At 33.4% G+C, this 71,281-nt stretch overlaps 6 protein-coding genes and 1 pseudogene across 15 annotated transcripts in view; 3 read left to right on the top strand and 4 right to left on the bottom strand.

Annotated features, from left to right (window-relative positions):
- Nucleotides 1–14,077: 14,077 nt before the first annotated feature.
- LOC132051807 (folate-biopterin transporter 1, chloroplastic-like) lies at nt 14,078–23,986 on the bottom strand. The gene is made up of 9 exons (XM_059443028.1): nt 23,778–23,986; nt 22,113–22,342; nt 21,154–21,218; nt 20,905–21,067; nt 16,571–16,719; nt 16,230–16,475; nt 15,974–16,142; nt 15,786–15,878; nt 14,078–14,820 (listed from the first exon to the last, which is right to left on the bottom strand). The coding sequence occupies exons 1-9, from the start codon at nt 23,854–23,856 to the stop codon at nt 14,527–14,529; spliced, it is 1,488 nt and encodes a 495-aa protein (XP_059299011.1). The 5' UTR covers nt 23,857–23,986; the 3' UTR covers nt 14,078–14,526.
- A 6,858-nt stretch (nt 23,987–30,844) lies between these two features.
- On the top strand, nt 30,845–31,660 carry LOC132054452 (uncharacterized; annotated as a pseudogene).
- Nucleotides 31,661–34,459: 2,799 nt separating this feature from the next.
- On the top strand, nt 34,460–40,251 carry LOC132051805 (protein CDC73 homolog). 7 transcript variants are annotated; one of them, XR_009413887.1, is made up of 5 exons: nt 34,460–35,500; nt 35,787–35,869; nt 36,012–36,119; nt 38,773–39,792; nt 39,863–40,251. XR_009413887.1 is itself a non-coding variant. In XM_059443025.1 (4 exons), the coding sequence occupies exons 1-3, from the start codon at nt 34,522–34,524 to the stop codon at nt 36,099–36,101; spliced, it is 1,152 nt and encodes a 383-aa protein (XP_059299008.1). In that variant the 5' UTR covers nt 34,460–34,521; the 3' UTR covers nt 36,102–36,119; nt 39,873–40,251. The 7 variants fall into 7 exon arrangements, 2 of the variants coding, with proteins under 2 accessions (XP_059299008.1, XP_059299006.1); XR_009413885.1 differs by having other exon boundaries at nt 36,012–36,166; nt 39,873–40,251; XR_009413884.1 differs by having other exon boundaries at nt 36,012–36,166.
- On the bottom strand, nt 39,385–40,179 carry LOC132051806 (non-specific lipid transfer protein GPI-anchored 5-like). The gene is made up of 2 exons (XM_059443026.1): nt 39,855–40,179; nt 39,385–39,688 (listed from the first exon to the last, which is right to left on the bottom strand). The coding sequence occupies exons 1-2, from the start codon at nt 40,177–40,179 to the stop codon at nt 39,570–39,572; spliced, it is 444 nt and encodes a 147-aa protein (XP_059299009.1). The 3' UTR covers nt 39,385–39,569.
- Nucleotides 40,252–49,972: 9,721 nt separating the features above from the next.
- LOC132054451 (non-specific lipid transfer protein GPI-anchored 5-like) lies at nt 49,973–51,996 on the bottom strand. Its single transcript, XM_059446457.1, has 3 exons — nt 51,607–51,996; nt 50,638–50,736; nt 49,973–50,244 (listed from the first exon to the last, which is right to left on the bottom strand). The coding sequence occupies exons 1-3, from the start codon at nt 51,935–51,937 to the stop codon at nt 50,219–50,221; spliced, it is 456 nt and encodes a 151-aa protein (XP_059302440.1). The 5' UTR covers nt 51,938–51,996; the 3' UTR covers nt 49,973–50,218.
- A 10,361-nt stretch (nt 51,997–62,357) lies between these two features.
- LOC132051804 (non-specific lipid transfer protein GPI-anchored 21-like) lies at nt 62,358–63,769 on the top strand. Of its 3 annotated transcripts, none has more exons than XM_059443021.1 (5): nt 62,358–62,818; nt 62,931–62,957; nt 63,092–63,169; nt 63,271–63,530; nt 63,632–63,769. In XM_059443021.1, the coding sequence occupies exons 1-4, from the start codon at nt 62,467–62,469 to the stop codon at nt 63,483–63,485; spliced, it is 672 nt and encodes a 223-aa protein (XP_059299004.1). In that variant the 5' UTR covers nt 62,358–62,466; the 3' UTR covers nt 63,486–63,530; nt 63,632–63,769. The 3 variants fall into 3 exon arrangements, with proteins under 3 accessions (XP_059299004.1, XP_059299003.1, XP_059299005.1); XM_059443020.1 differs by having other exon boundaries at nt 63,600–63,769; XM_059443022.1 differs by lacking the exon at nt 63,632–63,769 and adding an exon at nt 63,566–63,583.
- LOC132051803 (probable RNA helicase SDE3) overlaps nt 63,766–71,281 on the bottom strand; it is a 16,963-nt gene continuing 9,447 nt past the window's right edge. The window contains exons 2-5 of one of the 2 annotated variants that reach the window (XM_059443019.1): nt 67,553–68,382; nt 67,316–67,477; nt 64,826–66,277; nt 63,766–64,514 (exon numbers count right to left, since the gene is read on the bottom strand). In XM_059443019.1, coding sequence (XP_059299002.1) covers nt 63,999–64,514; nt 64,826–66,277; nt 67,316–67,477; nt 67,553–68,347 — 2,925 coding nt within the window. In that variant the 5' untranslated portion in view covers nt 68,348–68,382 and the 3' untranslated portion in view covers nt 63,766–63,998. The remainder of the gene's footprint in view (nt 64,515–64,825; nt 66,278–67,315; nt 67,478–67,552; nt 68,383–71,281) is intronic. The other variant, XM_059443018.1, reaches the window with a different exon arrangement.

The raw sequence follows: 71,281 nt of genomic DNA, 5'->3' as shown, positions 1-71,281 counted from the left end.
CAAAATCAGATAGTTGAAATGGAGAAGTGTCATCAAAGTGTTATGCAATAGATCAAAGGATATTTGTAAATGAAGGTAAAATATCATATCAAAGTGAATATTGAGAGCCGATGTCAAATGAATCTACAAGATGACTGTCACATATATGAAATGTCAGGATGTACAGTCATATAAGATTAGAGACAAGATTAGAAATGATGATCACACTCCTGAGAAGGTTCAAGTAGCACATATCGAGGATAAAATGAGAGAAGATTGTTCCTACATTGACCACCAGATGTACCAATTCGTAGATGTGAACCATGGTGAGCGAAGGTGTTAAAAAGGGATGAACTCGACAAAAAATTACTTGAAAGAAAGTTATATCAAATGTCCTAAAAATTTCTAGGGATTTATGTAGACTTAAGCAAAAAATAAAACACAATAGAAGAAAAATATTATATAGAAAATATATGTTACTAGTTGATAATATATTCTATTCACGTTAGCACTTTTACTTTACGTCCTATACTTTTGGAAAAATTGTTTAGCCTTCCACATATACAACATCACATTAATTTTAATAAAATATAAGGAAATCCTAGTACTTTTATGCTGTTGTTGTCATTATTATTATTATATTATGTTATAAAATAAAACTAAACTTCAAATTAAAGGGCAAAAGGTACAGAGACAGGGAGGGAACAGTGGTGCTATTACTGTTGATTCTACTAATCTTTTTTTTGTTACATTTACATATCAACATCGACGCAATTTATAATGCCTCAATACTTGAGGTGGAGAGTTTCCCACAGTAAGTGGGCCATGGCATCCACCAAGTTTACTTTGTGACGAAGTAAACTTGTTGCCCAAGTCCAAATAAATAAAATGGACAAACATTCATATTTTATTATTATTATTATTATATACTTGCTTGATTATGAATTTAAATAGAATAGCATAATTAGTGAAAATTTATATAGCTAACCTTAATTTACAAGGAGTTGTTGAGCTTCTATGACTTGATCTTTAATTAATTTAGCTATATATCCTGATTTTGATCAGTAGTCATTTCTGCACATTTAATCACGGGATAACAACATGACATAACAAATATATAGTGGGTATTGACATTTAGTAGTTATAGTTTAACTTAATTACTTCTCATAGCAAATATTTGTGTATTAGTGACATTTACTAACTATATATATATATATATTCAAATGGATAATTTAGCAAATATATCAGAAGACTGTAATCACGACTTCGAAAGAAATAAAGATTTAGATTGGTATCAGAGAGAGAAGATTTTTGGAACCTTAGACTTAAAGGGGGGGAGTAAATTTTTCAATAAGTTCTTTCAATAAGAAAAGTTCAAAGGACAATGCAGAAAATTAAAGTTGTTTTTAAATAATTTTTTAACAATCCTACTCGGTACTTCCTCACTCCTATATTTCTTCTTATCATGTAGTTATAATTAATTTTCTGTCTATCTCCCAAATTGTTAATTTTTTTAACAGTAAAATGAACAGTAAAACGTGAACAGTAAAAAGTGAACAGTGATATGAACAGTGTTTTTTTTTTTTTTTTTTAACTTAATCTGGACTTCTGTCCAGTCATGAATCTTGTTATACTTTTCATCTCTTCCTCTTAACCTTTGTTCTTAATAACAGTCTTCTTTAACCACACCCCGGTAACCACGCCAACATCGTCCTTTATCATTTGGACATTAAAACGGCCCGCTTTGAAACCTAGGAATTTACGGAGTTAATCCATCGAGGTTATTAAGAAGTTAAGAGAATAACCATATACTAAGAATAACAAATTCATGATGAAAAAAATAATTACTTAAACATAATAATCACAAAATAATTTACATAATAGGGAGATTAGTACAGAAAACATAGTAAATAGACTTACATGGTTTGCAGAAAGAGAGAGGTTTCCCTTTCGGGGAACCCCAAAAAACTACTTCACACTAGGGGATAGTTATTAAAAACTTAATACTATTTTACAATAGGACTTTATATTTCACGGGTTTTTTTGGGGGGCAAGGGATTGGATCATTTGATGAAAGAGAAAGGGAATATGAAAGTTTTTTTTTAGAGAGAGGTGGTTGGTGCTCTTGTTGGTGATGTCTTTGCTTCTCCACAAATGCTGCTATTTATAGGTGTCTTGGCGGACTTCAACTCCGGATTTCAAAATGTTGAAGAATCTTTTGAGTTCGTAGGGTGCTCTTTAGGCCCCATCGTCACGTGAACTTTTTCAAAAGAAAACTTTATCTACTTGTCCACTGTTGATTTGTCCATTTATCTTGTGGCTGCTTTATTAAAGTTACTTTTAATAAAGCTCTCTTTTTCTGCAGATGTCTTCTAGCCGTTGCTTTTGTTCAATGAATCTTTCAGTCTTTTATCTTATCATGACTATTTCCTTCACTACCTTTGTCTGATTATTTTGCTTTTCACACATACACACACACACACACACATATATATATATTATTATTTTTTGTGTCTAAATTATGTAGTGCAATTGAATCAAAACTCATTCCCGAATCATAGTCGTTTGGGTCTTGTGAATCTTGAAATGCACTATTCTGAAAATTCACCATATCTCTTTCTTCTGAACTATGGACTGGTGACATCCTTGGACTTGGAGATAATTCTGGACTAGGGTTCTTGATTATATGCTTGTCTTGTTACGCTTTTGTTTGGAAAAATCTTTCCAAAGTCTCTTTAACTACACTTTCTATGTTGTCATTTTTTTTCTTTTTTGCAAGTATGCTTTTCTTGGTAGAAGTAGCTCCTTGCGTCAGTGTCTTTGGTAGTCTTCTTCTTGTCTGGAGAGATGAACATCCCTCATCTTCACTTTTTGGCAAAGTGACAGCCAAACGGATTTGATGAATCTTTACCGGCTACCGTTTGAACCGGACTAGCTGTATCTTTATCCGATACAGTGGATCTATTTGCATTCATTGGGGAATGCACACCCGTCTCATCCATTTTTGTCTGAGATGGAGAACTCTGGGATTGTACTATATATATATATATACACACACAAAAAATAGAATACCCATCACACTATTCACTTTCAACCCAACCCTCCCATCTCTCTCCCCCCTCTTCTCCCCACTGCTCCGCCGCCGGCCACCACCGACCGCCGGAGCTCCGGCGAAATGTCGTGCCCCTTCACCACTGTCACTGCCTCTCTCTCTCTCTCTCTCTCTAACGTCTAGTTCGTCTTCCTCTCCATTTTTCTCCGGCAAGTGACGGCGGTGTTGTTGTTGTTATTGTTGGTGACGGCAGTGGTTTGGTGACGGATGTGGTGTGTTGTTGTTTTGGTGACGACGGTTAGGTGTGTTGTTGTGTGGTGTGGCGGTGTTGTGTTGTTGGTGACCGGAGGCGTTGTTGCTGTTGGTGACAGGCGGTGTGGTGTGGCCGAGCCTAGAAACTCGTCGAATTTTTCAGATCTGATCGAAATTTTTTAGATCTGAAGGTGACGGTGATGATGACGGAGAAAAGAAGGTGAAGGAGAAGGTGTACACAAATCTGTTCGAAATTTTTGATCGGAAGTTTTTTTCCAGATCTGTGTATACATATTGTTCGGAAGTTCTTTTTTCAAATCTGTGTATACATACACTGTATACAATATTTTTTTGCGTTTTTCGAAGAAATCTTTTTGTATACAAATGAATAGAGTGAATTTACGCCTGTATACAAATGAATACAATCAATTTTATTTTTGTCTTCAATATTTGAGTGTATTCGTTATTTTTTTGGTGTACATATGTTGTATACAGTGTTTTTCGCCCGTTTTTGTTAATTTTTGGTATAGCTATGTTGTATACGCCTGTATTTGTTGTATACGTACCCAAAAATATGGTGTTTGTTAATTTTTGGTGTATATATGTTTTTATGTATTCATTTTTACTCGCTGTATTTATGAATACGGCAAGCCAATTTATGAATACAGAGAGTCATTTTCATGAATACAATGAAAAAACAGGAAAAAAAAAATTGTTGTATTCATGAATACAGCGAAATAAAAAACGAATACAGTGAAAAAAACGTATACAACCGTTTGGCAGCTGGATAGTTGCTACTAAATGTGAATATTGAAACATTTGCTATGTGGCTTGAGTTAAGCCCAGAACTTTATCATTTATGTAGTTTCCCCTTTAATCACGCTAGCGTTAGATCAACATCACAACCGCTCTCAACCAATTTTTCTTGCCTCGTGTTATTCCAGAGATCAATAATCGTGCATGGTGTATACATGCATTATGCATTTAATATTTTAATCTCCCTAGTGACAAGTACAGTAGGAGAAACAATATAAATGCATGGTGACGCCAAATCAACATTATCTGCAAAGCTTTTCTTTTCTTTCACTCTTTATATTTTAGTGCATTACTAATATCTTCCTGTGAAATACTACCTTTCGCATACAACAATGTACATATCATCAAAAGTATCATAAGACAATGGTATATTACGACGTAATCAAGGCCTACTTCTCACTCTTAATGATATCGATATTCTTATTAAATTATACTCATCAATTTGGGTTTGAACAGGCGTACCTTTGTTCATAAAGAGATTGTACAATCTCCTTTTAGGTAGAGATAGTTTAATTGTCAGCGATTTTCTAGAATACAAATCTTTCATCTTCGTTTATGTCTGTAATGCAGAAGTTTCTAACATAATCTCACTAAGAACTTACTCGCACCTAAAGTTTACATTAAGTTACATTGTAAGTATATTCTTTTTTCAATTTTGAGCAATGAGTTCAAATGCCTTGAAGATGTAAAATAATGGTAAATTATGTGTCTTGGCAATTCTGAGACAATTATTGTTTTTCACTGGTTTGATTGTGCATGAAAAATTAGGAAGAAGTTTCTAGCTTGAAGAGAGATGTCGATAATGATTTAGATGTTTAACTGATTTTGCTATTAGGGGAGATCCCTTCTTTCCCTGTCCTTATTTAAATCCAAACTGCTCTACGATTTGTTTCAACAATCATAATATACATCGAATGTGTACATTTTTTTAATATTGTCAATGCAATTTAATGGATTAGCAGATTATTACTATATTTTTTAAATTGACATGTCAAGTTTGATACGGTAACTGTCTGTAATTGCAACTCAACTTAACTTCATACAGTTAAAATTATTTGAGTTGTTATGTACTCTCTCCGTCCATATTAGTTGTCCTGTTTTGCTTTTCGAGAGTCAAGTTGACTAATCTTTAAACCTAAATTGAATTAGATCAATCCAATATTTTAATATTACTAGTTTCTCGGCAAGTGCTTTGCATGTGTATCCTGCGTTATTTTGTATGAGCTTTTGAATAATTCCATAAGATTTTTAACATGTTTTTGAACAAAAAGTAACCTCCAAAAAACTTGCGTTTTAATTAAGTACCCTTTTTCTTTTCCTTTCTATCTTTGTTTGATTTATTCTTTCGAATTTCTTAATAGTCGGACACACTAAAATCACTATTATACTTTTGTCACCATAAATTTTATTTAGTCAAATCAAATGTCTATATTAAAATTGAGAGTAGTAGAGGATGTAGCATATATTCAACCGGGTTAACTGATCCCCATTTCTTCAACAAATTGTAGATATGTTACTAAAATGTAAAATAAATTGATAATTTGAACCAATAATTTCAAAACTGTAATGGGTTCATGGTACGAACTGGAAAATTCAATCTGAATGTAAATCCCGAATCCACCTCTTCGTAATAGTGCATCCATCCTCTTGAAATTCTGGATCTAGCCCTTCTGCCAACCTTTCAAAATTCATTGAGTAAAGTTCTCAAATGTTCACTCTGCTTAGCGAAATTATGTAATAAATCTTATTTTGTATCAATAAAATCACTCTCTTATACATTATCTTCTACAAAACAACTCCCACCGGATAAGTCACCTTTTTCACTGAAAAATCTGATTTATTTGAGATGTTTTCTTACAGTTTCATCAAGAAGTGCAAAGATTTAATTTTAATTTGTAATACTAATCTTTTTGCGTTCTAATTAAATCAAGAGGAGTTTCAGAGAGATAGTTTCTTAATAAGGTTTTCTCCATGCGTGTATCAAAGAAAACTTCATGCCAGAGAGAATAACTACCGTAAATAGGACATATCATGTTCTCCAACTTCACCTCTTTAGTCATCCTAGTATGGGTTAATTGTACCTGTCGGCTCTCGTTGCAAGCTTTCTCGCTTCAAAGGCCGGCACTAATTAAAATGAAGGCCTAACACTTCAACTATTCAAATAATATATTATGGTAGACTATGAATGTTGTTTTAATTTAGGTGTTGTTGGTGAATTACTTGCCATTAACTTGGATCTCATGTGAATTTAAGTGCAAAGTCACTTGTTTTTAAATCTTCTAATATATAGAATGTTAGATAAATTATTATGATATGCTAATTTGTTTAAGTTAAAAAACCTCTAATTATTATAAAGTAACCTGGTATTGGGTCATACTGAGTGGGTCCTAGCTTGGTATTGGGTTAGAAATTTTTTTACGTCATGGGGCCGAACGTCCAAGTCAGATTTCCAATGAGAGTTTTTTTTTTTTTTTAGAGACAAGTTAAGTGATATAATTGATATAAAAATGAGTTAAGACAAGTAATTTTACTGCACAATTTTACCAAGCTGAGTTACCATTTGAGAAATCTACTCAAAAATTTTGCATCTTCTTTTCTGATTTTTATAAGTGTTTCCAAGTCATATTTTTCCCGATGACTTCTTTGCCTTCGTTTATGCATAGATGTCATAAAATAATCTATAAAGCCTAATAAAAATTATAAAAATCAAACATGAAACCCTATGAAATTTTAGTAAATTGTCCTAACACCTTGTAGATTCTTTTTTGGTAAATTGTCTGAAAAATGCAAATGAGATTAGGTATTGGATTATATCCACTAATTCGCTTTCGCTCGCCGTTTCTTGTTTATGATTTAGAAAGTGAAAGACAAAATTAATGAAAAGTCATTTCTGGTATACTTAAAAACTACACATAACTACTCGCAACACTACAACACACTTATCGAAAACATTAAATTAATGTACATAAATCATGAGTGATGGAAATTGGGGAAAGGGAGTGCACCTTGTTCCTTGGCAATGCAGTGAATAAGCAGCGTGTGAAAGGGCAACATAACCACAATTCGTCAATTCTGTCATTTAGAATGTAGCGTGAACACCTGATGTGGGCTAGTTCCACTTAAAAATCCGAATGGTTGTGATTGTTTGGTTGGGACTGTTCCGTAGGATCAGTTTTTTGAAAAGAAAAAAAAAAGGATAGTTAGTTAAGTTATTCAGAAGGATATTTACATAATTTAACTTTCAAGTTACGGAGTTCATGCTTTTAATATAATATAGGTATAGATAATTTAGCTATTAAAAAACTATACGAAAAGTACTATAAATTACAATTCTTCTCATATTAATATGGTGAAAAAACATATCTCAAAATATTGATCAAAAAATATATATAATTTGACTTTTAAAAAAGAAATAGAGAAATAATATGGGACGGAGGGAGTATATAATATTAAAATCGTTATTCACGAGGAAGAAGCAAACAGATCAATACGGATGGACAAGGATTACGACATATCTGTTCTCTTATCCTTTTGAGCTGGTCCAAGGATGTTGGATTGAGTAGACTGGTTCCTGAAATAATTAAGAGTCGGCTGAGTTTATATGATGAATATCCGACAAATCAACAGGGAGCTTTATTCTGGCATAAAAGCACCCTTTGTCCGTTTAAGTAGTGTGATTGAATAACCTAAGACTTTGTGTCTTAATAGCCATTCTTCCAGGCTCCACGTGAACCTAAAAATTTGAAGCCAATTGTCCCGAGTTTGTTGTCTTTGTGTAATGTGTTTATAGGTCATGCGTGCAATCAGAAATCAGATGAAGTATACATATACGAAATGGCCAAGCATGTGGGGTTGTCCATGTTGAGAGAACTCATTATGCTCCTCCCTATTTAACTAGTCATAGAGTTTTAAAATGGGCTAAATATATATACAACCCTTTAAACTTATTCGAATTTTTTATTTAGACACTTAAACTTAATCGATTCTTATTGGACACCTGAATTCAAGACAAATTATATCTATTAGACAAAAAAATGTGTTGATGTGGCATAATGTGTACTCCCAATCCTTTCTCAGCGTGTTGGATGCCTTCAAAATGACTTCTTTTTTTTTTCTTTTTTTTTTTCGTTTCGCTTTTTTTCGTTCCTTTCCAATGTTTACTCTTCACAAGAATGAAGACACGTGTTCTCTCCACTTCTTGGTTTCAAGCCTTAAAAATTGGCACACCTGTTCATTTATATTAGAAAAATACGACAAATGTGTTCTAGTCACTGCTTGATGATGATGATGGGTAAAAATTAATTGGCGAGAAGGAGAGGGGACGGAATTTTTTTTAATTGAATGGCTTTAAAAAATTGAACGGCGGCACCATAATTTCTAGCTTAGCTGCATCTGATGACTTTAATGTAGAATGAAGTTAGTGGTGTTCACTTTGATTCGATTCCTTTGCAATCGACAAACGAATTCAATGTTTTCAGTTGCTAACAAAGGCAATGTTGTAAACGAAGATCATTTACAACATTTTACACGCTTTGTGTTTTGAGTTTTTATGTGATTATACGTGATTTTAGCTGAATTTTTGTAAACTTGTATCCGTAGATTTTTGCTAACAGAGGTAATTTATTGCTAACAGATGAAAAGGAAAAATGGCTTTAGGAGAGAAGAAGAAAGGGTCTTCCAATTTTTCTTTTCTTTTTTTTTTCTTTTTTTGGTGATTTGTTTTTTCTTTATTGGTCTTATTTGCCATGCAGGCAGCGAGTGATATACAGTTGCTTCAGTTTGTTTGGAGATGAAAAATATGTGTCTGGTAGATACACTTTGTCTTGAGTTCAAGTGTTCAAAATGAAAAATTTGGACAAATTTAAGGGATTGCGTATGTATTCAACCTTAAAAATGCTACATATTGAAAGTACCTTTAAAATTTGTAATTTTAAATACAACATGATTTTTTATAATAAAGCTTAAAGGTAAATTTTTTTTTTTTAAAAAGTAAATATAAAAAGATCCATGCCATTCTTTTTCCAAAAAAATGCCGATGAAAAAGTACTATATAAATTGAGACGGATGGAGCTCGATAATTTTTTTTTTTTTAATAACTTTGTATCCACATAATACAGTTGTACGTAGTCATCGATCGCTTAGTACAACATGTGAATTCTTGTCTAGAAGTCGACCAACATTAACACGCCATTGTGACAGATGAAGTATCCTCCATCAAGGTTCTTGAGGGGTCAATAGCTACCTCTAGCACCTGAAACTAGCTAGCATGAGCATTTTGTGTCCCTTATCTATGCAGGTGGGACTATCCTGTCCTTTCATTTGCTATGACCCTATTTTTTTTATTACTTAGATTTAAAAAAATAATATTTTCCTATATTTAAGATTATTTATTACTCTTAATGACATGCTTATAATTACAGAAATCTCATGACAAATTTAAGATTATAAATTTTTATAAAAGTCTATTTCTTTTTCTTCTTTAATTCCGTCAGACTATGTCTTCTTTAATTCCGTCAAACTATGTCAAATAGGTTAGTAGGTAGAACTGAAGGAGTTGTAGTCTTAATAGTAGGTAGAACCGAAGGAGTAGTGGTCTTACTTCACCATCAAGAAAGGAAAGAACTTCCATCTCCAAGTTTAACTCGGGCGTAGTCCTTCTTTTTTTAGGGGGGGGTGTGAAGCAGTGTCAAACTAAAATACTCAAAAAGCATTAGCTCTTCCTGAAAAGGAGGTGATATAGCCGCACAATTTCCATTAGGAATGGCAATAATATTACAATATCTATTCCCCTTATAATTCGGCATCCCCTACATAACTTAAGTTTTTTTTCTTTTAAGGTAACAATTTAAGGCATGGTCGGCTTCAATGGTGTGACGGGTGGTGTATAAGGCCCGGGAGTGTTCTGTTGCTCTTAACTATGAATTATTTGTACTCTATAATCTGTAGTTGGTTAGGGTTTTGGTTGTCAATAGTAATTATATAATTACGTATCACGACATGGTTCAGACTAGGGGTGTCAAAAAAATATGAAAAACCGACCGAACCGATTTATAGTGTTTTTCGAATAAAATCGTGAATTTTTATTTAAGCTTATAACCGTCCCGAACAATTAGGGTGGTCTTTTTAATTTATACAAAAATCGAAAAATTCTCGAACCAAACCGAATAGCCTTACATGTATGAAATATATTTTATGTATTACAGATATGTTAAATTGAATATATAAAATATATTTTATAAGTTCTGTTTCAAAAATAAAAAAGAATTTTGGCCACTAAATTTTGGGCCTTTAGTTGATTGGATTTAGTTTCAAAAGAATACGTCATATACATAGTTATACGGTCATAGATTTAGATGATTTAAGTAGGCATTTTTTGTTATAGTTAGCACTAACAGAATTTTACCTCCATCTTGGACTCCTCTACTATGTTGCTTGATGTATATGTATCAAATTCCAGCTATGGTTTTTGTGGCCTATAAGCTAATGTTTGTTTTGGCTCAATTCAACATTGTTGTCTTTGGCAAGATATTCTTCTCCCTGGTCAATCAGTGAGGATTCACGTCGTTATTATCTTGCTACTTGATATAACACATTTCAGTTTAATTACTTTGTGTAGTTTTTTTAATAGCTTTTACATTAAGTATTCATATGAAACAATTAAATAGAAGCTTTATTTGATAGTGTACTACAAATAGGTTTGTGGAGGTTTATGTCGTTACATTTTAATGGTGGTGTATTCTTAGGTGACACTTTAAAACTATTAATAACTCTCAATTAACCCAGTAACATTTTTCGTAAAATCAAGAAAAACCAACACTGAGATGATAGGACGGTCTCGAAAAGTCTAATTTTAGTTATACAAAATAAAATAACCGAAAAATTGGGATGGTATAATTTTTTAAAAATAACCGATCAAACCGTCCCATTGACACCCCTAGTTCAGACTTCAGACACCGAACTAAAATTTTCCTTGGTAAGTTCTAGAGACAAACCACTATTATAAATGAATTATTCAGCGTTTGAATTTAACCGAAAGTGCAATAAGCACATGTTGGGCCAAAAGAACAAATTATTTTGTTTCTCGTGCGTTGGTTTGTATTCTTGTCCAAACAATTTATTTTAAATTGTTTTACAAACAGTATAGAACAATTAAATACTCTCAATTATATCCCAGTAACAGTTTTCCCAAAATCAAATTTAAACAACCAACACTGATTTCCGAATGTATTAGTAAGTAGAAATATTGAATATCCTAATCTTCAGCATAATTTGACATTACGATTGTGTTGTATGGCATTGTTTTTTTTCCCTTGGGAGAACATAATGGGGGTTTATTATACTTATATACGTAAATCATTCATCTACCACATATAGTATAGGTTTTAGCTCTAAATTCAGTGTTACAAGCTTCCATCATTTCTTATTTATTAGTATTCCTCAGTGTCTATATGAATAAGGGAGTTTTTGTCGGAACTTCAATCAATGGTTTGTCCTTTTGTATAATGTTCTTCACATGGCTTCACTACTTGCTTTGTCTTTTCACACTTCCCTCCTTTCCATGGATTCTTCACATAATTCTCAATAGGCCTAACTTTGCCCCACCTCTTCTAGTGAAGTCCTAGTTGACTAAATTAATCAATACTCCATCTTGAGATGTCACAAATTATTAAGTGACTCTCAATCATTTCTTAACATAAATCTTTCATTGATATAAAATTAGCTGTTAAACTACAAATTGAACCTCACTTTTATACGTTTGTTAGAAATGAAACGCTGGTAATGTGCGGATTCGACAAAAACCATCTATCAGATATAGTAATTTAACATAGTCCATAATAATAACTAAAGCATAAATCGTTCTGATAACATTATTGGCAAACCAAACATCATTTGCTTATCATGCTGCATTATTCCCTCGTCCATTATAATAATTCTTTTTCACATCAGCTAATAATAATAGTAATCATTGCACTTATCAATAATGGCTAGTCAAAAGCTACATGAATGGCTAAAGAAAAATTAAGTATGTGTATTTTGTATAAGTAGTCTTTGATTATCAGACCAGCGAGTTCTAAATATTGTCCAATGATCAGAATCTTGAAAGTGTTAGGTAATACATTATTGATTATTACTGTTATACTCTTAATGGATTACTTCTAATTAAGGGGCTTTTATTATCTATATTTTCTCTCTCCACTCAAGAATTTTTTAGTATATACTCCCTCCATCTCATAATAAGTGTCACCTCAACCAAAAACACGCATATTAAGAAACCAATAATGCAATGTGAAGTTTATCAAATTACTCCTATATAATAAAAACAAATTATACTTTTACCTCTTGATTAGAGCATGCATAAGAAGTAAACCTCTTGACATTGGAAATTCAACAATACTAAGTTACTATGTGGCTTTTCCAATCATCATTTAAATGTTATTTTATTGTCTATGGGTAGAATTGAAAAAAACTAGCCAATTTATGTCTAGGTTTCCTAAGGTGACACTTATTATGGGCAAAAAAATTTAGCTAAGGTGACACTTATTATGGGACGGAGGGAGTATCGAAGTTGGTTCAATGATTGGAGTGTACGTCTAAAACAAATAAATTGTCCAAAAACAAATACTACTGCTGTAATTTCTGAAAATATTTTAACGGAGAAATTAGCGGAAATAAGAAATTGTCGACATTTTTTCCACGGCATTGAAGTTGTCGAAATGATTTTAAAAAAGAGTCAGTTGGTATGTTTCAACAACTTATTCGACTGCTTTTGGGATAAGTTAGTGAGTGTTGGAAATTTTAAGTACGTCCAACAAACTTTACCAACGGTGCTTCGACGATCATGGTGATGGTCAGGATTTTGGTCACAAATTCTGACAATTACCATAATTTGCGTGGAAATTTCAACAACACATGTTTACTTCAAAATTGATCAAATTATTCTAAATCAACAAATTTCAACAACACATGTTTACTTCAAAATTGATCAAATTATTCTAAATCAACTCCAAATGACTTTAGATTTGATATTCACCTTCTAATGTCAGTCCTAACAATTTTTAATTGTTAGATTCAACTCAAACGTTCAACAATCAATTTTGTCTTCTTCGATAAACAAACTCAGTGAAACCCAATAATGACGTTCTTCAAGTTTCTTCAAACAACACCAATTCAAAATAACCATAAATAAGGAATGTATTTTCAATTTTCTATTACACATATGAAGAAGGATGAGAAGGGGGAGAAGGAGAAATTCCCTGCGAATATATAGATTTGCACAATTTGTCATTAACGGGATCAAAATTAAACACCAGCCTTTCAAAAGGGTCACCAAATTTTCTTTTGGCCACTACGACAAGCATTTGAAAAGAAAAAATAAGAAGTAAGACCCTTAAAGAGCATCCTTGAGTTTGTACTACATAAATTTTAGTAGATACTTAGTTGCACTTGATTCCAAAGTATCGAGAGCCAGGCTACGTGAAAGTTTATTTGCATAGCTAGTTACCATTCGTAAGTAAGAAGTTCCAAGGTCCTCACTAACTGCCAATGGCAGCCATGGTCCAAGATATGCAGCAAACATTTACTCAGAAAATAACCAACACGGATTCATGGATATGACATCTATAAAATTATATGTTCTCCATCCTGTAAAATAAATGTTACAATATTGGAAGCCCCTCATGAATTCGCTCCTACTAGTTGCTTAATAGCTACAGTAAAATATTACTAATCCCTACAGTTTTTCTCTAGTGATGACTTGAAATCGTAAACATGATTTCAATCTCATGAGATGAAATCATGTTTGAACATGCAATTTGAATTTCTTAAGTTACATTTTTTTTGTAAACATAAAAACCCCACAAGTTATGAAAACCATCAAAATTTTCTCAATTCTTATATAATCTTACCAAATGAGTAAATCATAGTTCATAGTAAAATTAATATGCTACTAGAAGGCCTTTCTAAAAAATACAACATCAATTGATCAAACTTTAGTTCAATAAAAAGAAAAATTTAACATGAATAGTAATGCAACTACTCTTTAATATAATCCTCCCACATGATACGAACAATATATCTACCAACTTATGGGTCTTTTTTTACAAAATATAAACGTATGGGTCAAATTTTACATTTATATTTTTTGAAATCATGATTTCAAATCCCGAATCATGCTTTTTTGAATGATTTGGGATTTCATCTCATGAGATGAAATCGCATGTCCAAACGTTGATTTCATCTCATGAGATGAAATCGCATGTCCAAACGTCTACTTAGTCATTCCATATTAGCATTTCTGGTTACATGAGTGAATTCTTTCCTACTGTTATCTCGAAAAGCTGCAGTTAAAGTAAGTTAAAACGATCAACATATCCATGGCCACATGAGTAATTTTACGGCATCATGGTAAATGCAGAGAAGGCAGGAATTCAATACGGCGTCATCTCAATATCAGTATTCTCCTCTGAATCAGGTTCATCTTGAGGAAGAAGGCCAAGTAGTGGTAAAGGCAACAAGGAGCTGAGATTGCAGACAATTACTAGGAGAGCCAAGTTGTCAAATCTGTTCTTGGTGACACCAAACATGTGAGTTAGACCTGCACCAATTAGGCCCCCAAGGGTAGTTCCCCCATTGGCTATGGACATAAGTGTTGCAAAGAAAGTTGCCTCCATTCCCAGTGGACATATTCTTGCGGCTAATACAAGAACAGGCATGAAAAAAGCCTGAAAAAAGTAGAAATTAGATAATCCCCAAGTAGTTGCCCGAATACCATTATTCTACTCTCAAAAGAATCAAAACCTACTGATCAGTTAGGTATGTGACTTGCATTTCTAATTAAAGGGGGGAAAAAAGGGTAGATTTCTTAGGACACTCATGTGATCTTAAGGATCTTTGCCTTAGTATAGTTTTAGGTAACATTTCAAGCAACAACAAGAGTGTATAACTGTGCATAGGTTTAACCTTTCACAGTTAACTTACAGTCTACATAACCTGTGTAGACTCTTAACTAAGTAAGACCCCTAATTATTTTAGTCAACAATTTTAATGTAGTCTAGATTCTTACTTAATGTAAGGGTCCAAATAAAATACAATAAAGTAATGAAAAGACAATAGCTAAAAGAGGTTTACTTAAAATGGCTAAAACAGAAAAAAGAAAGGCTAGACAGTGAATTGATTGTGTCACAACACCACCTTGACAAAAGTAATGGCTTCTTCCCCCGTCTTTATGTGCAACACTATTGTTCATAAATTTATTAGTTTTTTTGCTCACCTATATAGTTATTAACTTGAATCTATTGTTGACTAGAATTCTCACAATCTATAGACGTGAAAAATTCCAAAAACTGATTTACAGTCTCCAACTTTGGTCTTTCAGATAAATAGACGAAAGATCCAGTCATAATGTTAATTTTTATCAGCCAAACACACCTGTTTAGCTAATTGTAATGAGTTTCTTTTCAGTTCCATGTTGACAATTAAATCCTACCAATTGCTATGTGTTCATGCACTTCTTTTTTTTCCAGTCATCAACTGCAGAAATTTTGGATTACACAGTGAGTCCAAGATTTAGAATGTTCTTTCTGTGTGAATTAAGGGAAATCACAGAACCAGGATTGTTAATCCACCTGCGAAGCAGTCCAAAGCTAGGCCAGTAGAAGACAGAACTAACAATAAGACAGAAAATTACCTGACCAAGAACAGATAGGATCAAGGAATCCCCAATTGAAAACCACTCATCACTAATGCCAAACTGCCGGTTCAATCCAGTTACCAGCAGAACCTATCAACACGCCGTGTACGCACAAGTCAATCTAAACCACCACAAAGGGCCAAAAGAAAGGCACAACACAACAGAATATATTTTGGGACAGATACCTGGGTCATCCCAAGAGCTGAACCAATAATAGTCGTCACAAGGAATATTTTCCTTAAAGGAACTTTCTTTAAGAAACCGTTATAAAGCGCGACACCAATAAGTGATGCAATTGAAGTAACAAGCTTAACGCGGCCCAAGAATTCTGGAGTGAAACCTAGCTTATTGGTTCTACAATCAACAAACTTCAGTTAAAAACTTGCATCTTGCATTTAATAATAATCTGAACAAGAGACTTGAACTTGGAATTGAACATACATGAAGAAAAACATAGCAGAACCTGACTGTGGTGTCGCCTGGAAAAGGAAAATAAATAGCGTGGGAAGAAAAACACTAGGCTGCTTAATAGCTCCCCATAACTGGAAAATGCTACTTTTTGAACTCTCAAAGAAGCCATTGCCTAAAGAGACACCCCTTGCTGGGCCATATACAGGCTCCTCTTTCACAAGTAGAGCTACTGCAGATGTTATCAATGGAAGTAATGCTGTTACACCAAAAACGGACCTGGAGGAACCAAAAGATAATTAACCAACCGACCATTAACATTGCTCAGACCAACACAGGCTACAATATCTCAACAGACTGAAAAAATATCATACCTCACACCATAAACATCCACAAGGGAGCCACTAAAGTAAGAACTGACAATTCCACCACATGCTGAAGAACCCCAGCAAAGTGACTGAAGAGATCCTGACATGCTTTGGGACTCACCACGCGCCCGCTCAACAACCATGGAATCTACAACCTATATCATACGTCAATTGTATATCCTGGCTAAATAGGAGAACTAGCTGGAGATCAGCTAGAGGAACAAAGATAAACTTCATTCCATTTGAGCAGCAAATAGAGTTGGTAATATGAGTAACAACTAAAATTCAAGCTCAAGAATCACGTCACCACCCCCCCCCCCCCCCCCACCCCACCCCAACCACACACCAAAAGCTTCTTCCTCCACTACTGATATTGACTGACCTGTTGATAGGATAGGAGCGAAAGTTGAGAGTATATCCGGAGAAAGAAAAAAAACTTTTCAGGATGAGACTACGAACCCTAATGGAGCCAATGAGAAAGCAGTTGCAGGCCAGTGTAGGCTTGCTCCACATAGGTTACATCTGGGCCTGTTGGGTTTTAACAAAGAAACGTAGGAAATAACAGAGAAAAAATACTGAGAGAAAAATATATTGCAATGCAGTCAAAGGGAATTTTATTATTTAGCTATGTTTAGCTCTTCATTTATAGGGAAAAAACAATAAAAAGATAATCATAAACTAGCCCAAAATATCTCTGCAGAGTATATCTTTAACTAACCAACCTAGCGTATAATATCTCTGCAGAATATATTTTTAACTAACTAATTACTAACAGTAAAACAAAGTTACTGCAGTCCAAAAGCAAATATTCTAACAATCCTCCTTGGTTTTGGAACTGCAAACTCTAGACTTGGCTGGAATTGACTTCGTGAACAAATCTGCCAATTCATCTTTGGTCTTGCAATTTCCACCATGCGCCCATCTTCTGTTGGATTAAATGAGAAGTTTTTACCCCTCATTTTAACTCGTAAAATCTCCTGCTTAGTGGCATCAAAGATTCGACAGTACTTGTCATCGAATAACAATTTAAATCCTTTTTTCACTAGTTGACCAACACTTAACAGATTTTGATCAATATTAGGCACGTAAAGAACATCTAAATTTATTTTTGTATCTGAGCCTGTTTTGATTGCAATATTCCCTTTTCCTTTTGCAAGAATATAGTCACCATTCCTGATTCTAACTTGTTTTCCATTGACATAAACTCTGTAAAAAATATTTCTATCATATGTCATATGGTTTGTACAACCATTGTCAATCATCCAAAAATCAGATTTCTTGGTTGAAAAATATGTTGCCACAAACAAGTGGTCTTCGTCTTCTTCTTCTTCATTGGCGACTTGTGCATCTGCTTCATATTTTGACGATTTGTTTTTGCAAATCACTGCTTCATGACCAAATTGGTTGCAGATCCTGCACTATGCATTTGTCCTCTTCCAACATTTAAATGGACGATTACCTTTATTGCCACAATGCTGGCAAGGTGGGTAATTTTTCTTTGAATTATCACCCTTGCTTTTAGTCTTGTGGTTCGCTATCAAGGCTCCTTCAGCCATACCATCTCGCCTCATAAGTCTTCTTTGCTCTTGTGACTGCAATGTATTTAGCAATTCTGCCAAAGTAATCTTGGACAGATCTTTTGTGTTTTTCAAGGTAGTCACAGATACTTCGTATCTTTCAGGCATCGTAACAAGAAGTTTTTCAACGATTCTTGAATCTTTAAACTTAGTGTCAAGCAACCTTACCTTGTTAACAATGCCAAGAAGCCAGTCTGAGTACTCTTTGATGGTCTCAGATTCCTTCATCTTTTGCAATTCGAATTCCCTTATTAAATTCAACACCTTCATGCCTCGTATTCTTTCATCTCCTGTGTATTCTTCCTTCAGATAATCCCAAATTTCTTTTGCTGTTTTGAGAGCCATAACTCTTGTGAAAATTGTTGCAGACACACCAGCAAACAAAGTTGCTTTCGCCTTTGATTTTCTGATTTTCTTTTCTTTTTGGCTTTTGATCTGGGCCAGGGTGGGATTATTTGGCAGCGGAAGAACATCATAATCCTCTTCCACGGCACACGGCCTCCCAAAGATCTAAAGCCTCAAGATAAGTCTCCATTCTTACTGCCCATAGATGATAATTTTCACCATCAAAGACAGGAGGAGCTATTTGAGAAAAGCTATTTTCAGAATCCATCTCACTCACAGATCCCTCAAGAAAATAGCTCTAGATATCAATTGTTGGTTTTTAACAAAGAAATGTAGGAAATAATAGAGAAAAAATACTGAGAGACAAATATACTGCAATGTAGTCAAAGGGAATTTTATTATTTAGCTATGTTTAGCTCTTCATTTATAGGAAAAAAAAAACAATAAAAAGATAATCATAAACTAGCCTAAAATAACTCTGCAGAGTATATCTTTAACTAACCAACCTAGCCTAGAATATCTCTACAGAATATATTTCTAACTAACTAATTACTAACAGTAAAACAAAGTTTATCCAAAAGCAGTAAAACAAAGTTACTGCAGTCCAAAAGCAAATATTCTAACAGGGCCTTATGTTGATATTCAATTCATTTTGAAATTTCTTCAGTCTGGGGTACCGCGCAATCCGTTTAGATCTATTCTAATTGCCACTGAAATGGAATACGGGGAACTCTCCATCTAAGTGGTTAAATCCGACGAGTCAATTATCATGCGATGCATCTGTGGAATGGGACGGTTTTCAAAACAAACATGAATACGTGATGATGAAGGAGCTAGGTCTCTAGCAATGAGTAGCGACTAGGTTGTGACCCCAGTTAATCCCCAGTAAAACTTGTTAATATAACTGACAAAGATTATATAGTTTATCCACCTATATACTTCGGTAATTTGTATTGAGGATTTTTGGTGAGTTATTCCATTTCAAATTGATAATAGCTCTCACTCTAAGCTATGCTATTGTGTATTTTTTTCTAGAATATAAGAAGCGGCAGCATCATAGCCATCGACTTATTATGGTCATGATTTAAAATTTCATCATTCAACAATGAACACTTACCATGTCACTAGGAGGAAGGATTTCCTTTTAACAAATGCCAATAATATTTCAGTACAAAAAACACATGATTTAAAGAGATCCAAATTTGCTTGAGATGTCAATAGTCCACAGGAAGTCAGCACTAAAGTGAAACAGATAACATGGCAGGGAAGAAGTCATTTGGCATAAAAGTTAGCTCTGTCTAACAAGGTTAACCTTATAGGTTTCAGAAAGCATAAGCAAGTCATTTGCCTACTCAATAGCAATAACCCAAACACAAAGGGATAAAATCATTCTCTTTCATACTTCTTCTGAGTGTAAATGATAACAGTACACAGATAGAGAGATACAACCTGTGAAGCACATACTGCTTCATACACTTCATTTAGATAGTTGTGTATGTTCCTAGTGCAAGTTGGAATCATTCTTCCTAAACCATGTTCAGCATACATAGGAGTTAAACATGGTCATTTTTTGTAGAAAACACTGATTAAAGATGTGATTTTGGCCATTCTTATACATAATTTCTGGTTGAATTAGTTTAGTAAGTAAGTTTTTTGGACTTTACATGATGTTGAAGGCACAAGTAAATGAAAGACTGTTATCTCTAACAATTTAAGCTTTTAGATTCGATGGTCACACAACACAATATGTTACCAGAGCAGGCAGAAATCCCGTGTTCAAGTTTCACTACCACCCTTCATTTAACATCTTTCATGTGTTTGACCCATGAAAAAAAAAGGGGACTGCATGTGAAAGGCGTATTAAAATCATACACAAGTAAATAAGTGTGTCCTCTCTAATAGCCAAAGCTTTAAGTGAGGTAGTCATACAATTGAATAACTGAGATTTTGAGAACTTTTCATATTTATCTTTTTATTTCGACACAGCTGTTTGCTAGACTTTAACTTCAGATCATGTCTCAGAGTCTCAGACCTTATCTCTGGCCCTTTTTCCAAAGAACTGTCTGACTGACTAACTTCAAAATTTCAAAAGGCAAAACAGTCACTTCAATCCAAGTCAAGCTAAGGTGTAAGTTGTAACTAGCAAGAACTTGTGAATGTAATGAACTGAAATACATGCAGGACAAAGAGGATTAATTTTACGGCAGGGAGCTGCTAATAAACTGGTTTCAGTTCACAATCTCTTAGTGTGTCCACCAATTTTGAAGGTTCCCAAAAAGATTGTTGTCAGCCTCTTGATCAAGTCAAAAACAGTTTAGATAAACAATGTAGAGCACAGGCTTGCATTATTGTTACTAAGTAACAAACCTAACACCACAAGTCAAATACTGAAACCAACTAGAAACGAAAGGAACTTACAACATCTGAGAAAGCAACAGAAAGAGAACCAATAAGTATGCATAAAGCAGCACCATACTTGCCGTCTACAAAGGTGGCCATCAAAAACCATGAGAGTGCTCCAAGAAGTCCTGATACAACCAAGTATGACCTTCTCCGGTATCCAAAGAGTGGGAAGGAATCACTATAAAAGTAAAACCAATGTCATGAAAAGTTAGTTACTAGAAATAATTAGTTAGAGGAATAAGGATGAATGTAACCAAATCCAACCTGACGAATCCATATAATGGCTTTACAAGCCATGGCAATGTTGAGAAACCAGATATCACAGCTGTCTAGTTAGCCACAAATAATGTGTCAGTCATTGAACTCAAATCCATAGAAGAAGGTGCCACTGACAGATTATAAAATTGACACAGCGTCAAATAATTTCCATTCTAAGATGCCCTTTACCAACTGAAGACAGAAATCTGAGGCAAAGATTCGTAAATTGGAAATATCATACTCCAAATCTTGACAGAAAACTATGAATCAATTTCAGAAAATGATATGCCTAGTTTCATGGTTCCAGGCCCTAGATGAGGATGAATACAATGCCCACAGGTTAATTCATATTGTCCAATCAACTCTATTTAGTGATCTGAGAAGAAATAGATAAGAAGTTGTTAAATGACATAGAAAGCTCCTTATACATATTACCCTTCTAAAGAAGAGGAGGATATGGTGTGTACATTAACATAAATGCATAAGTATGTCTACATTTATATGACTATTGAAGGGCAATAAATTGAACAAGACACCTTCATAACTTTCTCTGATGAATGATGATGTAATTGGTTAAAAGGAGACAAAAAGTAATATAGAAATAGTTTCTAACTGCAACACTGTAATTGTTGAAATTAGAAAAAAATATGAAATCTAGATGTTGAATAATACAACAACAAAAACTATACCTCAATCTAAGCTAGTTACATAAAGAGAAATGACACGACAGAAAAGGAGGAGAATGAGCAAACTTGTGAGATGAACCATTGGAAGTGGAGATTTTCATTTCAATAAACTTGTATTTCAAATAACTGACTCTTAATGCATCTTAGATTCAGAATCCACGTAAAACTTCACGAAGTATAATTACTTTTCCTACTCAAATAAGCACTTTTGGATAAAATACAAGTTTGTGGAAGCTCAACCAAAAATGTAAAGAAGTGTTCCCCGGGAAGATGGCATACCTCCGCAGGGTCTAGGTGTAGGTCATCTTTCAAATAAAAGCTAACAGCTAGATCTGAAAGGCCTAAGACACCTTGAACAAAATATACCATAGCAACTGCAATGTTATCTGGGGTTAGTTCCACCCCAAAGCATCTGGCTGAACTAATAAGATATTTGTCCCCGTGAGGACCAGTTTTAGTAGATGAACTACAATCTTCATCACTAGTGGTTCTCAGGAGATCTCCTTTTCCTGCACATAGACAGATAGGGAAATGTCATGAATATTCGAACCTATGCCAGATTTCATGAACATGGATAACCCTTTATCCTCTTTCATGCCAATATGCTGATAATTGTGCATCCTAGTGGAAAATTCTTGCCTATAGGTATGTTGTATAGCTAATATCAAGCACCTACAACCAGAATGACTAGGTTAAGCAAAGAAAAATCTGCTAAAATTACACCGAAAACCACACATTAGTTAATATATTGGAGAAAACCAATGATAAGTCTTACTTCAATGAGTAGCTGCTCTATCGGCTTAAGAGCACCGTGGGTTTAAGACAGTATGTACATTTTGAAGTACTAATCCCGAACATACACAAATATTCTAACCCCGCCGCAGACAAAAAGCTTGGTATTTAAGTGAAGAAGGGTAGAGGGATAGGCCCATAATCCTCTCAGTTTTTTCAGTGTGCGCCACATTGGTCCTCAGGGATTTCTCGGTTATCAAAAATAAAAATAGAAAATCCCATTTTGTGAAAATGGGATCATTCAATCAATCAATCAACTAACCCTTAATCCTAACTAGTTGAAATCCTCTACATCCATTTTCCCTCCAATTATGAGCACTATGAAAGAGTTAAGATAGTTCTTCCAGGTATCACTTTGCACCTTTAACGCAAATCTTTCCTCTGCTTCATAAAGATTCACGTGTGTCTCCTTAGTTTGATATGTTCAAAGCACCATAGAAAATCTTCTAGAATTTTCCCAACATATAAGGGACTTGATTCTATATTACATGCACAAAAATGTTATGCAGACAATTCAATTTGTCCCTTAGCTTGTATGTTACATGCACCAAAATGTTACGCAGACAATTCAATTTGAAGTAATAATATGTTCCAACTACTTGAGCTGCAGTATATGCTTAGCATTTTCCGTGTCTTTAAATGGCAGTTATCAGTTTTTCCATCAATTCCTATAGCATGAATGATATGGATTTACGTCATACACCATATTGATTTGGTACTCGTATTTAAACAAACAGAAAATTTCAACGGCCAGTTATCAAACTTGTAATCATAAGTCATAACAATGAACAGCCATGTACTTGAAAATTGGAACTTTTAACCGTTATTCTCTATGTCCTTTCCTAGAAAATTAGCTCAGAAAATACTTTGTCTTTTATAAAGGGTGTTTAACTTAACACGAAGTTTAAGAATGAAATGAAAAATTTTTAAACTTGTGATCTAAAATGGTCATATATATTTGTGTAACTATATATCTTATTATGGGTAAAACGGAAAGTCTTAAATTTTTACTAAAACTGGAAATATATCATTTCTTTTTTATTGACTAAAAAGGAAAGAGTGATGCGTAAATTGGATACAAACACACATTTGATAAAAATAAATATTGCGCAATACAGACATTACATATGTAATAATGTGTGCATAACTTACGGTTTGTAGAATCAAGCAACGGTTCGTCATCGTTGTCTTGTTGGACAGAGTTTTCCGGCATTACAACGTTGACTGACATTTTAGTATCAGGTGGAGATGACAATTAAATGAAGACCAAAATTGGATTTGGGGAGATTGAGAATGAATTAGAAGTTAATGTTGCCATTTTAAAACTAATTTTTTTGTTAGTAGTTCGTAACCTCTCTGGTTTTTATTTAATAATAATAAGAAAATGAAATTTAGAATGACTGGCTGATCCAGGCTGAATCCAAAATGCAGAAGTTGACTCTCATTAATAAGTGTGATTAGCAGGAATTAGAAATATTAAGATGGGTGACTTGGACGCATTTAGGGAAAGATAATGACATGTCTCATTAAAAGTTGAAGAGTGGAGATTAGATAAAATTTAGAATCAGTCAACACAGAAATAAATATGGTGAAAATGATCACGTGCCTTGTTAACGGTGGAGAATTGATCTTGAGAAGTAGTAAGCCATCAATCGGATTTTAGGTAAAACAATTTGATAAGTATTTTATTTGGATTTAATTTTAAATGGCTGAAAATCATTTTAGTCCTTTAACTTTACTCTAAAAATCAAATACTTCCTCCAACATTGAATAATTGATATTTTCATCCTCTTATCTCAACTTCCGACCATTGACCAATAACTATAGATTAGTTGACCGATTATTAAAGAGGTAAAATGGATTTTACTTTTATTCTTAATTAATAAGTGGGTGCCCTAATTAATCATATATTATTTTCCTACAATTATCCTCTATTAAGTAATTCTAACGCATCTCTACCTCAATTAATAATTCTCAGCCTAACCAATTCTTCATATTTCCACGAAACCTTTCAGACCCTTGTAACAATTATTTACTAATTTGGAATTTGTCATCTCAATATTTGAATTTTTGAATAGCTTTGCCTCTGGTGACCTTTGCTCTTCATCTTTTCAAATGTCAAGACAAACGCAAAGATGAAAATCCAAAATGGCTGCTATTAATGTCTCTTCTCCGCTACCTCCTTTTCCATCAAAGCAATTTCAAGCAAGCTATTAATATGTCGATTCTCCTCTGCTAAACTAACCACACTCTTCTCCAATTCTTTCCACACTCTTCTCCAATTTTTTCTTTCAGATTTTTTGCATTTCCTCATACTCTTCCCATTTTTCTTCCACCAAATTCACCAACTCCAGTTAAGAAGGCGAGAAAAGTAAGATCGGTAAACAATTGTTTTAAGGTCCGTAAACAATTGTTTACAAGGGTTTGAAAGATTATCTGAAAATATGAAGAATTGGTTAGGCTGAGAGAAATTAATTAAGACAGAGACGCATTAGAATTACTTAACGGAGGAAAACTATGGGAAAATAATATGATTAATTAAGACACCCACTAATTAATTAAGAATATAAGTGAAATTTCATTTTACCCCTTTAATGATCGGTCAACTAATCTAAAGTTACCAGTCAATACCCGAAAGTTGAGATAAGAGGATGAAAATGTCAATTGTTCAATGTTGGGGGAGGTATTTGATTTTTAGAGTAAAGTTGGAGGACTAAAATGATTTTCACCCTTTTTTGTACATCTATTCATTTTGGAGTGATGTCTGAAATTATAATTCCTCCGTCCCAATTTATGTGGCACCTTTTCGATTTCGAGTGTCAATCAAGTTTTTCTTTACAACAATTTTTATATGCTTTTTGAACATTTTAAGCTGTTAAATATTGTGATTAATAGTATTTTTTTGACGTAGTTTCCAAATAAATAATTTTATTTGAAAAATGCACAAAGCTTCAATGTCCGAATTTACAGTCAAAATTTAGAAATTTGAATCTCGAAATTTCAACATTACTACATAATTGAGACGGGGGGAGTATATGGTTGAAGTTCGAACATTCTTGCTTGAAATTCACGCAAAAAATGATTTAACTTTCAGCTACATGTGGATGAACTTCATGTAAAAATGCATGAAGTTTAGGTGAAAAAGGCTGAAGTTCAAAATGATTGGATTTAGTAATATATGGTTGAACCTCTGTCATATGTGCTTGAAGTTTGCCTGAGCTTCAACCATATAAAACTTCAAATATTTTTTTTTCGAATTTAGATTTTGTCAAACCTAACTTTAAGCACCGTATAGTTAAATTGTTTCGAGTGTAGACTTGCAAACTTTTACGCATTATGAATATGACTTATATGGTGACCCAAATAGAGTATATGTGCCCTTTGGCCCGAATGGAAGTTGGGTTGTTCAAGAAAATTTCATTACCTTCTTCGTCCCTCTTTCTTAAATTTATGATCTTAAGTATATTATAACATTTGAGGAGTTATAAAAACATATAAATTATGGTATTAAGCATGCTATTTCATTTATGTGTGTATAAAAATTTATCACTAAAGTAAAATTAAAAGTTTAAGGTCCCGTTTGGACATGATTTGAAATTAAGTTGATTTGAAGTTCAAGATTTGTTTGGACATACAATTTGGATTTCTTAAGTTGTATTTTCCCTCATAATTATGAAATCCCACAAGTTGTAAAAACTATCAAAAATTCTCCAATTCTTATACAATTTTATCAAATACTTATCTGCAAACCATATTTCATAGCAAAGGTAATACGCTACTAGAAGACATTTCTAAAAAATACAATATCTATTGATCGAACTTTAGTTCATTAAAAAGGAAACTTGTATATGAATTGCAGTGTAACTAATCTTTAATATAATCCTCCTACATGGTACATACAATCTCTTCATGTTGAGCATGCATTTTCGATCAGATGACCGAGAAGATGAACCAACATTATTACTTTGAGTCAAGTTTTATATTTAAAAAAATATATTAACCAACTTATGGATCTTTCCTTACAAAATATAAACTTAAAGGTCAAGTTGAACATTTTTAAAACATTTGAAATCATAATTTGGAATGCTAAATCTTACTTTTTGGAAAGGGCAAATAGCGTGTTTAGTCCCTGAGTTATCACCTTATTCCTATTTTGATCCTTGTGTTATTTGACTAAGCACTTTAGAACTTCAATTAACCGAAATGTGTGATTACACTCCTTTAAGCTAATAGTTGTTAAATAGTTACAGAATTAGTGTTTAAAAATATTTTCTACCAACCAATCGAATATGAGAAAATAAGTAAGAAATTCACTTATTTTCAACTAGCCAACCGAACATGAGAAAATAAGTAGAAATTCATTTATTTTCTAAAAAAATATTTTTCAGGAAATCTGTATGAAACATGTTCTTCCATACCGAGCACACATTCGTCCTAATCCAGTTGACCTTCGACTCAACTGCTTTTCTCCATTGACTAGACGGTCGCAGCACGGGCCCAACACTTTAGATTATAGTGCATCTATGTGTATGTAGTTGTGTTTGGATACTGTTTATATATATGTATACACTATGTTCAAAACACGATTAATATAACATTGTAGTTTGTGCTCCGTATCTAAAACTTTATTATATTAGTGTTTGCTACGAATACAAAATCGGCAAATTTATTAATATTTTTTATAAGAGAAGACTTGTTTAAAAGGAAACTATTTTCCTCTCTTTGAGATAAAATGTAAATATTCTCCGTTTAGCTCATTTTACTTGTCATGTTGTCTTTTGCATGGTTTTTTAAGTAAATGTCGATTAGAATTATAATTGGACTAATTTACCTTATTCATTATTTGATCTCCATTTGGTATATTTTTTTTTACGACATTAATCTCTTTTCACATTTATTAGAGTAAGCATAAAAATAAAAAAGTAATTAAATTCTATCTTATTTTAAAATATAAATATTTTAAGTATATTTATTTTAGTAAACATAACAAATAAATGACATGGCGGAATAGCAAATATAACAGTTTAATATCTAGATTAGATCTCAAGTTAATATAAAAAAAGAAAGAAAATTGTATGGTTTGACTACATAACCTTTTGAAGAAAAGCAATTTCATTTGCTCCTACTAATGGATTGATACGCATGTGGCAATGAATCCATCATTATTGACTTAATGAGATGCTTTGAAAATTACATGAATATTGTTTGATTTTTTAATTTGGGACGCACTTTTTTTTTTGGGACATTATTAGTTTGCACTATTTTTATGCATATATATATATATATATATATATATATATATATATATATATATATATATATATTATGTTCAAAACACGATTAATATAACGTTATAGTTTGTGTTCCGTATCTAAAACTTTATTATATTAGTGTTTGCTACGAATACAAAGTCTGCACTTTTTTTTTTTGACATTATTTATTTTTTTAATATAGGGTTCACTTTTTTTTTTTTTTTATATTGCTTGATTTTGTTAATATGGGGTCCATTTTTTTTTTCCGTGAGTTTAGAGATGGTGGGTTCCACTTTTTTTTTTTTTTTTTTTTTTTTTTTTTTGTATTGCTTGGTGTTGTTTAGTATGGGCCCACCCTTTATAGGGTGCCTTTTTTTTTTTTTTTTTTTTTTTTGGACATTATTAGTTTGCACTATTTTTATGCATATATATATATATATATATATATATATATATATATATATATATATATATATACACACTATGCTCAAAACACGATTAATATAATATTGTAGTTTAAAATGTTCGTATCTAAAACTTTATTATATTAGTGTTTCTACGAATACAAAGTATCTTTTTTGACATTATTTGTTTTTTTAATATGGGATTCACTTTTTTTATATTGCTTGGTGGTGTTTAGTATGGGGCCCACCCCTTTTTTTTAAGGGGCTACGGACGACGAATGGGGTCCACTTTTTTTTTTCCGTGAGTTTAGAGATGGTGGGCTCTCACTAATGGGTTGATACGCATGTGACAATAAATCCATCATTATTGATTTAATTGTTTGATTTTCTAAGCATTTTTGTATTTTAAGTATGTTCTTTGGCTAATAATTTCATTTGCTTTCCCTCTAATGGGTTGATACTCATGTGGCAATGAATCCATCATTATTGATTTAATTGTTTGATTTTTTTAAGCACTTTTTTTTTTAACATTGTTTGTTGATTTAATTGTTTGATTTTTTTTTTGTTTGTTTTTTTAATATGGGATTCACTTTTTTTTTTTTTTTGATATTGCTTGATTTTGTTAATATGGGATCCACTTTTTTTTTCTTGTGAGTTTGGATGTGGTGGGTTCCACTTGTTTTTCTTCTCTTTTTTTTTTTTAATTACTGGTTGGTGTTTAATATGGGACCCACAATTTTTTTTAAATATTAGTAGTTGTTTAAAATATGTGGGCCACAATTTTTTTTTTAAAATATTAGTAGTTGTTTTTAAATATATATATATATATATGTTTGAAATTTTAAATTTTGCTTGCTTGCTAAAACCCGTTGGTTCCGGTTCGAACCCACGATTAAAAATTTAAAAAAAACTATTTTAAATTTCGCTATGCCCCACGATACATTTGTGAAGGAATTACCAAAGTTACCACTTAAACTTTATTAAGTATCTTAGAATTTGATAATTTCTTCACAAGTTTATGCGAGATTAAGATAAAAGTTTGTCTATTAAAAGTATTAATTAAGCATTTTTTAATTGTTCGAGGTCAGCATTTTTTTCCTTCACAAAGTTATGCGGGTCGTATAAAAGTTTGCCCGTTAAAAGTATGCCCCCATTGTGAAGGAATTATCAAAGTTATGGGGACCGGCATTTATGCCAAGTATATTGCCTTAACAAAAGTATGCGGGTCCGGCATACACGCGACCCAAACCTTTTTTTTTTTAATTTATGCTTGAGCGGGGGTTCGAACTCGGAACCTCATTTTACATGAAAGCTCAAAGTTGCAATGCGAAGGGTAAAAATTAAAGACCAATATGAGGGGCATAATTTAAAGGCCACAAATATGAGGGGCAAAATTTAAAGACCACCCCAAAAGAAGGGCACTCCGCGCAAAAAAATGTTTAAAATATGTGGGCTCATATATTTTTTTTTAAAGGGAAAATAACATAGACTTTGATTTTATCACAAAATATAATGATACTTTTCCTTTTTACGGAACGTAACGACAATTTAAAAATATGTTTGGGCTTTAAACGTCTTGTACCACGTTTTGGGCTTTAGTTTTTGAAAAAACCCATGGTTCCGGGTTCGAACCTTCAAAAATTTGAAAAAAAATTTTTAAATTTCGCTATGCCCCCCGCATACACTTGTGAAGGAATTTTTTTTTATTGTTTGATTTTTTTAAGCATTTCCTTTTTTTTAAACATTTTGTTAAATTTTGCCTTATAAGGCAAACTTTTGTTATACCTTAAGAAAACTTACGCCTTATGGGGCATACTTTTAGTTATGTTTTATAGGACACACTTAGCTACATTACTAAAAGTTTCCCTTGAAAAAAGTTAAAAAAAAAAAATATATATGCTTCAAGGAAAGTCGCACTTTTAGTTGTGTTGACTTTTTTTTTTTAAGTATTCTTGGTTTTAGTTGTTTTTACATATTTTTTTTATTATAGCCAACCAAACGCTCCATGTTGGTGCCTATACACTAAAATAGCATGCCCATGGTATCTCATCCGGTTGAAATCTTCCACAAGTACACGTTTTTCTTAACACCATCAATTATGTAGAAATTCGGTGGAAGCTCGTACTGCAATCAAAATTACATTTTGTACAAGTAATTCGAAATTATACACTAAACATACAACATATATACACATATTATAGAGTTTTCATACATATGACGGTAAAAAAGAAGGATACAAGTTAACGTTTATCTTAAATGTGATAATACCCCGTTCTTGTTGATAATTTCTTGATACTTTTTAGTAAGATGTCGTGATGTATTCTTTGCTTCTTCATTGTGCGTCGCATTGGGTTTTGGCCGTCTAATTGGGTTTTGTATAGGTTTGTAAGTATTCTCTATATTTTTTTTTTAAATATTTACTCTACAAAGATGTATATATATGTATTTTGCCCTTTTTTAAATATTAGTAGTTGTTTAAAATATGTGGGCCCACAATTTTTGGCCCCACAAACTGACGACGAAAAAATGCCCAAACCCACCTTTCTATATAGTAGTAATTTTATTGGCTATTTGTAAAAAAAAATACACAATTCCGTCCCTTCGACTCCAAGTATTGAATGATCCAAGAAGCCCGCCAAAATTGGCCCCTTCACTCACATTTTCATCATATAAATTTCCACCTCCCCAAATTCTCCAGCAAATTCTGATATTTTCAATCTTGATGGTCTCATTTTTACATAAGAAAATGGATGCAACAATTAGCAAATTAGAAGGAAGAGAAAGCCAAGATGAATTCAGTGAAGTCACTCTCAGGCCAATTGAACGATCAGACACGGATGATTTCATGGAGTGGGCAACAGATGAAAAAGTCAGCCAATTTTGCACTTGGGATACTTACACTTCCAAAGACCAAGCTTTCGATTACATCAACAATATTGCTATCCCCCATCCATGGTTGAGAGTTATCTGCATTAAAAATAGAGCAATTGGGGAAATTTCTGTGACACCAAATTCTAGTTGTTCTGATAGTTGTAGAGCAGAGCTTGGATATGTCTTGGCTTACAAGTATTGGGGAAAAGGGATGGTCACAAAAGCAGTGAAAATGGCTGTATCAACTATATTTTCAGAATGGACAAATCTTGAAAGGCTTGAGGCTTTGGTGGATATAGAAAATAAAGGATCACAAAGGGTGTTGGAAAAAGCTGGTTCTTGAGAGAAGGTGTTTTAAGAAAGTTCAAGATTTTAAAGGGCAAATCAAGAGACATGGTGATATTTAGCTTTCAATCTACAGATGCTCTTTAAGATCTATGTTGCTCGGACTCTTCAAAAATGCTATTGAGTGCGTGGCTGATCTTCCAAAAGTAGTGCATTTTCTGAAGGATTCACACGGTCTTTGCAAAGTTGTTGGAGAGTTCCAAAACATGTTTAAGACTAGTCCCTGTGTTTTTTGATTGGAAATCAAGCAATAATCAAATTGAATCATCACCTGCATTGGTATGGGTTATAGACTTTATCTGTGAATAGGAACCATAGAGATCCAAATCATTGTGTTTGTTTTATTGTCCGCTGAATTTATATGAGCAACTTTTGTAATAGAATCTTAAAGCTTGTATTGTTTTAACTTGTCAAAACAGCTTGTGTTATTCACGTACAAGTTCCTATATTACAACATACTATTAGGCCTGCTTATATTGAACGATATGAGTATCCTTCATGCAAAAACATACCATCAATTGTCTCATCTTTGGGTATTTTATCCACCTTATTGTAAGATCAGATTGACTATTTTAACAGCAACATTCTTAACATTTTTCTCTGAAAGTGGACAGATAGAATATACTGATTACTCAAGATATTCTAATGCCAAATATCTAAAATACTGGATGAAACTATCAAAAAGGTACTAATATAGATAATGCAAAAAAATTATAGATTGATCTTGATGTTAATATTTCGGTTCAAGATTATGGGGGAAATGGATCAACCCGTGTACAAGGACAAGGTTACTTGGTTTGTAGTTGCAAAGTTCACTAAATAGTTCATTCCCTCTGTAACATGTCCTGGTCCCCTAGTTATTCTGGCCTAAGGGATATGTGGAAAAGGAGAGTAAAGGTGATTTTCTATAAATACAGAGCTTGATTACTCCCTCAAGCAATTGAGGACTAAAGATCGTATACAAAAGAATTGCTAAAATCCATACATGGAGCTAAAATCTTAGCTTAATGCATGTGGAAGAATGGTGGGATAAAGTCTAGATAGAGACAGACGAATCTAGAATTTGAAGTTTTATGAGTTATATAGACGTGTGTTATGCAATCTAATTGCCATAAGTTGGTTTCATGTTTCTAAGTGCTCCCACTTCAACTCTTTAATAAGCTGCTTCAACCGTATAAGCTTGCATATGACTAAAGCAATTGCCTCGATACTCTTAATGTGTGTTGATTAATTGTACTTCTAATATATTACTTTATAAGTTGGTTTCATAGTTCTAAGTCCTCCCACTTCAACTCTTTAATAAGCTGCTTCAACCATATAAGCTTGCATATGACTAAAGCAATTGCCTCGATACTCTACTATTGCATTTATCATCAAGTCCTTGATTAATTTTACTTTTTAAGATATTACTTTACATTCAATTAACCCGAGTTAATATTACTGGAAGTCATCCAACTTAAAGTTTGTAATACATGAGTTGATTTTTTTGTTAATTTTTCCTCACATAAAAATTATCCAACTTAAAACTTATCACACAAAAATTACTTGCTATTTGTGATCAGGTAAAATTTACCTTTTTGTTAACTTGACCAAAATTAAATGACTTTTATGTCATAAAAAATAAATAGAAAAGTAACTTCTATGTTTATGTGGCAAAAATCGAAAAATTAAAAAAAAAAAAAAAGAAAAAAAAGTGGGCCTCAAATCATGAAAAAAAAATAACTTTTCCCAAAAAAAAAAAACGTCCTCATACTTTAAATTGAATAATCACCAATCAACCCGTATTACTTTAAAATATTTAATTGTTGACACAATCATTTATTTGTTATGTTTACTAAAATAAATATACTTAAAATATTTATATTTTAAAATAAGATAGATTTAATTACTTTTTTATTTTTATTCTTACTCTAATAAATGTGAAAAGAGATTAATATCAAATAAGATCATAATGAATAAGGTAAATTAAAATTATAATTTTAATTCACGTTTCCTTAAAAAACCATGTAAAAGACAACATGACAAGTAAAATGAGCTAAGGTATAGCATTTGTTCGTTTAAATAGAAAATCAAAAGAATAATTTTGAATTAAATTATCAAATATATATGGTAAAAAGTTTTTTTGCCAAATTAATCGGATTAAAATTAAAAGTATCCCTGCTTAAATATTGCTTTGTTTTATCTCAAAGAAAGGAAAATAGTTTTCTTTTAAGGTGTATTTAAATTTTAATAACAAACACGGAAAGGACTCTTTATATTAATCCATATATATATATATATATATATATATATATATATTTTTTTTTTAATTTAAAACAGATAGGTATATATATATATTATATTTAAAACTTATGTATAAATATACTTTAGAAAGCGAGATTTTGAATATCACCTTTTTCTCAAGGCGATGGCGGAGCGGGATTTTCTTGGGAGCTTAAAAAATATAAAGAAATAAAAAACGCGTTTAGACATATATATATATAGGGTAATTTTTTGCCACTGCAGGATTAATCCGATCGAGCTCTTAGGTAATTTTTCTTGGAAAGGACTCTTGCCATTGTGTGATTGGAAAGCGAGATTTTACCTTTTTCTCAAGGCCTGTTTAGACATACTTACCTGCGCGAGATCAAGTTGGTGAGTTGTGTGATTGGAAACCTTCCCGTACGGCACGAATCATGATTTGGAGAGCACTAAATTAGAATGGGAGATTTACCATTATATTCTTGCATGCAAGGGGTATTAAGGGGCGATGATTTGTTGCTATAAGAAGGAAGTTCTGTGACAGCAACGACATTGGTCTTGACTCGTAATTTACTTCTGACCCCGTCATGATAAGCAAAATTTTGAAAATTTGACCTAACGAGCTCTAGCTTTAAAGAAAACTGAACAATCAAACATAATCTGACTCAAATCGACTTATTAAAAAATAAAAAGGGTGAAAGAAACACAAGTTCATTATAAGCCTAGTCCATAATTTCACTGTAACAAAACACCTTTCCAGCTTGCAAACCACCACAATCTTCCATGGATCCTCTCACACTCCTTCGCGACTACACAATCCGCAACGAACTCCACAAAATCACCCGCATAGGCGACGACTACCGTTTCAGTAACGACTACACTTTCCCTTGTACAATCGAAACCGCATATCGTTCCAAACACGTGGCAGCCAATCGCTACACTCTCGAAACCCTAATCAATTTCATCACTAATCACCACCTTAAACACACCGAGTACATCCAACAGTCTCGTTCCTTACGTATTACCCCCGTCACTTTACCGGACCGTAAACCCCTCTTAGATTACCTCACCGGAAAAACAGCATCCTCCGACTCAATCGAATTCCTCAAATTCAGCCACGACACGTCAGCAAACGACACGCCAGCGAACGACACGTCAGCTAATGTGATTGGGTTGGGTGATGTTAATAATCAGAGTCCTATTGAGTTGATTAGATCTGTGGAGAAGCCATTGAAGGATAGGGAAGCGATTTTGTATTGTAAAAACAGGGATTTTTATAGTGTTTTTACGGCGGCTTTGAGGAGAGATGAGGAGCGACAAAAGGTTGAATCTTTACAGAGGAAAGACGGGTTGGTTGCGAAAAATCGGATTGATAGAGGGTTTGGTGGGGGTGGTGGGGATGAATTGGTTGGGAAAATGCATTTGAAAGGGAGTAAGATAGGGGAAGGGGTACCGATTATATTGGTACCGAGTGCGTTTTCGACGTTGATTACGATTTATAATGTGAAGGAGTTTTTGGAGGATGGGGTGTTTATACCTACTGATGAGAAGTTGAAGCAAATGAAAGGGTCGAAACCGGATTGTATAACGGTGCAGAAGAAGTTTAGTAGGGATAGGGTGGTTACGGCGTATGAGGTGAGGGATAAGCCGAGTGCGTTGAAGGCGGAGGATTGGGATCGTGTGGTGGCGGTTTTCGTGTTGGGGAAAGAATGGCAGTTTAAAGATTGGCCTTTTAAGGATCATGTTGAGATCTTTAATAGGAGTAAGTTTTGAAATGATTTTATGTGCAGATGGATTTTTGATAAATTGTTTGTGATATGATGATAGGCTCTTGCAATACTAAACGGATCGGAGTAATCTTTCTTAACTAGAAAAGTAGTGATTTTTGACAAATTGTTTGTGAAATGATGACTGCCTCTTGCAATACTAGTAGTTCCTAATTGGATCGGAGTAATCTTGCTTTTGTCCTTAACTAGAAAATTAGTGATTTTTTTTTGGATCAATTTTCGCTTAGAATCTGAAGTTAGATTTGCTTGCTTTTGTTGCAGTTGTAGGATTTTTCTTGCGTTTTGAGGATGACAGCGTGGAGTCTGCGAAGACCGTGAAGCAATGGAATGTGAAGATTATTTCGGTTAGCATATTAACGACTCTGCATTTAGCCCTCATCTTTAAAATCTGTAAAATTGTCAATTTTTATGTAGATGACGACAATTTGCATTTAATTCTGTATGGTTTTTATGTCTTACCAATGCTATTGCTAACGGGATTTGCAGATTAGTAAGAACAAACGCCACCAGGACAGAGCTGCAGCACTTGAGGTGTGGGACAAACTTGAAGAATTTATGCGGTCTCGGTCGCATTGATGCATGTTGTGTCTCTAGGTAGACAACTTGCTAAAGTTGTATTTCCCTTTGCGACCTTCTTTCAGGTTGCAACAATGGCTTGATTATCCTGATTTCTCGAACTTGAAAAGCTCTCTCTTTGTCAAGTACAGTAAATATCTCCGTTAAATAGCATCCAGAAGATGCAACAATTTTCAAGCTTGAGAAGCTATGTGCTTAGCATTTTTCCTCCTAAATTTTGCTGTTTATTTGGGTGGTTGATGGTGTCATTGTAAGGAGGTGTTTGGTTGTAGAATGTGATGGAACTCTTTCGTAGTGATGCTAATTGTTGGATAGCTGACTGTGTTTTATTAGTAAGTTAAAGGTGTTTGAAACTTGGTATTTTGTCTCGCAATCATTTCCATGTAGTGGGAAATAAATTGTCTGATCTTTGGTGATCCAACTTAACCTTGTGCCCTGTGCTGAACTCAGTCAGGTCCAAATATACGTTTGGCCTCTTGTCATCTTAACGGGGGTAAATACAAGAGTTACATTTTAAATGGAACAGCATGAATATAGATGATTCGTATGCTAGACTCTTTCTAGTTTGGGAATTTAGTAGTAGTAGTGTTTGGCATGTAAAAGAGTTGTCTCATGGGAATATCATTTTGATTATTGGTACATCACAGTCAAGATCTTTGATGGATGAGAGTTTGTTTCAAGATTCATTTATCTTGGACACCACTGACAGGGAGTGTGCTGCCATCTTATGTTCACATTTGTAGAAAAATGGATTTTTTTGGGTAAACTGGATGTTGACTTTCTCCCACTTGTGTTTGACTAGGTTCGCGTAGGTTCCACCCGTTGTTGGTATGAATACCGCTATTGTTGTTCTGAGGGTAAAAATGAACGGAGATGGTATTCTCTTCTTTGATTTATATCACCTTTCATGCATAATTTGGTGGTTCTGCTGTAAGCTATTTTGATATTTCGGATAATGTGAAAGACACTTCTTTAGCTCAAACATTTTAAAAAGATAATACATGTGAAGAAATATCATTTTTATATATCAAACAAGTAAGCATGAATCTTACTGGCTCCAGATGAATTATTGTTTCTTGTTGGTGAGTTCTCATAGCACTATAATACTGTTGCTCAAGTTCTGTTCGCATCCCTTTAGTTTTTAGTTTGGGATTAGCTACCCTCTGTCTACTCAAGTGTAGGAAAACTTACCTGGTGGATAACTTGGCCCCTAAGGGGGGGAGATATATTCCTCAGATGTGTTTTGGAAGGGGAGGGGGGGGGGGGAGTGGATGGATGGGGATGCAGTTCTTGTTTGACTTATTTGATGAATTAAAATGAATATAATCCATTTTTCATAAAAAAAAAAGAAGATCCATTTATCATCTAAAGAAAAAAAAAGGGGAGGCAGGAATGCTGCAAATTGATGGAATCTCTTCAATATTATGTTTGTTATCTTGTGAATTGCTTCTTCTTCTAAGTTGAGAGGTATTGATTTGCCAAACTACCTCAAATTGAATGATTTGGCAAAGTAGGATTTGAGAATTGGACCCGCATTTCTTCAACGTCTATAAAATATCTCAATTGCAGAGCAACCTGTTTTCAGCTTCTTTTTTTGTTTTTAATTTTCTTGGGCAGGAAATATAGATACGTTTGTAAACCGGAATGTAGTCCCTGTTTCTGGCTAATACATTAATATACAAGGATAGGAAGTCCCTTACATCGAGAATGGGTCATAGCCATGGTTACAAGAGATAAAGGTTTCATTTATCCCCTCCATTTTCAAAAGAGATTGACCATATTTGGGAAACCTTTTCCCCTTTGTTCGCCCTTTTACCTAGAGTTCTTAAAAGTCAGGTGCTTCATAGAAGTGTGCGCTTCACACTATGATGCATAGAGGACGGAGTTACGATTTTGAGTTTATGGGCCCTGGATCTAGAAAAGACATTACTGGATTCTGGATTTTAGAAAAGGCAGATTACTGGGTTCTTGATAAATTATTTATATACATATCATGGACTTTTTGAACACAATTACAATGGTCTAAGCCAAAGCTATTGGGGTTTGTCGAAACTGCAAAGGGAAGTGTGTTCCGCCCTGACAATGCACAATGTGATCCCGATAAGAAGCGGTTAGTTCTTTGAATCTCAACTTTGAGGAGTTAGATTAATCTTGATTGTGTATAGGATACTAAAATTAGTTTCTTTAATTGTAATTTGATCATTATAGTACTAAATTCATATATGTTTGGTACTTTTTAATGTTGTAAATTGTGCGTTGCACTTCTCAGTCAAGTCTCATATGTGTTGTTGCTCTTTTATGCTTTTCACTTTAAAATGTACTGTTTTTAACCTCGTTAGTCAAGCCTAACAAAAAGCTTCCACAGTGTCATGTTGGTACTTGTCCTTGTGCTGAGGGTCAACCAGAAACAGCCTCTCTACCTCCCAAGATAGGGGTAAAGATCTAGACACTCTGTTCTAGCATCTCCCACTTTGTGGGATTTCACTGGGTATTATTTTGTTGTTGTAGTAGTAGTGTCATGTTGGTGCTTGTTCCAGTTTCATGGAGTGGGTAGTGCTAAATGCAAACTTTATTCTGAAGGATTTTGGTCCTTGAATTTTTACAGCTTTTTCATATGTTTAAGAATAATGTCGAGTTAGCTGATCCCGTAGTTATTTTCTTACGTCTGTAGTACAACATGTTCGTGGTCAAGTATATTTTGTAGCATTTGAATGCTTCAAATAACATGATATCTTGCTCTGTGATGCACCAGGTGAAGTTAGATGACAATCGTATCTTACAAAACTGGACAGCCAAGAGACTTGAAAAAATCCCAAAGCCTCTGATCAACTTGTGAATGTTAATGGAAATACAGCTCCCTTAGATGAATATCCTCCTTTTATAGGTTCTATGAGGTCTTCTGTGGTGGCACGCCCCTTTTGTTCACCCATGAAATTAGTGTATACATCCCTTTCTTGTAGGATAATCAATATCATTTATTACGTAGCTTATTTGGACGTGGCTCATCATTTTTAAATTCGTGTGTTCGCAAATTATTTTCTTGATGGCAAGCAGCTGATAGCTACGTTTTCTGTTATAATTCCGATCTATTGTTCATTTATTAGTGCTTTGAATGTAAATTTTGCCAATTACACCCCCTCCTTGCCCTCCTCCCTGGCTAAAAAGGAATATTCACAAGCTTAGTTAAATGGTGGATTAGTTTTTTCTGATATAGAAATGTATCATTCTCTTATAGCCAATACTAAAAAGTAAAGAACGTTACATAAATTAGGACATAGGAATATGTATAACAGTAATGATTGATGAAAGAATATACTACAATACAATTACAAATCAGCCCTGTTGGAAAACTGACTGTTGAAAAAAAGCAAATGTTTGAAAAGTAAGAGTCCACTTTCATGACAGAGCAAACTAGCTAATCAAGATACAGTAGGTACAATGCATTGGAAGTCTACGGTAGGTAGACAGTCAGGCCACGTTGATTATTGAAGCATAAGAAGCAATAAGGAGAAACAAGAAGGAAATAGGAGCTGCCATATTGGTTGATGTTGCATCATTGGAACCTCCTTGTGATGAAGATCCACGTCCTGTCATAGTTGATGGCATCATGTTAAAGCTCTTCGTAAAACCACAAATTGATTGTATCTTTTATAGATCCAAAAGGAGCAAATTCTAAAGAACTCTAAGAATTGTATGCTTTTTGTGTTAATAATCTTTATATGGGGATTTTTAGAATGAATATTCTTCTCTTACCTTTGCAGCGGTTGGCAGGTGGAGTCTGAACTTTGCAAGCAGTAGTGAGGGTCGAAGCCTGAGTCTGGCTAATGTTGAGTCCAAGATTGGAGCCACCCCCATTGAGGAGCTGGCACAAGCACTCTGGCTTTTTATCAACCACCGTGCTAAGCTGCGTGCAGCAACCTGAAAATTCTGGCGAGGAGTTGTCCGTGATGTAGTCCATGCAAGGCAACATGCTGATCAACACGTTCGTGCAGTCATCACTTTCTTGAGCAATTACTCTTGCCCAGATCATCGCGAACACGATCAAGAGAACACTAATTTTATTCCTTCGATTGGCCATCCTTTTGTAAAAATCCCAGTGAATTGAGGAGAGAAGTGTTTCTGAATTTAAGAAAGTTGGTCACGTTAATAATCTTGGTGGATGACTATGTGGTTTATATTGGAAAAAAGGACGTGTAAGGCAGGAAGACTTGAAAACAAATGATATAACAGATTGACATTGATAATGATTTCGCATATTTTACATAGAAATTAGGTAGAATTGGAGTAGTGGTCAGTTATATGGGTGACCAATTCAGACGTTTGGTGGCAAGTCGTAACAGAGGAACCTAAGGATTCTGTTTAAGGCGAAGACCTCCAAGAATTTAAAGGTTACAGCTAGAGCAATGTATAAATAAACACATAACCCGCCACATGTTTCTTCGGGATTTTTTTAAAGGTATAATAGATAAACAGACCTTCAAATTTGGCCTCAGTTGACAAATATGCTTTCTAACTTTGGGTGTGCACAAGTAGACACTTCAACTTGTATAAAGTTGAACACGTGAATACAAATGCTGACGTGGCACTGATATAACACATAAATTTTGAAGGTGTCTAGATGATTATTTTGTAAGTTGGAGTGTTCAACTAACAAAAGAGGATAAACTACTTGTGTCCACTCAAAATTGGAGGGTGTACTTGTCAGCTGAAGTCAAGTTTAAAAATCTTTTTATGTATTATTTCTTTTTTAAATCAACGTAAATTGATGGACCAATCCAGGGAAGGCGTTTTGGAAGAAGATGATCTATTCATTTATTACGTAAGTGTTAACGAGTAATCCGGTAAAAATATAATTTAGCTGTTATTCCAAGCTAAAATTCACTATAGTGTAAAAGAGCTTTACATTACATAACTTAAATCCGCTCAGAAAAGTTGTTTCATTTTTGAGTTAAAATTGAAAACGTACAATTAAATTCAAAATTGAAGTTAATTAAAACTTCTAACATAAAAATAATTACAAAGATAAAAGGGAAAAGGGTCAAATTTACCCCTGTACTTTGAACTAAGGGGCAAATTTACCCCTAATACTTTAAACTTTTCACCCCTACCCCTACCGTTATCAAACTTTGCAAAAATATCCCCAGCCCTAACGGCATGCTGACTGGCTGCCCAGGTGGCTTGCCATGTCAGCCACCTGGGCAGCCAGTCAGCATGCCACGTGGAAAATATTTTTTTTAAAAAAAATATTTTTTAAAAAATAAAAAAACTGATTTTTTTAATTAAAAATAATAATTTTAAAAAAAAAATATTTGTATAATTTTTTTTTAAAAAAGTATGTTTTTTAATAGGATTTGTAATATTATGTTTGTAAATAGAAAACTACCATCATGTTTCGTAAATATTTCTCCTTAATATGTATAAATACGTACTTTATCCTTCCGAAAATTCAATATCTCCTCATAGGGAATTCAATTATTTATCAAATATTTAGTTATTAGGCATTAATTTTTTCCTTGTATTTTAATTCATTCTACTATAAAAATGAAGAAAACATAGTAAATTTGTATAGAAAAATCATGGTATAGAGAAGACAAAATGATGATTGGCGAAATTTTTTACCATGATAGAGGCATATATATGACATGGTATGTGAGTGACTATTTAATTGAATTGTAATGTGGGACCCACCACTTTATCCTCTCATTCTCGTTCTTTTTCGTCCTCTTCAATTTCTCCCTCCTCTTTTCCTCTTTTTTCTCATTTTCTGTTTTTCATTCATTTTTAAACCCTTTTCCTCTCTCTTCTCATTTTCTGTTTTTCATTGTTTCTAAAATCAATTCTATTATGCACACATCAAAATTCTTTAGGATATTCTTCCGTTTCGTTATCCAATTTTTAATTTCTTCTTAATAATTCAGTTAAACTCCGAACAACCTTAAAAGAAAATATTTGGCCTTGAAAAAAAAGTATTAAATTAAAAAACTGATAACTAAAGATGAAATTTAGGATACTTCTAAAAGTTTTTTTTTTTTAAAATTAAAAACCACATTGCATGGAGCCGTTGGTGGTTTATTAGGAAAATCAAGTAATTTACACAAGTAGACCCTGAATCTAGAGTTGTGCAAAAATCGGTTTAACCGATAAACTGGACCAACAAAATTTTCAAACATAACTGGTTTGGCCTCCCACATCTTCACAAAAATATATCACTGAAATATACTTAAAAAGATAATTTTAATGAGACCTTATGTTCTTATTGGGTTACCGGTTATCCGTTAATAAAAACGTAAAAATCAAAATCGAATGGGTAGTCCAATAAAAAAAATTACAAAATCATATAAAAATCATTAACTCAATAACTCTATATCAGTAAATCAATAATATATTTTTTGGTTCAATTTTATCTGTTAAATCGATTTTTGCGTAGCCCTATTCAGGGTCTACTTTGATGACACTTAAAATTTTGAATTTCTCGAGTGTAGAATATAGCAACTTTGAATTGAATATATACCAAAAAAAAGGAAGCACAATAAATTTTCCAAGGTGATAGCGTGGCAGGTGAAGAGAAAAAGGAAAGGTGACTAGTGAAAAGGGAAAATATGGGACCCACTGTGCACTTGTCAATTAATAGGCACATTCACACAACTATGACATGGCATACCTCACACATAGCAAAACTTTTCTAGGTCTCTTGGGCTAAAGATTGTGAGTACCTCACAAAATGATGATAGGTCCCTATACAAAACATACTTTTTAAAAAAGAATTATACAAATACTTTTATTTATTTATTTTAAAATTATTTTTTATTTCTATACAAAAAATCAATTTTTTTTTTAAATTTCCATGTGGCATGCTGACTAGCTGCCCAGATGGATGACATGACGAGCCACCTGGGCAGCCAGTCAGCATGCCATTAGGACTGGTATTTTTGTAAAGTTTGATAACGGTAGGGGTAGGGGTGAAAAGTTTAAAGTATTAGGAGTAACTTTGCCCCTTAGTTCAACGTACAGGGGTAAATTTGACCCTTTTCCCAAGATAAAATAGTCTTTTCAAGGTCACTTGGTGAACTTCTTAATTTAACCTTCAAATCACCACGGATGTGGGACGTTGGCATCTCATTATAGTACAAACTATTCAACAAACTAAAATATATATATATATATATATATATATATATATATATATATATATATATTTATATTTATATATCCTACATATTTAAATTATTTACCTCATTAAAGAGAAAAGATAAATGCAAATCTTATAAATTAGTAAAGCGATGAATGATGTAATTTTGTGAATTTCATCCTACTCACTAAAATTGATATTTCTAAGTTCTACTTATTTAAAAATTAAAAAAAACATCACATCATAGACATAAATAATTTTTGCTATTTATGTAATCTATATATCTATATAAAAAGCGGGACATCATAGATTTTCATAAAAATAAATGAACCAATTTTTGCATTTGTTCGGGGTGTTCAAAAGTCAATATATGTACATGAACACATATAAAATATACATCTGTAATTTTTTGCGGACGGGTGAACACCCCGGGCCTCGACTGCATCCGCCCCTGGACATAGGCCCGCTGACGTGGGGCAACATTCTAGTCGACTTTGAAGTTGAATGCAAAATTAGAAGTCCTTAAGAATCACAATCTATTAGGAAAAAAGAAGTCTCCATTCTCCAATGGCCTTCAAATTTTGCATTCAACTTCAAAATCCAATAGAATGTTTCACAACGGGTCATACTTACTCATGAGGGGTGTTATTTTCTAATCCTCCTACTTTACACGATTTTCATTTAAATTTTAATTGTTCTTTCTATGACACTTTCTTCTTTCACGATGAAACACGATGTTATCATGATATATCGAGTACGTGCCCTAAACATTTTTGCAATGAAATGCTGCTTCGATATGATTTTGGTACATATCTGTCTCCTTTCAATCTTACATCTTATTAAATTTCGTCCCCCCTTTTAGAAACACTAGAAGAAAATTAGGAGTTGTAAATTTTTTTTTATAAGCACATACAGGTCAATAATCTTGGTTGTGAAATGGCAGTATATATTCATATTATTCATGAGGTGTGTTAATTTTTTATCCTCCTATTTTAATCGAATTTCATTTAAATTTTAAGTGTTCCTTCTATAATACTTTCTTCTTTCACGATGAAATATGACGTCATATATCGATTGCGTGTCCTGAACTTTTCTGAGATACTCTGTTATCTTTTGCTTTTTGGGCTATTTGCTTTTCTAGAACTTGGATATATCTCTCTCTTTGAGAGAGTTACTTTTCTCTATTTATAAGTCGAGTGACAAAAATATTTAAATAGAAGCAAAATTTACTGTATATTTTATGGTGAATTAGGGGAAGAAAATAGAGATTATTGTAGGTATGAACACCGGAACACAACTTTTTTTTTAAGAAGAAACCGTAGGAGAAAGAGAGGAAAAGATTAAAAGAAAAAAAACGAGAAAAATAACGAAGTAGCAGATTAAGAGCTTGTTTGAATGGGCTTAAAAAAAGCAGCTTATAAGCTGGTTCAGCTTATAAGCTGCTTTTTTTAAGCTAAGTCAAACGGGTCAACTTATTTTTTTGGGCTTATTTTAAGCACAAAATGGCTTATACGTTGGCCATTTTAAGCTAAGCCATACGGGCTCTAACAAAGGATAGGGAGGAAGTCAATTGAGTGAGAGTGTGAGAAGAGAAAGAGAAAGAAAAGGGAGAATAATGAAAGGCAAAATTAAATAAAAGGAAGGGGAATTGACGGTTTTCTTCTCTTTTCCTTCCTTTTTTTTTTTTTTTTTCTTTTACTTGAATGGAAGAAAAGTTCACTGACTAAAAGTTATACAATCTAGCTAAAGCAGAAAAAAGAAATCGAGTCCTTAGATACATGAATGATTATATTAGACGAAGTGTATTGACCTCCGCCACACAAACTATATGAAAAAAAAAAAAAAGCTCCTACAAATGATCTTTTCATTTTACAGAATATTTGACAATAAAAATGTGATTTAATTAGGCTATAATTATCCTAAAATATTTATATTGTGATTTTATCAATATATACGATTAATTTTCTTATTCATATAGTTGAATTTTTTTGACTAAATTTATAAATAATCATTTTGTATTTCATTGGTGTTTCTTACAACGTTGTGAAGCGCGGCAAATTCCGTAGTTAAATAATAATAATAATAATAATGATACAAAAACTTTGAGATAATACGTTAAATGTTTTTCTAGGCTAGTGAGACACCTTAAATAATAATAACAATAATAATGATACAAAAACTTTGAGATAATACGTTACGCCATTCATGTTTTTCTAGGCTAGAAGATGAACTCTTTCTTTCATACGACACCTGTTTGGGGGAAATTTTGGCCAACATTGAATTGCTAAAACGAAATGGTTGAATATTTGAACAATGACGCTATTCAACAATACCCACATTTAAATTACCAGATGTAGATGATACCCTTTCCTCGGTAATTATTTATCCTGGAAAACAAACCTCCTCTGGCCGAAAAAGAAAAATTGAGAACATTGTTTAAGTGAGGCATTTTTTTTTTTTGTTCACTTTTTTTTTTATTGATTCTTTTTGGGAAAACGACGATTTCCATGAAACATCTAAGCAACTATTCCTAACCATTGAATGAGAAATAATTGTGGGACTTTACCTTCACGCACGAAATGTTATAGTTGTATTCCATTTTTTTCTCGGTAATTATCAAACATCCTCACGTAAAAAAAGAAAAATTGAGAACATTGTTTAAGTGAGGCATATTTAACTTTCATAGTTATTCCATTTTTTATCCTTGTGTAATTTGACTAAAAGCGATTTTAGTCCTTAACATAAACTTGCGATTTTAGTCCTCAAACTAACAGAAGTTAAAAACATAACGGAATTAATAATTAAAAACAAATAAAAAAAAGAAAAACTAAAATTAAAAATGAGTTTAGGAGAAAAAACTAAAATTAAAAATGCGTTTAGGAGCTACGATTCAATGGTAAATGCTCTAAGGATAACTTGACTCTCTATGTTTTCTTCTTCTTCTTCGCAAATATACTCATCCCTCTTGTTGGAGAATTCTTAAATGGTATATTTAAAAAAAAAAAAAAAATCAATTGAACTATCCTCTTGGGAGTCATGATCTGGCAACTAAAATCAAATTTATTAAAAAGATTATTTTTCAAAATACAGAATTATACAAAGGTAATAAAAGAAGAAAATTTAGTAATGTTCTTCAAGATTGGACAAGAAAGATGCGGATCCAATTTGATAGATTAAGAACACCAAAAGTCTAAAAGATTAGAGACTAAGAGGGATGAGTAGGCGATGAAAAACCTCTACAGGATGCTTGACAATGGCGGCTAGGCTTCATAACATATTTACCTTTATTTTTTATTTTCTTTAATTCTCAAAATTGATAATAATAATCATTCCGTTAACTTCCGTTAGTTTGAGGGACTAAAATCGCACATCTATGTTAATTGAATGTTAAATATGCTTAGTCAAATTACACAAGGATCAAAACTGGAATAAAGCTATAACATAAGAACTAAAATTGCCATTCCACACCCCCCCCCCCCCCTTTCCTTTTTTTTTTTGTACATAATGAGGCAGAGAGAAAATCGCCAGTGAAATGTTGGCTTCTTATGACCCTCAAATTATCACCGACGAATTCCATTTTTTCCGGTGAAAGAAAACTCAGATTTGAGTCTTAAGAGAAAAGATGAAAGGAAAAGAAAATGGGTCGAGTCTGGTCGGGTTAAACAAGTGAGTTTCTAAAAGAATCGGGTATTAAAAACTAGGGGTGGGATATTAGATTCTGAGTTTGACATGTGTCCCTCCATCAAAATTAAGGACAAATTAGTGCCAAAGTATGATGGTAGAGATATATCTGAACCAAAGTATAACGACACGAGTATATTTGAACCGAAAGTATAATGAATATATATTTAACCCTTTTCTGATAGTACATGGGTATATTTGACCCTTTTTCGTTTCCTTCTATTTGCTAGCAAAGTTATTTTCCAATTCCTAAAAGTGTAATTAATTTTCACGTTCAATCAACGAAATTCAACAGAGTAGTACTACACTTTTTTTTTTTGGTTCAATCAATTCACCCTTTTATAGAAATACCAAACAATCTATATGATAACACAAACTATAAAGTTAAATATGACGGGGAATTACATAAGTTGGAACCATAGAAATACCAAAAGATCTCCAAGAATATTACGAGGCCAGTATTAGTTTGGAAAGGATAACTATTGCTTCCGGTAAACAATACTCCAGTTAAGCATAACGCTTGGCCTGCTGTTCCACTCGTTTAATGCACTCTTCAGGATCCTTGTAGTATAGCTCATAACATTCAATTTCTGATGGATCGGCCGAGTTTGGCTCGTCAAGCAAGTTATGGATACCCACCAAAATGTCTCTAATGGTAACGGCAGGGTCCACCCACTATCGGCATCGAGGATAGACATATATACTGTTCCTGATGGATAGACATTAGGATGAAAGAAACCTGTAGAAAACTGGCACGTGGGTGGTTTGGCAGGGTATTCTTGTTTGAAGTAAATTTTCATCTTATATTTGCCACCTTGCCAGGCAGTCCTTGTTTTACTAGGGATAGTACAATCCCACTCCATAAGATTCCTTTCCACACTACTTGGAATTTTTATCGGATGAGCTTTAGAAGTAGGTACTTCCTTCTTATTGTATTGCATGCTACGCACGCCTTTCTAAGACTATCAGCTGCCATAGTAGAAGTTTTGAAGGAGTAGTACTACACCTACTTTTACGAGTTGGTCTTTTTCTACTTTAGGGTTTATCTTAATCAACACAAACACTAGTTTCATGCATAACGTTGGGCTAGCAAGAACAATGATTTATTAGAATTTTTTGCAAGCGATATCAAAATTTAAACAAATGAATGAATTACTGTAACATCATTTAAAAGATCACATCATTTTTTACATAGTACTCCAAATTAGTCATACTTATCTAATCGTCGAGTATTAAACCAACACTACTAACTATAAAAATATTTTGAAGAAAATTTGTGGTTATAGGTTGAAAGGGATCTTTTTTGAAAATTTGCTCTTGGACAAAATATCCAATTGCTAATCTTTCGTCAAAAAAATGCAAATTGAAGAGGAGAATAAATAGCTTTTTGAAAATTTAGTGGAATAATCTCATTGAAAATTTAAAATGTTATCAACCGTTAGGTTTAAAACTAAAATGCACGCTTCATTTAGCAAGAACCGAATGCACGGCCACGGGAGATCAAGAACCATCGCATTCACAAATGGATCAAGAAGTGTTTGGTTACCAAGCAGTGTTGTCTTTATCCTGATAAACGGATAAACATTTTGCATTGTTTCATTACATTTAGTAAAAAAAAATGGAAGATCCGCCCGTATAACAAAGGATTGTGAGTATGCGAATCGGTGTGAAGTTTAAAATTATTCCAACACTACTTTATACAAGGAAGATCCTCCCCAGATAACAAAGGAAGATCCAACTATTTCTTTTTACAATATTCTACTATCTAATATACTAATATAGACTACTTTTACAAGTTCAAATCAATTAAAAATATTTTACAGATCAATTTTAATTTTAACTGTGAAGATATGTATCATGTATAGATGATTTTGTGTAAGGAATGGGCGCATGTAAGTTTTAACCAACATTGAACCACCAAACTCCTATGAATGTATCAAGATTAAATGTGGATTTTGATTTCAAGGAGTAAGCATCAGCTGCATCACACTTTTCTGGTATTAGATGCCTTAGGTTCATATATCGCTTCAAGCAGGAAATTGAAATTATTGATTTTACACGTCCAAAAAAAGCTGTTAGCAGCTTGTGGATTGACTTCGAAAATTGTGATCAATCAATTATTACAAAATTTTGACGCCTAAAAGATACAAATTATAAATTACATTAGCTAATGCTCGAAATTATTAAATAATGTCAAAAGCTGTAACGGAAAAATAATCATAGATATATAGACGATGAATACTTCGGTGATTTGTTTGAGGTCCAAATATATAGCATTCACTCTTTCCTCCTCTGACCCTTTTTGGTAAAACGTCAAAATGAGTTAAAAGAACAAGAAAGGAAAATGCATTTAATTGATTTAAAACCTTTAACAAACCATTAAGTAAGAACTTTCGAAATCCAAATGCAATTTATGTTTAAGGTGACCTAATCACTCTTATCTTTTGAAGTTAGTTAAGGTAGTTGAGCTCCAAAAGACCAAAACCGCTTTGAACCTACATGTTTCTCCTTATTCTTTCCTCTTTTAATCTAATACGAAACCCCAATTTGGTCATCTATAAATCACTTCTAATTAATGTCTTCCATATCCACACCAAGCTTCTATACACTCATCTTTCGTCCTCGCACATATTCGCTTATAACTAATTCTCTAAATCTTTAAAATTCATTCAATAATGGAAGGATTAAAATTATTGTCAATTTTGGCTGTTGTTTTAATGGTTTTCGGGCAGGTTAGTACAGCGTGTAGCACGGAAATGCTACCGAGCTTTAGCCATTGCATAAGCTTCATTAGCAATGGTGGGAAGTGGGAACAATAGCCACATTTAAATTACCATATGTAGATGATACCCTTTCCTCGGTAATTATTTATTCTGTAAGAAACCTCTTGGAGTAGAAAAAGAAAAATTGAGAACATTGTTTAAATGGGGCAGTTTTTTTTTTTTGCCGGTTTTGAAATTATAATTCAAGAGAATGCCACGGTGAGATGAGCCTGACAACAAAGACGAAATATTTATCTCACTCCTAGGAATATTCAGTTTCAGATAATAATAGTGGCACATAAATTCAAACTTTTAGAGTTCATTGCTAGGACAGTACAGAAATGAATGGAAACAACACACAAGTAATTAATATAAATCACACCATAACCTAACAGAACATGACATTACATTAAAATGTATTGCTAATTTATGTAACAAACTATTCTTTTGGAACTCCCAGATGAAAAACACGGAAACTTCAAGGTCATGGAAGCAACGGAAACAATTTGAAGAGGGACTTTAGAAGGCTTCAACTGGAGGTATTGCTAGTTCTCCCAATTGTCTTCAAGCCCTGCTCAATCCATCCATAAATATATAACATGTCAAAATAAGTATGGTCTCATAAATAGATAATCAAAGAAATGTAGATGCTTAATAGTTTGTAGTTCATGGATAATTATTGATCTTCGCTTCGTATTGTTTATTATGTGTCTCACACATCTGACACTTATTTTTTTAGTTTTTTTTTTTTTTAACTCACAAGTTGGTGGACTCAAAAGCATAACATTTGGATCCACCAACTTATGAGACAAAAAAAGCCTCATACAACTAGTGTTAATTAGTTGTGTGAGACACAAAATAATTTTCTTTTGCGGTTCAGTTTAAGTGTCTTAATATAACTAGCCACTTAATAAAAAAAAATAAGGAATATTTTTTTAATATGGCGTGTGTATTCATAACTTACCTGGCATTGGAGGATCCACAGTCTCGTCCTCTGGTGAACGCTCTGGTGAGCCCACTGGAGAACCCGTTGGCATTGGAGGCATAGCCGGTCCATTACCAGCTACCAAATATTATTAGCACAAATTTGCGTCAAAGTTAGAATCAGAGAAAATATCAAAGTGCAATTTGCATATATACGACCTATAATTCGACATATATAGTCCCAGTTTGCTAACCTATGTTACTCCTAACAAAGTATGTGTACAACCTATTACCTAAACGTACTTAGTTTTTCACCCATGTCTCAATATCTGATAAATTAATGCTACTAACTAATCAGTGTACGAAAATTAGTACAAGGTCTGTTTGATATAATTTCGATCGAATGCATTTGCTAGAGAAAAGATTATTTTGATACAACGTAAACTGTAACAGTTCTTTTATGCCTAATTAAAGTGGTTTAATTTGTTAATGATTTAAGTTATATTCTATCCTTCTTAAATTATTTGTCATGATTTCTAAAAATAGTTATCTCAAAGTATTTGTCATTTTATAAATTCAAGACAAAATTGATTATTTTGCCATTTTACCCTTAGTATTAATTGTTCTTGATGACTACATACACATATTATGAGGAGATGACACATAATAGAGTAAAATAATAAATGAAAGAGATTATATATTAACAAATAAATAAGGGTAAAATAGTCATAAACCACCTCCGATCCTAATTATGGTTTTCTTAAGGGGTTTATAAAAGAAAAACACGACAAATTATTTGAGATGAAAGGAGTATAGAATAACCGTATAATGACTTTTTACAGCATCAATGTAGTTTAACTTGCAATAGCCGGCTCATACCATTTACCAGCGTTACCAATTAATGCTAATCATAAAAATTTATCTTTAATTACCTTATAATTAGTAACCTTAGCTTTTACTAATTAATATTTAATGCATGGATCATAAGATCGTCCCATTAATTACTTACCATAACATCTACTGACAGGAGGAGTTTGCAGGTTACATGCAGCAGGCAAAGCAAGTGCAAGAGTTTGATTAATTTGGACACCTAACGACGAACCACCACCATTAGCAATGGTGCAAAGGCACCTAGGCTGTGATTGCAGCACCCCAGAGAGGGCTGAGCAGCAAGAACTCGACGGCGTTTTTGAAGTTGATCCGGTGACATAGCTAAGGCATGAATACATACTAAGTAACGCATTCATGCAGTTGGATTGAGCCATCGCTCCTCTTGAAATCATGCCCACTACTATTAATGCAATTAAAGCCATGCAAATTTTGTTCTTTCTTGATGCCATTTTTGACAGAATGTGTTACGTAATATTTCTTTTTTTGAAGTATTACACGTACTGGTTTCGTGCTTCAATTTTGTGAAGAGGGGGGTTGGAGATTTATACATTCTGTTGGGGGTAATTTGGTTACTTGTACTTGACTTTTTTTTCCTTTTCAACTTAGAAAGGGAATATGTAGGTTAACTAATAAGGGTTCATGATGAGGTAAGATTTGAAATAACGTGTCATTAACACCTGTGAAGTTGAAAATAACCTAAACACGCGGCATGGCAAAGGTTATATATACAGCTATACCACAATTGATACCAAACTTTTTTTGAAAAGGGGAAATCAACCTGTGTAGCATAAGCACTGGTTGAACATGCACTATTTGATGAATCTCAGTTTGGGGCTAAGGAGTTTTCTAAAACCGGATTTAAAAAAGAAAAATAAAATACTATGGATTTAAAAGGAATTTGACAAATAACACATTAAAGAGACAAATATAATTTGTTTAACGTTGACACTTGAAGTCTCAAAATAATGATTCATATGAGTACATTTAAACGCTATGATTGTAAAAAACAAATATGTCTATGATTATATAATTACTTCTATGTTCTAAAGATGGGGTGAAAATCATTTACGCCCTCTAACTTTGATTTAAAAATTAAATTAAAGTACGACCTTTCGCCTACCCCCTTTATCGTAATATTGACTCTTTTAAATACTTATTTTTATTCTTAACTTTTCAACCTTCGTCTTTTTTTTACTTCTTTAAACTAATGATAGTTTCGCCTTTTAAATCTACATAACAAATTTCCCGTAGAGAAAGTAATAATTATTATTTTTGAGGAGGAAAAGAAAAGTGAGAAATACTAATTGAGTATATAAGTTAATGACGTTTTATAATGAAATAAATAAGCAGAATAAGAAATTAATATTATTAACAATAATCAAAACTTTAATATCTCTATTTATACAAGTGAAAATAAAAGGCAAATAATAACTTAAGCATATTTCAATGCGTGAATAAAAAATAATTAACAAAAATTGATGTAGACATTGCATAGGATAAAGGGTGAGAATGCCACTACTAGAAACAGAGTGTTTTCCCACTGACATTCAGTAGGAAATTTGTGGTATAAAACATAATTTTCCCACCGAACCAGCTCACTGGGAAAACGCATGGTGGGAAATAGGTTCCCGTTGAAATGCTGAAAAACTTTATAATTTTTCCATGTGAAAACACTACTATTTCAATTTTTCCCACCGTCGTTCAGTGGCATAGATTGATTAATGTTGCAAAAAGTACTTTTGACAACAATTTTTTTTTTTATGTAGGGGTGTCAAAACTATTTCAAAAACCGACCGAACCAAACTGATTTTCAAAGTTTTTAAAATAAAACCGAGGTTTTTAATATTAACTTATAACCGTACCGAATAATTAGGTTGGTTTTTTATTTTATAAAAAAAATACCGAACCAAACCGAATATATATATATATATATATATATATATATATATATATATATATATATATATATATATTTTATATGTTAAGTTTAAAATTACAATTTACAAAGCATTAAATTTTTTACTTTGGGCCTTGGGTTTTTGGGTGAATTACAAGTAATATGAAAACCTACACTACTATTGTAAAACAAAGGAATTACACGTTAGTTGTGTTTACTGCTTAGAATTTGAGATTATGCATTTCGTCTTAAATCTCAACTATAGTTTTTTAGTTTTTATTCTCAACATTCTTGTTTTGTGTTCAACAAGAAGGTAACTGCACGAAGGTAAATTTTTACTCTTCTTCCTTTTCTTTCCTTTATATTTTGTGATATTTAGTCAAATCTCATCATATACAGCTATCCCTCCTATATAATCATATTTCGACCATATTTTGTTTACAATCACACTCTTTGATTTTTCATTAATTAATTTTCTTTATACAAAATAATGACAACTTCATTTTCTTTTTTCTTTACAAATGTAGAATTACAAGTGCAGTTTTCATATTCGCGTAAAGTATGAGTATTGTTGATTTGATGTTTGATGTTGTACTGCTTTGCTACCTTCTAGTTGCTAGTTACATTTTTATTCCTTTAATTTATATAGCTTTTAATTACTTTATGCTAATTGCTAAGTATATTTTTTTGGAAGAAACAAAAAGGATTACATAAAGCTTAAGGATCAAGATATGAGGACAAAAAGTTAAATTACCCGTTTTATTATATATGATCAGCAATTTTTTATAATTTATATAAGTTGATGTTTTAAAAATAAATTACGAAAATTAACCGAATCGTACCGAAACTGAAGAGAAATCGAGATGATTGGTACGGTTTCGAAAATTTCAATTTTGGATATATTCGTAAATTAATCGAAAAATTGATATGACATAATTTTTACAATAAAACCGATCGAACCGTACCGATGATACCCCTAACTGTATGCGTCTTCTATTTGCTGACAAAAAATTGCAACTAATATAATTGTCATATTCGATCAACACATGGATTCATCAAAAATGGATAGACAAAGCCGTTTGAGTGTCATCTCATCAAGCTCTAGCACAATCTTTGTCCTTTTTCTCTCATCCCTCGGAAAAACGAATCATCCCCTCCCTATCTCAAATCGATACCTTCACTTCAATGGTTTTGCATTTCAAATTTCGAATCCATTCTCATCTCAAGCTATCGATATACGGCCTTGGTGCCATTAGAAGATAACTCTTGAAGTTTAAAATTTCTAATATTCTCACCTTTAAGCTTTAAAATCCAAATTCACTTATACGTACAGTACTCTCGCTAAGTTGATTTGTCCGAATATAGCAGTCATGTGCTCTTCCTTCAGAGGTTATTTTCAAGTTTGGATCTTCTTTGCTTTGCAAACTTCACAAGTAGCTGAAAATTCGTTTTCTAATCTTATTTGAAGTGAAAAAATGATCACTGTTTCTATTTTCTTTGGTCAAGTAACAAGCTAAGCTATGTGCGCCTTTATTCATTTTTTAAAACCACAGTTTTCTTTTAGATATTGATTTAAATTCTGTTTTAAAACATGAAGGAACTAAATAATGTGATTTTTAAATCTTTACTTGGCTTTACCCTTGATGTTTTGTTTAATCAGTAACTAATTCGCAGCTTAATTCTGGCTTATTTTCGGTACTAACCTTGGTTCTAAAGAGCTTAGTCAAACTTCCTTAGCGTCTAATGTTTCGTTTTATTTGACACATCATGAGGTTATGGTAATAGGTTCTGTTTTGTCCTTAAAAGTTTTTTTTAGCGTTAAGTTCAGCCGTTCAGACTAAGGCCTCATTTTTTTTAGCGTTAAGTTCACCCCTCACTTATTGGAGGTCTGAATCTAAATGGTTCAAACCTTAAGCCATTAAGTGCATTTATTTGTATTAAGATCTAAGCACTTATTAGGTCTAAATAGGTCTTAATCATTAAGAGCTTGAACCAAGTCTTAATAGCATTAAGAGGTGTTTTAATTTTTTATGAAACTTTTTTTATCACCAACTCCAACCCCAACCCTTCACCTCAACCCCACCCCCACGCACTCTCCACTCCAACCCCACCCCACCACTAACCCCAATCCCACGCCACACCACCCACCCCCACTCCCTACCACCAACCCCTACCCCACACCACGCACTCCCCACTACCCCCACCTACCACCCCCATTCCCCACTACCCCCACCTCCCATTGCCAACCCCACACCCCACCAACCCCACCCCCACTACCTCTCACCTCTCACTCCAACCACCCACTCACCCCTCCACCCCCACTCACCACCCACCACGACTACAAAACATCTCTACCATTACTAGTGAACATAAATATTTTATTGTTTTATCAAGTAATATTTTATTTTATTAAATTTGTATTTTTTTTGTACTATTTAGTTATTTTTTAATTTGAATTGTATATTTATTATGTTTAAATAAATACATTATGCACATTCAGATAGTGAAAAATAAACGATTAATCATTCAATGTTCAAACCTAGAGACAACATCTTAATCATTCAGATGTGTATTCAGATTCAGACGTCTTAATCTTAATGAAAACAAATGAGGCCTAAGTCTGATATTGAGGGGTTTTCCAGTTTAAAGGAAAGAAATGAAGTAGTTCTAGATGGAATTAAGTAGTATTTCAATTTCAGTCTTTAAACTTAAAAAATAAAATACATCTTTGGCAGAATTGAATAAGAAAATAACAATTTTCATTACAAGCTTTAGATCTCTTTGGAATAATTTGGCCCTAAGTCAACATTAAAGTGGGCCTAAATTATTCCAAAGAGATCCAAAGCTTGTTATTACCCCTTAAATATGGCCAGCACTAGCCATTACCAGTAGGAATTCATTTGAACATTCTATCTCTTCTAATTTACTGTCTTACATCTCTGAAATCATTCATATCAGTGAGGCAAACAGAGAATTTCGCCGGTTACGCGAATTCCTAATCCTGATAATTTGTCGCTATGCCTACTGTTGATTCTATCTTGGCCTCCAGGGAAATTGAGGAAACATCTCACTTAATCAAATCTCTGGTGAGGTAAACAGTGGCTGGAAAAACAAGAAATTGGCCGGAAAACGAAAACAACGGATTTTTGGTTGTTAAACATCTCAATTAATTAATCTCCGGTGAGGAAAATGTGACAGGAAAAACAAGAAATTGGCTGAAAACATCCCAATTTTGGGTTTTTGGCCGACAAACATCTCAATTAATCTCCGGTGAGGAAAGTGTTGGAAATCATACGAAAAATATTCTATCACGAACACTAAGAAAGTTTTGAAAGCTTGAGGGATATCAATTAAAACATTGTCATCATCCGCTTAGTCAAACTTATTTATACTTGCGGAATTATCATTTTTCCGAATCTTCTTCAACATTCAGGAGTACAATGGGTTAATTTGCCCCACACAAAACAATTGTTATTTCTCATTAACAATTTGATTATTACTTTTGCAGAATCTGAAAGCCATACCGTTTGACATATGAATCGGTTTTATCAAGCGCTACCTCATGATAAAACTTTTTCATTAGAGCCAATTCCACTTCCATATTCAAATGCGAATGTAAAATTTTCTAGACATAAAAGCTATCTAGACAAATAAAAGCTTGGCTTTCGCATAAACATTTATATGTACAAAAAGAAATCTGTCATCATTCGAAAATTTCTTTACCCAGATTATCAAGCAAGATACTTTTTAAAGCCTAAATTGAATTCACCAAAAACTCATCAATGTGCAAAGAACACAACTTATACATCATATTAAACAGAGATCTCGTAAGATAGGTCTTCAAATTCTTGCACCGTCGTTAATCCATTAAGAGAAACATAAATTTCAAGCCAACTTTTTAAAAATATCATCACAATAGATGTATATTATAATATATTCAAAGCAATTTATGTATATAGACGTGCATAAAGAACCATTGAAAACAGTATCTTATCCAAACTATTATATTACCATTATATATAAGAGACAATCCAAAAAGTTTTGTAGTACTTAATTATATTGTAACCATTTAGTTAGCTTGCCAACTAAAAAGGATTTGCTCCTTCAAATATTTGCCCTTATATTTGTTATTTATTACTTCATTTACCAAAGTATGTTTTCAATAAATCAAGATATTTTCAAACTCTTTTTGATAATACATGGCTCCTTAGACTAACTTTTTGGAGGTGAGGTATGTACCATGATTTTTTTCTATGTTTTATTTTTGCCCTTGCATTATTTCTTTTTTACTTGGGTTACTACATCCAATATGGTACATATAATTTGAGCCCTTTAAAAATACTTGAAAAGTCGTGCATGATGATGATGTCATCTAATAGAAATAGTTATGCAGAAAGATAATCTAAAATGGTAATAATAATAATTTTGGAGAACTCATTTGGTACTGGTAGAGCGTCGATCATATTTTCTTAGTAATTCTAAAATTGCCACTAAATTTCTCTTGATCTAACTTTTTTTTTTTGAATATATAAAGGTGTAATGATGTAACACAATTATACAATAGAAAATAAATTTCAAAATAAAAAATAAATCGATAGAAAATAAATTTCAAAATCAGTCCTTAAAGAAAATAAAAATGAGAAGGAACAAAATTATTAGATATATACGTCGTTGCACCAAGACATGATTTAATTATTTAAATTTAGCCAATGCTAATGTATTTGGGACTATATCATAGCTATAAAATTATTATAATGAAAATTAAGAAAATTTATTAGATAAAGAAAGGCCAAACCCATCGGGAGACACCGTTGGCACAATTTTTTACTTAGACACTTCAACTAAACCTTGTACCAATTGAGCACTCAGACTACATCAAATTTGTTCCAATTAGACATTTTTTGCTGTCATGACATACTGAGTGTGGTACACCCACTACTGGCGCGTGAAAGGAGCCAATTTTTTTTCCCAACTTTTCTTCATACTTTCTCTCTGCCTGCTTCCTCCACCATCCACCACCATACATTGCCATTTTGCCACCTCAATGCCACCACCATCTCCATTTATAAGAACAAGTAACGATTAATATTGGGCCTGATATAATAATTAAAACATAGAGTATGAGAAAAAAACTATTCAAAGCCAAAAAAATGAAGGAAAAAAAAATCTAAGCACCCCCAACCTACTATCCCTCTCTGTCCTTTCCTTACCCATCAGAATCCCATAGTCGTCCCTTCCGCTAAACCCAAACTTTTCTTTCTCTTTTAGTTTGATCTTCATTAATTAGAAATTAAACATATCGTCTAAGCTTGGTGTTTACAGAGACGTAGCGTTGCTATGGTGAGAGACAATTGAATTCGTTTTGTTAATAGCGGCGAGCTATTTCTCCGATTGAAACTTGAAACGGGTCCTCTAATGAAAAATATGACTTTCTAACGAGAATGGGAAGATGGTAGCTATAATGAGATGAGTGTGTGAATTTGGGGGGAGGGGGAGGGTCACCACAGAGCTTGTGTGGCAATGGGGGGTCACGACAGAGCTCGTCACCGTCTAGCGGTCAGCTCCGGCGGCCGCACGTTACCAGTGCAGGAGACGAGAGAGTATGATTTAGAACATAGGGCTTTTTTATTTTTTATTTTTTGCTGAAAAATAGTTTTTCTTTTCTTTTTCCTTTTTATTTATTTTTAAATTATTATTTTGCACTCAAAAGCCACGTGTCCTCTTTTAATTAGTCATCATGCCACATCACCTGTCAGTATATTACACATCCTTTGTAATTTTAGCTGATTGTTAAAAAAAGTCTAATTGGAACAAATTCGATGTAGTTAGTCTCAATTGGTACAAGGTTTAGGTAGAATTATGCAAGTGAAAGATTGTGCGACTAGGTGTCTCCCGATGGGTTTGGCCATAAAGAAAAAAGAAAGGAAATATCATTTCCTCACATGCATTTCTTGAAAGGAAAAGAAAATTTTTAATTAAGAAAAATCATTATTTTTCATATATCTTTTAAGTATTTTGAATAGTCAAGTATTGAAATTTATAGTACTTTTTTACATAGTTTTTAAATATGTAAATTTTCAAAGACTTAAAGATTCTATGCCCGAATTCACTATTAAAATTAAATTGTTTGACTCTCAAAATTTAAACTATGACACATAAATTGAAACTTAGCGAATACTTTATTACCTTGATCCGACACTAGTAGGATTAATAATAACCAAGCTTACATTTTCGTGCATTTACTTGATGCCTAATTGTTTACAAAGTCCAATTAGTATGAATTTCATTCAAGAAGAATCATTAAAACTCTTTTACCCATTTCTTACCCTAATTGAAAAATGTTATAACACCATAAATCAGATTAGCAATTCAAAATACTCATATATTGTACAATCTTTAGAAAGTAGATTGATATATGTAAAGAGGTTCGTTTCGATTTATACGTACCTTTACCTTCTTTGAAAAGAATGAGTGAAAACTTCTATACGAATTAGAACAGTGACTTGGACATCGGCAAATTAGTTCTCTGTAAAATTAGAGTGTAAATATCCTTAAGATTGTTGGAAATCTTATAGAAAATACTATATCACGAACACTAGGAAATTTTTGAAAGCTTGAGACATGTCAATTAAGACACTGTCCTTAAAGATATTTCACCCGGTGTAAGGTGTATTTCCCAAGATTCAACAAGCTCTTCTAATACAAAAATAGGAGTTAGATTCTAACAAGAGTTTCACAAAAATAGAAAACCAGCATAAGAGAATAGGATATAAAAAGGAGGAATTTCTCTTAAGATATGTTCCTTGTAAAGAAAGGACACGAGTATATCTAGACCATGGTTGAAGAAGGTTAAAATTCTTTATTGATGAAGATATGAAGTAACCTCAGAATGTTGAAGATCTAATATGTAGAAATAATAGCAATTAGTCTTTTAACGGATAGTCAAATGAGGAAATACTCATTTAGGAGAAATCAAATACTTCAATGTCATTAAATTAGTGGTAACTAACAATAATATCACATAATGAGAACTTATAACAAGACCATTCAATGGTTAGACAATCTGACCAGAAACACATTAGAAAATAACAATACTCTTTTTGAGATATCAAATTACATTTTTTTTTAAACTAAAGTGGCCGGAAAAAATAAAAAATTGGCCGGCAAACATCTCAATTATGGTTTTTTTTGGCGGAAAATATCACAAGAAATAAATCTCTGCGATGTCGGACTGCTTGAGTCAAGGCCTGGAAATGCCCGACTGCTGGAAATTCACACTAGTACATTGTACCAAGTCTTCCATTCACAATGAATGAAGTAGCATAGGTTTTGTTGAAGAAAAGAAAAACAATTCAATAGGGTAGTAATATACCTATTTTTATCGGTTGGTTTTTTCCTTCTTCAGAATTTAGTAAAATCAACAAACGACAGTTCATGCTTAATTTAGAACTAGCAGGGTTTGGAAGTGTTGAATGAGATAACAAAAAAAAGGTGGGTAAATTACGGGCAATTCAGCATTAAAGCAACATCAAGACTTACCCTGAAATTACTGGCTGCACATGGTGATTTAATAGCTTGAGCTAAGAATCACATCTAGAAGAATATTATTATTAAATTGTAGACAATACCTATTATGTTTGTTTTATAAAAATAATCAAAGCCAAAATGAAGTGTAACTGTTAATGTTACAAATCCACATGACACCTTTTCAAATTTTGGGACGTCCAAGTAAACCTTTTAACAGTATTCTACTACTTAATATGTTATTAGACACAATTTTTACAAGTTCAAATAAACTAAAATATCTTACAAATCAGATTTAATTTTTATTTGTGAATATGTGTATCATTTATACATAATTTTGTGTAAAGAACGGGTCCGGGGTCCATATAAGTTTTTACCAACATTAAACCACCAAAATCATACTGATGTTTCAAGATAAAATGTGGACTTTTATTTCAAGGAGTTAGCATCACCCTTTTCTGGCATTAGATGCCTTAGGTTCATGTATCGCTTCAAGCAGAAAATTGAGAAATTATTGATCTTCCATGTCTTAAAATGCTGTTAGCAGCATTAGCTTGTGTTATTGGCTTTGAAAATTGTGATTAATAAATTATTAGAAAAATTAAAAAGAACTATATATATATAATACAGTCAGAACACTCTATAACAACATCCTTATATAACAGCACCTCATGATAACAATCAAATTTTTCTCGGAACCGATTTTTATATTATATTTTACCTCTCTATAACAATCTTTTACCTATAACAATAACAATCATCTTTATAATAGTAAACACTTCGTAAAGTTACCCATCTATAACAGCTACCTTCCTTTTTTGGTAATATAACAATGAACCATCTTTATAGAAATAGATTCTCTAAGATCACCAATAATAGGTTTAGAGATTTTGACCAAATACTTTGATACTTTTAACACACTATTTATGACAAGAATATTTTATGACCTTTAAAATTTAAATAATTTTTTTTATAACATAAGAAAATTGATTTGATGCATCTTGCTTGCTTATAACAACCGAATATTATTTAAATATTAAATATTATTATATGTGTATAATAGTCAACAAATAATGATTGTTATAGAAAGGCTAAACTGTAGTCGAAATTATTAAACAATGTTAAAAAGGCAACAGAAAATAATGATCGATATATAGACAGTGAATATATAGGTAATTTGTTTGAGGACCAAATATATAGCACTCACTTTTTAGTTAGTACCTTTTCTGACCCATTTTTGGTAAACCTTAAAATGAGTTAAAAGAAACAAGAAAGGAAATACGTGACTTAAAACCTTTAAAAAAACATTAACTTCCGAAATCCAAATGCAATTTATGTTTAAGGTGACCAAAACACTCTTATCATTTGAAGTTAGTTAAGGTAGTTGAGCTCCAAAACCACTTTGAACCTACATGTTTCTCTTGTGGCCATCTATAAATCACTTCTAATTAATGTCTTCCATATCCAACACCAAGCTTCTATACATTCATCTTTCCTCCTTGGTCCTAGCACATTCCCTTTTAACTAATTCTCCAAATCTTTAAAATTCATTCAAATATGGAAGGGTTGAAATTCTTAAAGAATTCACAACAGTTAGTGTCAATTTTGGCCATTGTCTTAACGATTTTCAGCACTCAATTAGTTTCAGGGCAGAATGGTACAGCGTGTAGCGCGGCAATGCTACGTAGTTTTAGCCCTTGCATAAACTTTATTAGCAATGGTGGGAGCAATAATTCTTCGCCAACTTCAGATTGTTGCCGATCTCTCAAGTATGTCATGAGCAATGGCACAGATTGCCTCTGCCTTATTGTTACTGGAAATGTTCCTTTTCGCGTTCCCATTAACAGGACTTTAGCAATTTCCCTCCCTAAAGCTTGTAACATGGCTGGTGTCCCCTTCCAGTGCAAAGGTAAAGTTCAATGACTATACGTGAAATTAAAACAGTTCACTTACTACTGAATTCAAAATTTGAGCAGATTGATATTAGATCACTAATTCTCACTTGTATCACTACATTGCAGCATCACCTTCCCCTAATCCAGCTCCAGGTACCAAAGTTACTCAATTTATTTAATTTTGGCACCAGCATTTCTTGATTTTAGTTTAAATATGGAAAAAGAGATGATTAAATCTTCACTTGTGAGAAAAAATTGGGATTAAAAAAAATGTTTCTGGTTGACAGGTCCAGCTAACTTAAGACCAACAGAATCTCCTAGGTCATCTCAAAGACCTAGGTCACCTCCATCTCCTAGTCCTGAAGGTAATAAAACTCTGATTTTCTGGTGAAATGTAATTGAACTTGTTGAATGTTGAAGTCTAAAATGGTTTATGGGTGGTGTTGTTTTCTTGCACATTTTGCAGCTGCTAATGTACCTCAGCCATTCACACCTCCTTCGGGACCAGTGGCTGATAAAACACCAGATTTATCACCACCTCCAACAGACAGCGTTGGAGACCCTGATACAAATTCCGGATTTAAGCCTAATTTGATACCATCAGCAGCTCAGAGTTCCCAGAGATTTTCAGTATTTGTTCTTCTAGCAGCCTGTGGAGTGATGGCTTTGCAGTTTAACTGAATTGGCAACTCACTCCCTCTTTTTGGGAAAAAAAAAAAAAATGGAGTATATTTGAGGGAGCTTGCTTGTAGTTTACGGAGTATATTTTAGGGAGCTTGCTTGTAGTTTACGGAGTATATTTTAGGGAGCTTGCTTGTAGCTTATAGAGTATATTTTAGGGAGCTTGCTTGTAGTTTATAGACATTCGTTCGAAGTGTGATGTACATCAGTTTGGCCCTGTTTTGATAACATTCATTGCATTGAGTGTCATGGAAAATAACAAATTTGAGGTCTCAAGATGTAGAGCTTGAACTTTCCACGTCACCATTTAATATATAGGCTGTATATATGTAGATACTGTATATATGTAGATACAATGCAGGCATTCTTGAGCTTGAATTTTTCAGAAAGCAAAAACTGCATATTCTACTGCAGAATCTGAAAACAAATCTTTCTGTTGAGTTTTGAGGTTCAACGCAAACTCGAAAAGTTTCAGCCCATTGCATAATAAACTAAGCTATGCTCCTACTGCAGTTATTTCCAACCATCAGACCATTCAGCTTCATCCACAACAGGGTCAGGGATGTATTCAGTTTGCTGAACTGTACCCCATTGAACCTCGGGAGATGGCTGAAGATTCTGTTTCTCTTCATTATCGCAAGTGCTTTCATCATTCCAATTCTTAGCTTGTCCATCTTCGTCTTGGTCCCAATCATTAGCCTGTTCCCCTTGGTCTTGGTCCCAATCATTAGCTTGTGCCCCTTGGTGCTGGTCCCAATCGTTAACTTGTCCCCCTTGGTCTTGGTCACCATTGTTAATTTGTTCCCCTTGGTCTTCGTCCCAATTGTTAACTTGTCCCCCTTGGTCTTGGTCCCAATCATTAGCTTGTGCACCTTCACCGTCCCAGTTATTTTCTTGTGCCCCGCCATCACACCAATTATTTGCTTGTCCAGAATCCTCTTGAAGGATCTCCACTTTTTCAGGTAAGAAGCAGCCCTTGTAGGAGCCATTGTCTGCACAATACCACAAAAGCTTGTTCCAGTAGGGGTCCTGCCATATTGTATATGTCAATAAATAATGGCATTTCTCGCTCATAAATAAAGCAATTCGCAAAATAGGTCTCATGATTCATTATTTTAAGCTCCACATATGCCCACAGCAAATTCAAGAGGAAAGTATTTTTTTTCTAATTCAACTTTTATTCCCTGCAAATATTCAACTCCAACAGTTGCCAACAATAGGTATCACCAGGATCAGAAAATTGTCCAAAAAGTTTAGACAGAACCTCCACCTTTACTATAGCAAACCAAATCCATATTGGTACTTCAAGTTGCAGTAGCAGAAAATAAATACAGACTTACCTTGCAGATGATGTGTGGATTCCCGATAACTACAAGCAATGATCTGGCTCTTGTAGCAGCAACATTAAACCTTCTCGGATTGCTTAAAAATCCTAAGTAGTGGATTCTATCAAAGTCATTGTGTTGTATAGTTGATCGGACGGTCGATATGATAATAACTTCTCTTTCCTGACCTTGGAATTGCTCCACACTACCAACCTTTATATCAACCCATTCAAAACTCTCAAGGACTTTTCTTATTTTCAGTACTTGCTGTCTGTAAGGTGTTATCACCCCAATATCTTCCTCTTTCATACCTTTGTTCTCTATTAGATCTCTAATGATCTCTACAACCTTGCTCGCCTCGATCCTATTGAACCACGATGGGTTGTTTCCTTCCCTTTCATCACAACCTTGTATACCAATGAAAAGCAAAGGAAATTCCTTGTTTGGAAGCAGGTCCACCCAAGTCTTAGAAATTTTATCTTCTTTACATGGGATCAACTGTCCTTCATAAAACATTTCTGAGGGAAGCTTCAGAATTACTTTATGACACCGGTAGTTCTTTACTAGTCTGGTAGCATAATTTTCGTTGAGATCACCATATAACTTGCATTCAAATAACCTTTCCATATATGACATCCCCAATCCATAATTTTCAGCATCTTTTGAGAAAACTATTGGACCAAGTTGCAGTGGGTCACCAGCAAGTACAACTACTGTCTCCTCCTTTAAAAGATGAGAAAGAGGAATCATGGTATCAGGCTCCGATGCCTGTCCTGCCTCATCCAAGAAAATATGAGAGAAGTGTCCCTGTTGTATGCCTTCTGCATAAAGAAGACATGAACTAGCATATGTAGATATGATAATCCTATATCTTCTAAGGTCCCTGAGAAGAGGACACTTGAAACCATCATCTTCCACATTGCAAAAGCGAATGTAACTAGGATTCACATCGTCTAAAGGACGTGTGAGTGCATTCAACCTAAGAACTTCATGGTCCTGCACTTTAACATTCTGCTGACTGACAAGTTTCTCAAGTATATGGTCTGCAGCACTATTTGAAGGTGCACAGACCAGAACTCGAGCATATTTCCTCATAATGTGTAGCTGGACGATAGCTTCTATAATAGTCCATGTTTTGCCCGTACCAGGAGGCCCATGGATAACATATGGAGCCCCTCCTTTGCACCCAAGAATCTTTTCAACTGCACTCGTCTGCTCCTCGTTAAGCGTACATGAAATAGGTGCCAGTCTAGCAGCTTGTATATTTCTCGTTCTGGCTATGCCTGATGGAAAGAGAACTTCCTCATTTAAGCTTTCTGTAGCTTCAATGGCTTGATGTAACCTCCGCACACCTATACGATTGAATGCGAACTGCACATTATAAAGGTTTCCAGCAACATGGTTGATGTGGAATTCTTTCTCAAACTTCAAATATACTTCTTCCGCCTCAACTCGGTGGATATAACCCTGTGCAAGAACCACCAAAATCACCAAGTTCATGTTAATACATTTGTACTACTTTTGATCTTTCAAGTTCATGTATAAAATGTCGCAGATATATCATCATTTTTTTTAATCTGTTCTTAAAACTTCTTCATATGCATATCTTAGACAAGAGTGAAACTTTTAACACGTATCTTAGAACATTGGGCAGCTTAATTGCCCTAAAGAGTGAATATTGGATTCCATTGAATATCATCATCCCCTAGTAATTGAACCTCGGGCCTTCTGCTGATTATACTGACATGCAACTGAAATAAAACAGATATAGCAGCCAGAATCACAAAAGTTCTCATCCTTTCCCATAAAATAGATGAAAATGAAACTAAAAACAGAAAAAATAAGAAAAAGACTCAAGGAAGATTAAAAAAAAAGAAGGGCAGCCCGGTGCACTAAGCTCCCGCTATGCGCGGGGTCTGGGGAAGGGCCAGACCATAAGGGCCTATTGTACGCAACTTTACCTTGCATTTCTGCAAGAGGCTGTTTCCACAGCTCAAACCTGTGACCTCCTGGTCACATAATAAATACTCCCCCCGTCCCAATTTATGTGATATAGTTTGACTGGACACGAAGTTTAAGAAATAAGGAAGACTTTTGAATCTTATGGTCTAAAATAAGCCAAAGATGTTTGTGTGGTTATAGATCATCTCGTTAAGCGTGAAGGGTAAAGTTTAAAGTTATTTTGTTGTCAAATAAGGAAATGTATCATTCTTTTTGGGACATACTAAAAAGGAAAGTGTGTCACATAAATTGGGACAGAGGGAGTAGCAAAAAATGCTGAAGTTCTACCACAACATGAATATTTCAAGAGAATGTAATTTTAAAGGTAACAGGAAGATGACAGGAGGAGAAATTTGGATGTATAAATACATCAAATGATTTTTGAACTTTGAGAACCTACAGGTGCCATGGATTTGTAATTATTTTCACCAAATTATGCACTAAAGAGAGCTTAAATTATTATGGCAGCTTATGACATAAACCAGAGCACAAATGTTAATGCACCTGATAAGGGCTAGCATCTGTTGTAGCTAGCTTTGCGAAGATATAATCTCCATAAACAAGTGATGGCCTCCTCTCAGCTAGCCCTGGGACATCAAGAGACAAAAACTGTGGGCCCCTACGCTTCATGGTGACAGACTCCATATCATAGTCCCTCATGTCTTCCTGATGCAAGAACCTATAAGATTTAGGAACTACCGAAAATGAAGTATTACTTCAAATCAAAATTTGAACACACACCTCCATCTTGATTTCTTCAATTGCTAGTAAAGTTCTGAAGTAAGCAATGTAATTATCTTTTCTTAAGCCTTGCCCAATAACATCAGGAAATTGTTTCGTCTCTATCATTTCCCTTACATCCTGCGGAATTGGATATGACTGAAGCCTGTTTCTGAATCCTCGTGAAGCCCTTGTAGGACGAGAACCCCTAACATATCCATTAACAGCAAAAACATCTACTGCTGGTGCTTTCTTCTTTCTGTCTCTGTGGAATGGCCTACTCGAAGCCAGGGACTGGGAAACCTTATCCTCAGCCAAGACAAAAACTAATCTTTCTATGTTCTCCTCACCCACATTGAAATGCACAGCTGATGTGTGCAATCCAATTTCTTTGGGTTTACAAATCAACCATACTGTTAGTGTCTGGCCCGGTCGTAACATTCTATCCTCTAAGCTAAAGGACTCCATGAATTGTTGAACATATTCCACGTCAGAACAAGCAGCTGGAGGTTCCATCAGAGATAGCGTGAATGAATCCTCAGGTTTCGAGTCGTAGATCTTAATTGACCACAGGTCCAGGGACTCATTAGTGGTATTCTCTATTGTGATTGAATCGACAACACTTTCTCCAACAAATCCTGATTTAGGTTTTCCCCCTATCAGCGGAAATGGAACAGATATAACAACTATATCGCTCTCTTCATTTGGATTGTAGCTACAAGCTGATTTATATTTGTCAAAGTCAACAAATCCGATGTCTCCTCTATCACTAATTACTGAGTATTCATCATCCGACTTATCAGTAACTGTGCCCATGAGTAGTTGAGAGGAATTTCAAGAAGAACCTGCAGCTGTCAACCAAAGTTATTGTACGACTGCCAATTTTTCAGATTCATGGACAAAGTAAACATGAATTACCACAACAAAGTAACCCTACTTAACACTTAACCAAATCACTGTTACACAAACAATCTAATCATCCCAATAAATCTAAGAAGAAAGTAAAATGAAAATGATGAGAAATAGATCAACAAGCACGTTTAGATTGGGTAACAGAGGAAAATCCAGGACTCAGTCCAAAATCTTTCATGAAAGAGAATGTTAAAATGAAATGCCATTAGAAATGCTAATACACTGTAGAGAGCATGTATATAGATACACAGCCAGTATTTGCTTCTAGCTTTTACACATTATTCAGGATAATAGGTAATAGGTACAGATAACCTTTTTAAGGAAACTAATCTGAAAGTAAGAATGCCAATGTTGTATTTATGAATTATTCATGTATTTGACATTATTAAGAATCATTAATTAGCATAATGACATAGCACAAATGGTTGTCGCCAGCAATAGAATATAAAGGGGCTTTCAATGCAAGTTCTCGTTTTTTGATACTTTAGGTGGTAAATATGCATCCAGTTTTCCGAATACCCTGAAAGCAATTATGAGCCTAATCAACTTTTCTAAACTATCACAAGGTTCCCAGTTAGCGATCCTCAAAATAAACAGGTTATAGTAACACAAAGGCTAATGGACTTCACATTTGTTCTTCCTTCATTTATTTATCTACTCAACTTCACATGATTCATGTAGCAACAGAACGGCAAAAACAAGTAGTAAGGAGAAAATGATGTTAAAAATCACATTTGAAGATTCTCAGACCTCAACAGGGCCTACATTGTTTCACTCAGTAGAAACATGGTAATCTCAAGATGCTATAAGAAATCACGGTAAAAATATTGAAAATCAAGTCTACATCAGGATTTGTTGATACTTCACTCAAAGACGACGAAAAATGGATCAAAATTTACAAAAGCTTTTACAAGTTTCAGTGATAATAATCGTGAAGTACTAACTGTCAATTAAAAGAAAACAAACTGAGACAGACATGACCAATGCGTGAAAATCAACATCAACAACATATGAATTTGAAGAAAACAAAATAAATTTCAAAAAGAAAAACGAAGTAGAAATAAACACAGTTGTCATAAAGCAGATAGCCAAGAGAAAGGGAAAGTTGCTGCTATAATCAAACCAGAATATCCCTACTCATAAAAAAGAAAACTCACAATCACGAACGAGTTAATAGTGCATAAAACTGAAAATGAAGGAAAACCCACCTAGATTTTTGGCCACTTGAATGAGAGAATAGAGAAGGTTTAAGCTTGAGATCAGAAATGGTTGAATGTCTCACCGAATTCTCAAGGTTAAGAGACGGCGGTACATATTCCTGGTAAAAGTTTCACTCCCTTGAGATAAATTACACTTGTCTAGCAATTTCCAATACAACACATTTTGCATTTTGGATAGAAAAAGAAGATTTAGAGATTAGAAAGGGAATAAAGATTGGGTAACAAAGTCATGATGAAATTTGATAATCTACACTCAAGTTAGTAAGTAGTAAAGTGAACATGAATTATGTCATGAGCAAGAGAATAGTGTGTAAATAAAATATAATTTGCAAATGTGTCAATTTTTTTTTTTTTTTTTTTTTTTTGCTTAAACCCCAATCTGTGGGCCTAGACTCTAACTGCTGTGGTATCGTTTAAAGGTAAAAAAAGTTGGAATATCATATCTAACGACCTTGAAAATAGTTGCCCTTGTACTTTTGGCCCTAACTTGTTCCACGGACAAAATTTCAAGGTTTAAAAGCAAAAGTGTTGCCCATGGGCCGAAATTTGTTAAACTTGAAGTTTTGCCGATGGGGCAAGCGGAGTCAAAAGTTCAAAACCAACCACTTTCAAGATCATTTTTGTACATTACCAACAAAACTATCATAGACAAGTGTAATTTATTCATGATGAGTTATCAAATTTAGACTCTATTCTCATAGCATTGAATATTCATAGTTTTTAAAGCTTTTTGGGGAGAACAACAATTGCAATTACATTCTTTCAATTCCAATCAATCAATTGTAAGCATTATGATTTCTATTATCTCTTATTGCTCTTCATTCACTATGAATAGCTAAACCAATTACTAAGGTTGTGAACCCTAGGATGGGTGTTTTGTGATTGGGGATTAGGATTGATATATGCATAATGGATTGTTATGATTTATTATTCTTTGTTCTTCGTTCATAATTGATGGTTGCAAACATTAATTAAAGCCATAAACTTTGCTTAAGTTGGGAAAGTGAGTTGGTTTGGTAGGAATAAATAACAAGAACTCAAGGCTTTAATTTAACCCTTATTTAATAAATTCACTTAGGAATAAGAGAAATTTACTTGGCATGAATTAACCGTTCTTCACATATACTCTTCTATATTTGTGGAAAATCATAAAGAAAAATAATCTTTAACTGTTGGGAAACATTAGGGATTCAATTAGAGGTTAAGTGCATTCTTATAACGATCCATTAGACGTATATCATGATCAATCACCATAGCATACACTTTATCTAAAGGGGAACACAACCTTGGTTTCTTTTACCATATATTACAATCCAAAGCAATTAGTTAATAACAACCAACTTTTTACAAACTCAACGGAATACGAAACTAGACCGCAAGAAAGTACTATACGACTTTAGTAACCTTTTCACACCATATTCCCTATGGAATTCGACTCCAACCTAGTTGATTCACTATATTTGACATCATCTGCTTTACATCATTTAAGAGGTGTAATTTGAGCGTATCAAATTTTAGTGCCGTTACCGGGGAATATGGTTTTGAAATTACTAAAGAGTTTATGCTTTACTTAAAGTCTTTTTCTATTCCATCACACCTTGTTTGTTGTTTACTGTGA

Source organism: Lycium ferocissimum, chromosome 4 (genome assembly GCF_029784015.1).
Source record: "Lycium ferocissimum isolate CSIRO_LF1 chromosome 4, AGI_CSIRO_Lferr_CH_V1, whole genome shotgun sequence".
Taxonomy (NCBI): domain Eukaryota; kingdom Viridiplantae; phylum Streptophyta; class Magnoliopsida; order Solanales; family Solanaceae; genus Lycium; species Lycium ferocissimum.
Note: the sequence above shows the minus strand (reverse complement) of the source record. Positions and strands in the feature narration are given on the sequence as shown.

What these genes read in the sequence shown, in the direction of transcription:
- LOC132051807 (XM_059443028.1), bottom strand. Translation starts at nt 23,856, where the DNA reads ATGTCAGTCAACGTTGTAATGCCGGAAAACTCTGTCCAACAAGACAAC. An exon ending in TACACCTAGACCCTGCGGAG is followed by an intron (nt 21,219 to 22,112) that starts GTATGCCATCTT and finishes GTGGCTAACTAG; the next exon opens with ACAGCTGTGATATCTGGTTT. An exon ending in CAGCTCTTGGGATGACCCAG is followed by an intron (nt 15,879 to 15,973) that starts GTATCTGTCCCA and finishes GCGTGTTGATAG; the next exon opens with GTTCTGCTGGTAACTGGATT.
- LOC132051805 (XM_059443025.1), top strand. Translation starts at nt 34,522, where the DNA reads ATGGATCCTCTCACACTCCTTCGCGACTACACAATCCGCAACGAACTC. An exon ending in TGTTGAGATCTTTAATAGGA is followed by an intron (nt 35,501 to 35,786) that starts GTAAGTTTTGAA and finishes CTTTTGTTGCAG; the next exon opens with TTGTAGGATTTTTCTTGCGT. An exon ending in GGAATGTGAAGATTATTTCG is followed by an intron (nt 35,870 to 36,011) that starts GTTAGCATATTA and finishes CGGGATTTGCAG; the next exon opens with ATTAGTAAGAACAAACGCCA.
- LOC132051806 (XM_059443026.1), bottom strand. Translation starts at nt 40,179, where the DNA reads ATGGCCAATCGAAGGAATAAAATTAGTGTTCTCTTGATCGTGTTCGCG. An exon ending in ACCTGCCAACCGCTGCAAAG is followed by an intron (nt 39,689 to 39,854) that starts GTAAGAGAAGAA and finishes CAACTATGACAG; the next exon opens with GACGTGGATCTTCATCACAA.
- LOC132054451 (XM_059446457.1), bottom strand. Translation starts at nt 51,937, where the DNA reads ATGGCATCAAGAAAGAACAAAATTTGCATGGCTTTAATTGCATTAATA. An exon ending in TCCTGTCAGTAGATGTTATG is followed by an intron (nt 50,737 to 51,606) that starts GTAAGTAATTAA and finishes AATATTTGGTAG; the next exon opens with CTGGTAATGGACCGGCTATG. An exon ending in TGTGGATCCTCCAATGCCAG is followed by an intron (nt 50,245 to 50,637) that starts GTAAGTTATGAA and finishes TGGATTGAGCAG; the next exon opens with GGCTTGAAGACAATTGGGAG.
- LOC132051804 (XM_059443021.1), top strand. Translation starts at nt 62,467, where the DNA reads ATGGAAGGGTTGAAATTCTTAAAGAATTCACAACAGTTAGTGTCAATT. An exon ending in TGTCCCCTTCCAGTGCAAAG is followed by an intron (nt 62,819 to 62,930) that starts GTAAAGTTCAAT and finishes ACTACATTGCAG; the next exon opens with CATCACCTTCCCCTAATCCA. An exon ending in TCCATCTCCTAGTCCTGAAG is followed by an intron (nt 63,170 to 63,270) that starts GTAATAAAACTC and finishes CACATTTTGCAG; the next exon opens with CTGCTAATGTACCTCAGCCA.